The sequence below is a fragment of the Arctopsyche grandis genome, chromosome 1 (genome assembly GCF_051622035.1).
Source record: "Arctopsyche grandis isolate Sample6627 chromosome 1, ASM5162203v2, whole genome shotgun sequence".
NCBI classification, from domain to species: Eukaryota; Metazoa; Arthropoda; class Insecta; order Trichoptera; family Hydropsychidae; genus Arctopsyche; species Arctopsyche grandis.
Window position 1 is genome coordinate 8,119,254 of NC_135355.1, and position 72,089 is coordinate 8,191,342.

General features: G+C 32.4%; 3 protein-coding genes and 1 long non-coding RNA gene across 4 annotated transcripts; 2 read left to right on the plus strand and 2 right to left on the minus strand.

Moving 5' to 3' along the window:
* Positions 1-34,047: 34,047 nt before the first annotated feature.
* On the plus strand, positions 34,048-36,469 carry LOC143915419 (uncharacterized). The gene is made up of 4 exons (XR_013260905.1): positions 34,048-34,099; positions 34,417-34,536; positions 34,616-34,852; positions 34,930-36,469. It is a non-coding gene; the product is annotated as an uncharacterized LOC143915419 (long non-coding RNA).
* An 8,044-nt stretch (positions 36,470-44,513) lies between these two features.
* Positions 44,514-48,553, minus strand: LOC143915425 (mitochondrial cardiolipin hydrolase-like). Its single transcript, XM_077436069.1, has 3 exons — positions 47,855-48,553; positions 45,269-45,579; positions 44,514-45,145 (listed from the first exon to the last, which is right to left on the minus strand). The coding sequence occupies exons 1-2, from the start codon at positions 48,267-48,269 to the stop codon at positions 45,272-45,274; spliced, it is 723 nt and encodes a 240-aa protein (XP_077292195.1). The 5' UTR covers positions 48,270-48,553; the 3' UTR covers positions 44,514-45,145; positions 45,269-45,271.
* Positions 48,554-52,973: 4,420 nt separating this feature from the next.
* Positions 52,974-55,914, minus strand: MED10 (mediator complex subunit 10). The gene is made up of 3 exons (XM_077440185.1): positions 55,363-55,914; positions 54,976-55,059; positions 52,974-54,742 (listed from the first exon to the last, which is right to left on the minus strand). Exons 1-3 carry the CDS (start codon positions 55,482-55,484, stop codon positions 54,553-54,555), a joined length of 396 nt encoding a protein of 131 aa, XP_077296311.1. The 5' UTR covers positions 55,485-55,914; the 3' UTR covers positions 52,974-54,552.
* A 3,518-nt stretch (positions 55,915-59,432) lies between these two features.
* On the plus strand, positions 59,433-66,645 carry LOC143909236 (uncharacterized). Its single transcript, XM_077427143.1, has 7 exons — positions 59,433-59,663; positions 64,734-64,831; positions 64,911-65,051; positions 65,395-65,569; positions 65,644-65,779; positions 65,893-66,122; positions 66,194-66,645. Exons 1-7 carry the CDS (start codon positions 59,594-59,596, stop codon positions 66,322-66,324), a joined length of 981 nt encoding a protein of 326 aa, XP_077283269.1. The 5' UTR covers positions 59,433-59,593; the 3' UTR covers positions 66,325-66,645.
* Positions 66,646-72,089: the final 5,444 nt, after the last annotated feature.

The window sequence follows — 72,089 nt, forward strand, 5'->3', positions numbered from 1 at the left end:
AATAACCAGTGTACGAAAATATCAGTGTACCTACATATGTATGTACATGTCTGGAAAAATCAGAGCATCCTACATATACATACATATGTATGTATATAATGTACTTTTGGAGAAATTTATGAAAATTCAAATGAATGGACAACTGTAGATATTGCATTTAGAAATGAAATAAAATATATTGACAAAAATATTTATTTACAAATAAAGAGTTAGTTTGGCTTCCAGTCATCTCTATGTATGTATGTATGTACATAGATTGCATCCCTGTGTTTGCAAGAAACTGAACAGATTCTGAAATCAAATCAGATGAAATCAGTCTGATACAATGAACTATTTTTTTATTGTATAGAAACAGCCGTTACAATATTCGATGTATGTAGGATGCAGATAAAAAATATGTTGACCGCATATTTGAACCAGAGATTCCGAAAACCTTTCTCTTACTGTATCAGCAGACTGAAGGTTATTAGGTTTTTTTCAAAATTTATGCCAGACAGATAATATTAATGGTATAAAATACAGATAGTTCACATTGTACGATAAATGCTAATATGTACATAATTTATTTCAGGGTTTCGGTAATTAATTCGATCGTGAAAAAGGATAGAGGAAGTGGTCGCTTGTTATGGTATCGAGTGAGATTTATCGTTTAAATAATACTGTGAATTTGAAACTGAGCCATTTGGTTTAATAAGATGTCAGTAACCTCAGATGTCACTGGTTTGTTGTTAATATATCTGAATCATAATCATAAATTGGTGATCGAACTGGCATCACATCACACCAATTTTTAAACAAGGACACGAGACGATTTCTAAATTATATTATAATTTAAATAACGCGTCGATGACAAAATTTCACACGATAAATGTCAAAAGTCAAAATTATTATTATTTAGATAATATATTTAAGTACACATATTTATAATTTATAAGTACCTACAATTTACATATTCCAATTAATCTGATTTAGATAACTACGTATGTATGTACCTATATACTGTAGTTATGTAGTTATACACTATTAAATAATTATATATTATATTAGCATTACGTATGTATGTATGTATGTATGTATGTATGTATATATATAAATGTATATATATATATATATATATATATATATATATATATATATATATATATATATATATATATATATATATATATATTTATATATACAAATATGTACATACATATTTGTTGTATATAATTGAATTCAATTTTCAAATCTTGAAACTAATTGTACGCTGTCAAAGTAACTTCAGCTCACTTTTACTACATACATAAATACATATATACTATTAATATAAGTTTAAAACAAATAATTATGTGAATTACACGAAAATGCATGTCGATCCTGTCGAGTTTGCAGTTCTCTGCATTTTCGTGATTTAGTGCTTCTAATTAATGATAACCGGTTTAAAAAAAACCTCAGACGTACAATAACCTCATGGTCATTTTTTTTTACTTAAAATTCTTACGTTTTCTAAAGTAGGTATCTTTGCAATCGTCTAGTCGCTACAAATTATTCTAATTTCGACAAGAGATCTATTAAATAATTATATACATATATAAATGGAGGCGCTTATTATAATTAAAACACTTAAAATCCCTGCACTCGTTCAGTTTACTTCGAATAATTGGAAATTATTCCAAAAGTCTGCTAATTACATTAAACTAATGACTTCCGTGGAGGTAAAATCCTCATAGATCAAATCTAGAATAAAATAATTACATATGTATGTCAATATTGGATTTAGAAAAATGAATGTATGCAGGATACTTACATAGTTTACTTATGGATTATTATGTGTTCGTAAATAGTTACCAGGGGAGGGGATAGCTAAAGAACTGAAAAATTTGAAAATTTTATATATTTAGATTTATAACATTTTAATTTGTTTTGAAAATTTCACATGGTTATTGTACTTTGTCATAATCAAAAGCAGTATAGTAAGCAATATAGGTAAGCTTTCACGTATATTTTATGATGTACATATGTACATATACATATGTATGTAACTTCTTTGCGTTGGAGTACCAACTCCAGTCGGTGGATGCGTCCCCATAAAAAAGGTGTAAATCACACTTTTATGATCAGTAAAAATTCCCTGTACAATGAGAATTGACCGCATTATTAAATGAAAACCCTTCGCATTAACATTTCCTGCATATAAAAAGCAAGAATGAAAAAACTCATAAATGAAAACCGCTCCTTTGCTGTTGTTCTTCTACCACACCGCATCCTTTTAGCAATGAAAATTTTCATTTCATTATTTTAAATTTTAAATTTCAGTGATGACATTGACGGATTCAAACCCGTTTCACACACTCTCGAAGGAGAAAGTACTCACTCGCCAGATAATAAATAATTACATGGAATTATGTATTGGATTTTGGAGAATAAATCAACTATTTTAATAACGGGTTGTCGCGCGTGACCATTAGAGATCTCAAGATTAAATATATGTTATATATGTATGTGCATATATAAAAAAAATGTTTTTATATTATATATTACATTTACACCAATTACCTCAACGAATTCAGCCGATCCAGCCATGTGCAGGTCATACAAATATATGAAAGAAAATCGATAATAATTGTAGTATAAATTATTCATCGAGTTTTTGTAACAGAAACGCTTGCAAATTACATTACCTTATAGACGTCCTTGCGTTTTCAATATTGTGACACAGTCAAACGGAATAATTGAACTAAAAATTCAAATGCCAAATTTAATAGTAGTTTCACATAGTAGATATTAAACTGAATCGTTTTGAAATATCTACAAAATCGCGCCACGTATCAGGGTCAGATAGTTCTTTCTAAATGGTTAGACAAGGCCTATTTGAGTTTTTCTTCGGAAATTGTAAAATATAATTATATAATTTCGTCGTTTTTTAAAATTTCGGACGGGCACGTAAAGTGATGACAGGAAACGATAGGGCTTAATATAGGCAGTCACTAAAAAGCAAAAGGGTCGTGGGTGTTTATCATAAGGGGGACTGGTTAATTATGACTCTTGCTAATGTGTAACGGGTCATATGAATTAGTTAAATGTAAAAAAAGCATTTAAATGATAATTCGCGGCGAAGGCACGAACCAAAAACCTTAAACACGCTAGGCGCAACAAGTTTACTCCCCTTTCCTTGTCCAGTTTACAAGTTTATTTTTTTCACCAAAAAAAACGTAATTTACATGTAACATACTTGCTTCCTTTACCTTTGAATTTTTACGTATTGTACGTATGTATGTATATACGTACACATAATATACGATTACAATACGAGTGCATTAAAATCGTTGCAAATGGCGTATTGTGGATTAGGTAGTTTGGAATTTTTTTTATTTCCAGTATTAAATGTCCAAAAAGGTACATTCGTAAGAGTGGTTATGCTAATAATTGTTTAAGAGTAGCAACACAGACCAACCAAATAGTAATTAATGCGATTAGACGGTTCTTTCAATTCTGATTCAAACTTTAAAAAGGTCCAAACTTTAAATAAATATGGTTAAAACATAAAAACAAATATTACGAATAGACATTATTCGCCTGACATTTATATTTAATTATCTATAGATTTAAATTCGGCTAACTTTTTTAGGAAAAGTAATCACATACAGTCATATAATCTAATCCACGGTTTTTTTCATTTACCGGTAAATACCGGCAGTGAGTGGTAAATATTGTTTACCGTTTACCGGTAAATGAAATTTGATGGTCAATTACAATCCCTAGATGTGACCTAAGACCAAGGCCCTAGGAAAATTTAATTCCAGCTTATATAACATACTAAAAAAATATTTCTAGTAGATACATTTTTAATATGCGAAAAAATGTATAAATCATAAATTTGTAGAATAGCCCGGGCCTTGGAACTTTACTCCAGCTCCATCCCCCCCTTCTCGTCAGCCCTGCCTAAGACGAAACCTTAAATTAATTAATTTGGTAATGTTGGAATATTAACTGCCGATTTCATGATTAAGATACAAGGCCCTTATTATAAAAGATGGCCAAAGGTGCTTTTCGTAATTTTATATGTTTAATGCTATTTTGTTCTGTTGGTCATTAGGAATCCATAATTAGTAATTGTGACTGTCAAAACCAGGTAAGCTTGGTATTAAATTAACTTAGTTAAAACTTGGTATTAAATTAACTTAGTTAAGCTTGGTATTAAATTAACTTGGTTGAGGTAAAAACAAGACTTAGTATCAAAACTGTCTTGTGAAATCTTAGCATAAAACTTGTCTTTTATGAAAAAAACTTAAAGCGTCTTTGGTCACCTTTATACTAGGGGCCTCTTATGCAGTGGTGTAATCGGCCCAGGCCGGAGTAGGTCGCTGCCCTGGCACTTTTATTAATATGAAAATTGTTTCATAAGTAAAATTAAAAAATATTTTAGCTAATATTAATAACACTTGAGACGAGAAGAATAAGATGTCTTTAAAATAATAAATAATCATCATAATTGTCCTATTTCCAAACTCATTACGTTTAATGAGAACTTAGTTCTTAGAGGTCACACTCTCAAATAAGTTCTTAAAGGTCACACTCTCAGACTCCAAAAAGAAAAATCGAATAAGTTGATCAGAGATTCCTTCTTGTCAAACAGAGTGGTTTAAGTTTGGAATAGTCTTCAACAATGTAGTAAATTCTGAAAACCATAATACATATTTTAAAAAACAAGCTAGAAGTCTTTCTTAAAGTTGAAGATTTTTGTAATTCTTCTTTTCCCATATATTTTCTATATTTTTGTTTTCTTTTACATAGTTGTTATGTTTCCATCCCAGATATTTTTATTCTCTGTTATCTTTTGGTATTTTCTCTTATTTCGTATGCTTACTTTTTTTATTTTATTTTATTATTGTTATGAATATTTTTGTTTTTATTTTATTATTTACTAGTGGTTTTATCCGGCTTCGCTCGGCATTTGTAATATAAACCAATTAAATATGACTAATCTTATAGTAAACATTTTATTAAATTTATTTGAATAGCTTTATTTTATATAAATTTATTTTAATATTAATTTGTTTTTTTTTTATTAAATTGACTGTCACGAACAAACAAACATATAAACTAAGTCTCTTTTGAAATTATATGTATACCAGAGTCCAGCGCCTGCGCCCCGGGGGCGAAGGTCCATCCTCCATCCCCATGTCGTCATGGAAATTTTGACTTGTTTACAAAGTTATATATATATATATATAAATATATATATATATATATATATATATATATATATATATATATATATATATATATATATATATATATATATATATATATATATATATATATATTTATACCAAGTTTCTTTCGAAATTATATATTAGATATTAAAGTTAAACCCCATGGGTCTATCGGCTTTGCTGCCTTCCCCATGTATTATTAAATAAATAAATAATATTTCATTTTTGTATACCAAATATCGTGAGCAGACTCTCGTTCTAATATTTGGTGACCACAACCGAAAAGTAATTTGAGTATATTCAAAACTTAAAAGACGTTTTGATGAAATTTATGGGCTTTTTATCTTAAAACAACTAAAACTTCGAAAGAAAACATTATTTGAACTTAAGGATAAATAAAATAAGGGAACTCGGCTTAAATAAAGAGTCATCTCTAAATTCACATGTTAAAGCAAATGTTGCTGCTGACACACAAACACGGGTTTGAAAAATCAAAGATGTTGAAGAGGATATATGGAAGGAAGTTTTTAGAAAATATAAAAAAACATCATAATTTCAACATTGATTTTTTTATAAACATTTGAACTACCAATATTAGGATACATATTTTTAAGTGATTAAAAAAGGCTCATAAAAATTAAACACCACCCTGGTTCCTTTTTATTTAGCACTACAGAACTGCTCATATGTACTTATTAAAATGTCATGTCTCTGCAAATTCCTAGCCCCATTAATGACGCAATTGCGTCCATAGTAAACCATAGTCTTTGAACAAATTTCCATAGAATTTGAGCGTAAAAAAGCAAAACCAGTTTATAATCAAATTCGACTATCTTGACAATAAATAAAAAAAAAAAGATAATTATGCATAGAATGTTAATTTCCAGACAGTATAAATAGTGAAAATATAGAGATAGATTTCAATTAGTAAATTACCACGGTGTTAAAAACTACGCAGAGATGGTTATCGAGTGGTACACATCTGGTCAAGTAGACATATGTACATACTCGTACATCGCACATCTTGTAGTAGTAATCGTTACTGAGCAATTAGTCCCATTTTTAAAAGGTGGACTTAACTTTAACGCCTCATAAACTGTAAATAAACATCTTTGTCGACGTTTTCTCAGTTTTCGGTCAAAAGCTAGAGCTAATTAGAGGGACGCTTGCCGGTCGATCACGGTCTTCTCTTTTGCTGGACCTCTTCGGCACGCGATGCCATTCACATATTACCAATAACATTTGAGCTTTTTCTTAACATAATTATCATGAAAGTGTGTAGACATAGACCTTCAGAATCAAACCTCAACTTTAAAATAAATAAATTTTACAACCTCTTACAATTTCCTTATTTTCCTCCCTCCTTTCTTGCATCTTTCCAGGTATTTTTTCAATTCTTATAGTCATGAACAATGCCATTTCAATTTTTGCGCTCGCTTCTTTGTCTATCATCATTGATGTGTAATACACTAGATGGCCCCAGACGTGTTATTTTGGTCGGAGATCTTGTCTTCACTAACTGAGGGGTGTGGGTGGTTTAACTACCGGGGAAGTTGGGTTTTTTTCCCTACGACGCAGCGGTACCTACCTACCTACTAAGAGAAACTGTGCATGCGCCAAAAGGGAGACAAGTATAACACGTGAGGGCGGATCTAGTGTATACATCAATACATCAATGTCTATCATCCATGTATTTCAATTTTAAATTCTTCTGCTTACACCGACCGTACAAACTCTATACTGACTTAAAAGGTAAAAAAAGTCCAAGGCAAAAACTATTGATAGAAATAAATTTTCTTCAGGTAACAAGAGAATTTTTAAATTTTTTATTGATGATACAGAGAGCAGATGTCTCTGGTCATATTTCTATGTTACGAAAATCGGCAAATCCCATCATAAGCAACCCAAATCAGCATTAACTATGTATACAACCCAAATTAGCCAGAAGTATGGGTCGGTAGTTGCGTTTATATTTAGCACTGAGAGGTTATCGGGTTCGATCCCGTGCTTATCTTTAATAAAGCTGGTCAGACTTGGATATTTGTGACTCCAAGTCGATCGTTTCTTATCAGAGTTTGCCAATTTATCTGATTTCATTGTTGAAACGGTTCCTCCATCAAAATTGACAAAAACATCCAACCCGTTGTCACAAATATCTGAATTTGATTTATGTACAATATGTAAAATTATATGTACAAGTCTAAATCTATAGATGTTTCTATGGATTAATTAATTGTTAATTTCGTGTTCTTCAGCCTCTCGAAATACAGCGATACAAATTCAAACACTTATCCTTAATGTATCTTTTCCTATTGATAGTGCGATTTAAATCAATATGCGGGGTGGAATGTTAAGCGTGGAGCAACGTGTAAAAATATTCGAATTCTTAACACACTGTCAATTCAAGCAAGTTAGCAAGCAAGGTAGCAAGTGTCGTTTAACTCTGAGCTTTCAATTATTTTGAACGCACGTGTGAAAATGGGAAGCCTAATTTCGTTTTTGAAATTATCAAGTGTATCAGTTCCGGTTATGGTTATTATCTTGAAGTAACCACCGTGTCGGCTAAACCGGTTTCGTTGAACACAAAGTTATATCGATAGCGTATATCAATATAGAAAATGAAAAATGTGGACTGAAATTTATTGAGAACGTTAAAAAATTAAACGGTCACTGCTAAAAAAATATAATCAATGACACGACACGTAATCATATTGCATGTGATTTTTATGCTAATCGGTTTTTTTGTGCATTAAAAATTTATTCGTTTGAAATTAATACCAGCTGAAAATGCGTATTATAATGTAGGTGCAATACATATGTACATAGTATTATATAACTGCCGACCGGACGAATTAAGACGAGGGTTAAATCATACGAAATGATTTTATGCAAATCGTATGCACCGGGTGCAATTTTTGGTAATATTTTGTGCAAATTTTACTATTCTCAGTAATGTTGAAATTTATTAAGAAGGGGGAGGTTTTGCAAGGGTCGTTGTACTCCGTTTTCATTGGCGAGCTTGTGCTTTATACAGAGTGAATTAGTTTTAACATTCAAAAGGAACGTCTATTTGCTGATAAATGTCCATAATACAGCAAAACAGCTGGAGACAAATAAGTATATAAAAACCAGGATATGAATGCGGGCTGTGTGGCGAAACGAGTGCACCAAATTAGATGCAATTTAATCTGCGGTACGATTTCATTGTGTGTTTAAGTACAAGATGAAAATTATTTTAAGTAAAATTTAAGATAATAAAAAAAAACTTTCATTCATACAATTGGATGAAATGCACTGTTTTTTTTCGTCAAGCTAAGTGTAAGAAATCCCTAATTTGTACTAAAATTAAGTGTTAATTTCTGTAGCTTAGATATGCATGTACATTAAACTATTAAAAGGAATGAAAGTATCCTAAAACTTTTCTATCATATTTAACATAATGCAGTTTTTTTGTACATATCTTTGTATATAATACATTCATACATATAATTGTTGCCTCAGCATAGTGGAGCAGTTTTGCTAGTTTTATAATTACATACACGTTGGGAGACCACAATAGTTTATGGGAAAAGCTACTTAGACCACTACTTGGAATGACTACTTGGACCGTGAAATGTTGTATTCAAGTTAAATTGGAGCAATCGTGGATATGCTCTCGTTTTGGTAACATATTCGGTTATGGAACGTTGGTCAAGTGTCAGCCATCGAACTTCTGGGGTAGTATAGCGTTCAGAAGTAAACCGGTTACGCTGTCCTTATTATACCTATATAAAAGAATTCCAAATTAAAGGACATTTAAGTTAGACATTTTGATAAATACGTCGATATATTATATAAAAATTTGTGCAAATTAAAATTTGTTTAATACATTAATTGTTCGCGATAGGAAATTATAATATGATACAAATAGAAATCATCAATTAAAAACTTATTACGTATTTCGTCGAAATATGCTGCTAGTACTTCATCGGCTGTAAAATCAAATTTACGAAGCATACGAATACTGATACGAAAGTTAATGGTTGTATCAGTAATGATTAAAAATTATTACTGGTCATAAACCAGGTAAAACTACAGGATAAGGCAATTGCCTTCTTTCATAAAGTCTCCCCTCGTCACATTTTATATACGCAAATTTTTCCTCATTTGTATGTATTTTATATGCAGTAAATAATAACATGTAATTTGATGCAAAAATGTTAGAAAATATGTACGGAAGGTAAATTTTACTGGTGTACATTTTACTGGTCAATATGCATGTGTGTGTGTGTACGTACATGTATAATGTAGTGATTACCAACATTTTGTGTCTTTAAACATTTGTTTTTTAACTAACTTTCCAAGGATTTATTTTCAATTAAATATAAACCCCTCGATAAAAATACTAAAGATATTTTTACACGAAAATTGATTTAAGACACGACCCAGGTAAAATTACCATTCGTTAACGGGTTTTCTCATCAAATTTTCAGGTACAGACTTATAGTATTTTTTCTACAGAGTAAAAAAAAGCACTCGAATTATCAGTGAACATGTAAAAAAAATCATATACTCAAATGTAAAATGTATTATCATCGAAAATCCATTCGTCTTGATGCATTTGGTAGATCTTTTATCAGATAAAATCATCAAGTTCTCAAATTCGATATAAAAATGAATTTACGAAAATATTATTAAAAGTTTTGTTTTTTAACGACAAAATGAAGTGATCTACCAATTCAAAATCAGTGTAAAACCGAAAAACCAATCTTGTTTTCAGATTTTCATCCAGGTTTTCTACAACCATACGAGCTTAATTTATTACCTTGTGTAGTAGCATTACAAGCCGACATGTCACATTACATACATATATGCAGGCGCGGCTCGTGCATAGGAACTGCGGCGCTGCAGCACCCCCAGGAAAAATACAAAAAAAATCAAATTTGTATACATTTACAACTTGTGAATATAATTTAAATAAGAGTGATAAGATATTTGACATAATCATTATTAATGAGTACGTCAAATATATCTAAATACAAGTTGTAAATGCGATTTTTTTGTAATTTTTCTGGGGGTGCTGCAGCGCCGCAGTTCCTATGCACGAGCCGCGCCTGCATATATGTATCTTTAGTTGAGAAACACTGAATTAGGGGAATCCCTGTTTGAGTGAAACTCGGAATGGATTCGACAATAATACCACGAATTCAATTTGTATACAGAAACAACTTTCTTCATATGAGAATGTGTTAAACATTAATTTTACATTTTGATGAATCTAATTCTCTATTGAAATACTTTATTGAAATCTCTTTTCGGTGATTAATTTCTTGCTGTTGTGTGTTCTTGTTTAATTAAATAAATATTTGGCACAATATTATTTAATTTTTAGAACGAAACAGAACAATTTAATACTAATAGTATATACTCACGACCATTACAGGATGCAACCGAGAATAAAAATTTCGCGATTAGCAATGGACTAATTTGGACTGTATTTCTTGCTATCATATTCTGTGGTCACCATACTTACATAGTATCTACGTGTATGTGCCGACACATGCGTACTTAATGTTATAAAAAGCATTTTTGAAATAAATTATATTGATTAGCCAGCAGTATGGATCGGTGGTTGCGTGTATGTTTAGCACCGAGAGGTTACCGGGTTCGATCCCGTGCTAATCTTGAATAAAGATTAGCACGGGATCAGACTGAGATATTTGTGACTTCAAGTCGATCGTTTCCTATCAAAGTTGCCAATTTATCTATCTTCATTGTTGAAACAGTTCCTCCATCAAATCAAAAAGCAAAAATCCATCCTACCCGCTATGTCACAAATATCTGAATTTGATTTATGTACAATATATACATAAATCAAATATTTAGCCAGGAGTACGGGTTAATGATAGCGTGTATGTTTAGCATCAAGTGATCAGTGGGTTTGATCCGCCATACTGCTGATTAGATTTGGGGGTATTTGTGATTTCAAATCGATCGTTTTTTATCAGAGTTTGCCAATTTTATCTGATCATTGTTGAAACGGTTCCTCAAAATTGGCAAAAAATCAACTTTCCTGTTGTCACAAATCTTCTGTATTTATTGTGTGTATAATTTGTAAAAAATATGTACAAAATCTAAATCCATAAATGTGTCAATGGATTAATTCTGTAATTAATTGTTATTTCGTGTTCTTCAGCTTCTGGAAATACAGTGATTTGTGTAATAATAAAATGCTGCACTGTTTGTAATTAATTGTCCAGGAAGGCGCATTGGGTTTATCTGTAAGGCCTTCCTGGTATGTATCTATGTAAAATAAAATAAAATAAGTCAAGTCAAGTTCACATAGTCTGAAGCAATTGATGCTACGGAAGATTTGGTCCATTTGCATATTTTACAACAGAAACTCGTTAAATTAAATAATGCGGATACATTTTCACATGCAGGTTAATGTATGTACTAATTTTGTTAAATCATTATTTTTCTCCTCATGGTCACGTTGCTGAGACGTGCTCCAGGCTTTTCATTCACCGAAGTCCGGTCCAGAAGCGTCTTCCGAGAATCTTCAATGAGGTGGTTCAAAGCAAAGGCTAGAGCCGACGGCGCCAAAATGTTGATAGATGGCTTCGCCAACTTAAAGGAGCAAAAGATTACACCCCCAAACAGAACAAAAGGACTCGCCGAAGCAACAGGATTTTTTTTCACCGCTTTGGAAATGTGTTATTTTGAGGGCTCATCCATTTTATTTACAAACTGTTGAATTTTGAATATCTACGAGCGTAAACAAGCCATTGCGCTTGGGAAGATGCGGAAACAGTATTAAATTTTATCTCCGAGCATCAACATCGTTCTGAAAATTTTATCATTGGTACATTGTACATATGTGGTACCAATAATAAACAATAATAATAATAAATAATATGTGGCTTCAAATACCTGTTGCATTTCAATACATAATCATGGACACAATGGAAGCCTATCCAAAACTATGTACATATGTACACATTTCATTCCAAATTGTGATATGGAACTTCTCTTCCATACAATTCGGTAATTTATCATCCACCCATTATTCTCATGTATCAAATACTTTTTTATTGTTTATAAATTCTATACAAATATTTGGTACATATTGGTTATACGGGCGCATCCGAGCATCGAGTATACACACTTACACTAATGCAAATACACGGAAGTTACACGAATGACCTCTGGGCATAGCCGGATTTACTTATATACTAAAATCGCTTAAACTTAGGGCCTCAAAACGAGATGTATCATAATTTTTATGTAAAGTAATAATTAACAAATATTCAAAGAAAAATAAGAATTCGTAAAAGTTCTCATCCTTGCATTCGGGCACCGACAAATAGGTATAAATTGTTTTATTGTAGGGTTTGAGTAGGTAATGCCAGTACCTGGTTCAGTACCGTATTGGGCTTCTACTCCATTATCTGCTAGTTTATGACTTTTTGCATTCGTCCTGGGCTAAGAATCTAAGATCCTAAGATATTAAGAATCACAAACAAGGTTTGTTAGCATTTTTTTTGTATTTTTGTGTTTATTCTGCCTTTCGACGCAAAGCGTTGTGAATATGAAAGATGTTTTTGAACCGTAGATTTTTTGAATTACATATATATGTAAATTTTTGAATTACATATATAAGATTACATATATATGTAAACATAATTTCAAATTCTTCAATTATCGGTAAATAAAATAAGCTATTTTTAAATTTTAATCAACCTTTTAAGTAACTCAAATTTAAAAATATTATTAATATTACAAAAAACAAACACCCTAATTTGCGAATTGACTGATTAAACATAATTGGGACTTACGTGGGAATTGTTTAAAAATATATGCTCATTAAAAATTATAATTTGGGCAATTATTATTGTAATATTGTAACACTCCAAATTCAACATTTTACAAATCAAACTCCAAATTTTTCAAATTTAATTCAACATTTTACATATCAAATTCCACAGCTTTTAAAATTAAATTCAACATTTTACAAATAGGCTTCAACATTTCAAAATTCAACATTTATGTAACTGTCGTGTATTTGAATGTGTTAGCGTAAGTGTGTATACTCGATGCTCGGATGAGCCCGTATAACGAATAAGTGCCAAATATTTGAATGATTACTTGTAATATCGCATGTATGTAGGCCATTTACGTTTTACAAATAAAAGGGTAGACTGCAGACTGCAAAAATATCCTTAGTTAAGAAATTATACATTAGTAAATATGTATATTAGTTTTTGGGTTTCAGACACAAGAATAACTTGACAAACACCCAATTGCATATTAATCAAATAAATATATTGGTAAACTGGCCATCATTTTCTACGAAAACAACTTTTTTGAAAATTCCCATACTATATGTAGTTGTAAAAACGGAATTCGATATAGACTTTATTCAAGGGTATAACTTGCCGACTTTTCTGCTATATATATATATGTATGTAATATGTACATTAATTAGTTCACACACGTACATACAATACTCAAATATGTTATTCTAGTAATCGTAATGATCTTAAAATAGTAGAAAAAGCTATTATAAAATAAATAAACATGTATTTGTATATGAAGCCTTAAAATGTATTATTCTCGCAGAGTTAGTATGTATATTCAACTTGGAAGTATTTATGACTGTATTCTATGTAGCTCTAAAGTGGTTTTCTGAAAACAAAAGTACCTACATAAAAGCGGGAAGAAATGCAAATTTTTTTGCTACGATAACAAAAATTCTAGTTAAGATTTAGGGTGCATCTCTTCAATACCATCCTTCTTGGAAATTATAAAATGTTTTAAAAAAAATATAAGTTTCTTCAAATGTATTCATAATATGTACATATGCTTACAAATGTACATATGTACATAAGAATAATGAATATTATATGTATGTAACACAAGTATTTGTTAAAAAAGTATGAATTTGAACATTTGAATATGAAATATCAGTCGCTATGCTATAAAATGTGATGAAAAATATTCCGGAAATGTTGAAGATCGAATCAATTTATTTTATTGAAAAACTGCATAAATTTCATTACATTCATTTAATAAATCAAAATTTGTAATACTCAATAAAATAACGTTTTGAATTGAATTGTTAGATTTGCCTGGTTTAATGTTAATGTAAATTTGGCAATACTGCAAATGTATGAAGTTATTGTTTTTGATATATACAAATTACTCAGTCAAGCACCTACATATAATATATATTTATATGTTAATACATATTCCTAGAGATTTCATGCTATGAATATTCACATCACTCACAAAAAGAAAATGTACTGAAAGAAAACAAAATACTAAAATTTATTGAAAGAGATACTAAAACTTGTTGTAGGTATATATCCAAATTATTGTTCAGGTTGTCCTATGTATAATACACATAAATATGTGCATATATATGTGATTTTTTGTCTAGTTGGTCCTTTTCGAACAAAAGGTGAGTATCACCTGTTGTTAATTGTAAACGTTACCTGCTGGGCTAAATGTAATTATATCAAGTGCGACTTTCTACATTTAAAATACGGAGCACAATGAAAATACCTGTTCTTTTTGGTGTGTACGCATTTCAAAAGCGCGCGAAAACACACACACTTTTCGTGGACTCTTCAAAAACAATACGACACTTGAGACAAAGTACGCTTCATGGTCGAGTGACAAATTGTGTACTTCAGTCATCTTTATTGTGCTCTTATATATATTTTTTTTTGCAAGCTTCTCTTATTTCAAGGGAAATGTTGTAAATCTGTAAGAATGACAAGGATGCCAGAAATAAATCAAATTTCAACAGTAAATCAGCATCGAAATGACAACGACAGGACACCTCCTATTCCGCTACAAAGAAAGTCTTTACAATGAGAACTTGGGTGAGAAAAGATGGAAATGTGAAGGTGAATAAATAAACGAATTTTAAATCAAATGCATACAACTCGAAGAATATGCAACGACACTTCATTAGTGGGGATTAAAATAAAAAGTGAACCAAAACTGCATTATGATTAGTCACGGATGAAAGAACACATATTGTACATATGTATGCATATACATATGTACATATGTAGTTTTTCCCCATTATTATTTATCGTGGGCATTTTTAAGCCTTCTTTTATTCCAAGGACAAAACATAAACAGGAAAGATTAACAAACCACACAATGATGTTTATTTACCACTAGTGTTACGCCCGTCGAAATTTCAACGGGTGCTTTCGGATTGATGCATGATTTAAAATAAAGTTCCAACATGAATAGTAATAATTCACCATATTTTGAATTTCATACGCCTATATTCAAGATTGTGATAATATTTTAACTAGCGCATGCACATTGTATGTATGTGTAGCTAAAATAAGCAAACAAAAGAGTTCAATTTACATCATTTGAAATTCAGACTTAAAAATCGAAAGCGAAGTAAGAAGAGGCTAGTAAAAACATGTTTATGGGTAATATATTTTTAATAATTTCATATGATTTCAAGCGGATTCTATAAAAGAACAGGAGAGCAAGGTGTATTAATAAAAATACATCGATATTATTTTTTAATTAAAATATATATTTAAATTTTTTAACATTTTATGAATGAACTGAAACATTAAAAATAATGTGTTCTTCAAAGTTTGCGATAACTAGCAGAACCACCATCTGCAACAGATAAACGTTTTGATTGAAAAAAAATTGGTCTGGAACCATTTTAAAACTAATCGAATTACATATGATAAAAATATAGTGCTGCTGTAAAAATACTATTCAGATAGAATTTCATCGAATTTTTCTTATTGGGAATGAATTTTTATCATGAGAGTGTTGGCGATGCGATTCATTTCGTAGCGCATAGATGGGTGCAGTTGGGTGTACACCAATTCTGGAAACTGAGAACCTTTTGTACTATTTATTTCACTTCCTTTCCATTCGAAACCGTCATTTGTCCCTCGTAAAATGCAATAGCAAAAAATAGTGCATCCAAAATGGAGTGTATTACTTAAACGTAAAATTGTATTCATTCGCGCTAAGCCTCGAGTTCAAAAAAGATTTACCGACGAATACACCAAACAGTGGCGTCAAAATAAAAATGTATATTTGAAAATATAATTTTTGGCATTCAATTAGAAAAGAAATATTTATATCAAATTCAAAATAACACAAATATTAATGGTGAGTAAATCTTATTGGAGAATTATATTTGATTCTTTAAATAAATCTCAATTTAAAATATGCATTATTCTTCTTTTTGAAAAACGTTATGTACTGTATGCCATTAGTGAAGTATGTATAATATTTTGGAAATGATCTTCAATTACTGTAATTGTATGCAGAAGAAATCAGATAAAGGTGAATTTGTTTGATTTCAATTATTTAAGCTTTATATCATAGAAATGTCAAATTACACTGAGCACAAAAAAAATACCAATAAAAAGGAGACTTATCAATTTTTACTAAGTTTGACCCACTAAATTCGAATATGAAAATGATTTTTGTTGGATTCCAGTTGATAAAGAGATATGAGCGTTTAAAAAAATAGGCAATTTTTACAGTTTTTGGAGTTTGTCTTTAATTCAAAATCTGGTATTGCTGTGCCAAAAGTAAGTATTGGAGAAAATAGTCAGATATTTTTTCTAGTGATTGTGATTTCTTTATTGCTTTAAAATACTAATAATTAATTATGTAGCGAATTTTAAAAGTTAAAATATATAATCACGAGACACCACTGCAACAGGCTGTTCGCAACCATCTCACGGTGAAACGAGAAAATCTCTAGAAAGGTGGTCCAAATCATAATAGGAGAGCTAGAGCACAATATAGAGCGTGCACATTCGCAACAAAACAAATATAAGATATACATCATTTCAGGGTGCATTGACGCAATGAGTTATTGTAGTTGCATCGCGCATGCGTACTGATCTATACTGCAAACACACACACACACACACATACACATAGAGCACATATGAACAAAAAAGCCAACCTACCGACACAATATAGCAATATTTCATATAGAACAGACACCTAAGCAATTTCCAAGTATAAGAACAGGGAGGTTCTCCTGCAGCTTTGAACAAATGCACGAATGCAAAATTTGCAACAGCAAAAAAAACTTTGCAAGTCTGTACAAGCATGTCGGCTATTCAATGGCGGTTGGTCGAATTTTGCAATACATATGCGAGGGTGAGATTTAAAAGATTAGGGCAGGAATTTATATAATATTTTGAAAGCCTATACACATATCATCATCATTATTATTTACAGTCATTCATCAATGATGATGATGATGCAAACCATCAACCAGATGCATTCTTCAACACGCTTCTAGTCGTCTGTTTTGCGCAACTCTCATCCATCTTACCCCACACATTTGCCTAATTTCGTCTACCCACCTTACTTACGGTCTTTATTTTACCATTTTACATTCTCTCGGGTACCATTCTAGCACTTCTTTTGTTCATTCTTCTAGCTTTGTGACCCGCCCATTGCCATTTCAATCTCTTCACTCTGTCCACTACCCTTGTCATACATCTCAGCCACGTAATTCATTTCCTGTCTTTCCTCGTGATGCCAAGCATACAGCGGTTCATACTTCTTTAAGTACATTGGACTTTGTGTAGCATCTTGGCGTGCAATGTCCAATTAATCACTGGCAAAATTCATTGATCGAAGATCTTTTTCTTCAAAGTGGCATTTTTGATTTAAAAACGGCATTCATTCGTCCAAATGCACTACATCCTAATTTCATACGTCTCTTTATTTATTCTTCGTTACTACCGGACATGTCTATTATTTGTCTTAAATATAAATACGTATTGACTACTTCTACTATTTTATCATCTAATGAAATGCTATCAGTGAAGCAATAACTACTAATTTTGTATATTATAAAATAATGATCAATAATAATAATCTTAGACGTCAACATAAATTGAACTAGTTAAATTTACATACATACATACTAGAATCCTAAGCACTATATGTAATACGGATAACATATGGGTAACTCCAGCACTATATTCAATATAATTTGAGGTTTACCCATCTTACGAACTGTGCATTTAATAATAATAAAAAAAATCAAGCATTATTCGCATTGCTTTCAATTTTTTAGCCGTTATTGCAGGCAACGTGCACCACTTAACGACATACCCACTCGTTCAAAATGCATTTATGAAGCCAAATTATGGGTTATATTACACCAAACTGGCGGGGCACCCATTAAAAAAATTTTTTAAGAAGCATTCGCGGTTTATAATTCTGCTTTTTAGCCGAATTGCTGTAAAATTGTTACATTGCATGAAAGCTGAGAGATATGTATGCATCATCACTAATGCCCGGACCCAGAAGGTGCCGCGTATTGTTCAAACATTGTAAATGCATTGTTAAAGGTTTGCTGAACCTTTTTTACAAAGGATTTACAACAATGGAACAAAGAGCGGCCCCTTGGCTATCCTACCTCTAATCATCACTCTCCGATTCAGAATTTTATTGAATATGTGTATTCAATGGCAATCGCAATTCCAATAAAGTCAACTACATATGTATGTATGTATGTAATAACGCATATAAACGCAATTTAAATATTATTTGATTAGAACAACTATTTTTACGTTGCCTTAAATATGTATGTATGTCCATACAGGATCTACTTCGTTCAACCAACTAACTTTTTCGGTATATTTCGTCGTCGAGTTTGTATATATGTATACAAAATACATAAACGAAAATGTTTTACATAGTGAAATACTTATTTTACGAGATAAACATTAACTATTAAAAAAATATAGTAAGAATTAATTTTTAAACGTTTTTTTTAATTGTTTAAAGGTGGGTTAATAGCTTAAAAATCTACGAATTTTCACAATATGTCTCGAATATTAAAGATATTATATATGTACATGTATGTAATATACAAACTCCCGTGTAGACGAAAAGATGGGAAAATGAGTCTTGAGATATTTAAGTTGGTACAACGGAGCGCATTGGTCCATACATGAAGCTGAAGATCTCACATACATATATTTATATTGTAAAAAAAATTTCATTCACCGCAGCATACCCTATAATTATTAAGAATTTTTGAAACACCTCTCATGTATTAAATAAATAATCTGAACATAACATACAAATTAGCTCACACTTTTAAAAAGAGCAAACAATATTTGAATGATCACCAATGTACATTTATCACAATTGGAAATTGAGAGATTTTAACGTTACGCTAATGCATTTTACGAATTAGATATGCGGGTCTTACAAATAAATACGTATCAGCCCCTATATTATACAGTCACTTCTAAAATCGAATGAGAGGGAGAAGGATGGTGTCTGAATACATTGCAATCAACGCAATAATAGCTTCATAAAATCGTGGTTTTTATTAGGGGGACTTTACTTCCACGAAGGGCAACAGCGAACATTCGCCATGTTGTAACAGATAAAGTAATGAAATCCACTCTCATTTAATATATGTACATATGATGCGTAAGTGGATTCTGACAGGATTTTTCCATGTCTCGAGTCCTAGTTTGGATTCATTGGCCGGTCCGTCTAGTAGACCGGCCAGTGCGTTTAACGTCTGTGAGGCGCCGGTCTTGGCGACGCCATAAATAGACGCGACGTCGACCGACGCCAAAATAGCGACGAGAGAATCCGGAAGTGGAGGCAGGTGGACCAACCCACGTGGCGTCTGACACACCAGACTGAGCACATGCATATGTATGTAGAAGACCTAGTAGTAGTAGTCACGTAGACGAGACGAAAATCCTTTCACTGGTGCACGTTCTTTGGTTTATGATCGAGGGGGTCCTCAATGTTCTATTAAGTATTTCTAAACATTGATTTACCGACTCACATTCATATATGTGGTCTTTCCTTCAGACACAAATAACTTTTGCCGTTGTAACTTTTTCCGAGGAGTACTTTTAACTTGATTACTCTTCTATTTACGTACAATTATTGTACGTAGGGCGGCGGTCAAGTTTCCATTGCCCACAAAAATGGTTGACTATTGTCAAGTTCTATCAGGGAACCGAGACGAAAACCAGAATAACCGTTATTTTTGCCGGAACGAAAACCGAAACCGAACCAATATTTTTATCGATTCGGTAAAATTAATATACAGTGTACTCTCGATTATCCGGGTGCGGATTATCCGTGCAAAATTTAATTAATTTATCAAATTTTGTTCTTATATGATAATGAGACGCACCGATTGATTGCGACCGTAAACATGCGTGTCATACAAATGATGTCACACAGATATGTTTTTCGTTCCCTTTTTAAATGTATTTTACTATTGCGTTAATTCTTTCAGTCGCTTTTGATCATCGAAGAAGTAACACGTGCGTGTATCCAGAGCAGATTACGTATATTTAATTATAATACGTATATTTAATTATAATACTTTGTGTGTGAAATTATTTTCTTTGCTATTAACTCGAAAATATTTCAGATTTACATACCTGTTCGAAATATAGTTAAACAAACAAATAAGTTCGCGAGAGATTGTGATAGTTCTGCAGGCCCTTCGAAACGAAAAAGTATGACAAGATACGAAGATTTGGTCGTAACTATACTCATATGTAGTTATATCAAAAATGAGCAGAAGGGATACCAATTAGCGGTCAAATGTGTTGGCCCAGTTTTTCCATGAAAAATTAGGATTAGTAGACAACTTCAATGCTTCGTCTGGCTGGTTGATGAGATTTTTTTTATATTTTGACAACAGTAGTATTAACTATAGGTACTAACGGCCGCACATCTGCTTAACTATAAGCCTTTTTTCTTAATAAATAATGAGTATTAAAATTATGAGAAAAAATTGTGTTGTTAATATGATTTTATACTCGAAACCAAGTCAAAATTTAATGATTCGGATTATCCGTGCCCTCCCTCCCCAGCATTAGCCAGAATAATCGAGAGTGTACTGTATACACTTTGGGAATGATGGAATTAATGGACAAACATACATACATGAATGTATATTAAAAATATGTTTTTGAAACTTTTAGAAAAATATAATGTCAATATCAAACAAATCTCTGTTACAACAGATAATGGAGCTAATATGATCAAATTTGTCAACTTGCGGAAACCGAAATAGACGAAGAAAACCAGAATATTAATTATGAAGCAAGTATGCTACCTTCCATTGAGAAATGTTCTTTCCCTCATCTCATCGGAATAAAATGTGAAGCACATAACAATCAAATTAACAATCAAAGATTCTATTAACGATTCCGATTTAAATACAATTAAATGTGAAGCTCGCGAGTTGTCAATAAACTCACTATATATCAATATAGATATATTAATGAACACATTATTGGCTATCAAAAGTGTGAAATTTTATTTTAATGTGAAATTTTAAATCACTCACTAATTTACATATGTTCTATTGACAAAAGGCTTAAATCAGAAGTGCGATATTGACTTACAGGTCTGAAATATTTTTTGATTATTCTTAATTTGCTGAAACTTTTTTCAGCCGCTGGCATTGTCAGATATATAATATGTATACAGCTTGTATGATACTTGAATAAGATTCTTGCAAATCACACTCGCTAAGTATATTCAAAATAACCATATGATAAATAGTGCTCGGATTTTGTTTCTAATAAAAAAATGACCTCCATGAATGGATACCCACTAATAAACGGTCCTTTTTAACGAAGCTGTATTTAAATGAAACTAAAAAAAAATGTATTTTTCATATTGTATTTTTCGTCGTAAGAAAGTTTTGCTTCACGCTCTGAGCGCATTTTAGAGTTTATTTTTGGTAGAATCAGTGTCGTCGACAGTTAATATTAAAAAGTTATAAGTAAAATGGTATATTTCAGATCGATACATATGCAGTTTCTGTTTGTAAAATATCTAATTATTTTGCAAATGTACATACTTGTATTTGTTTTATTATCAATTAAATGAGAGTGACTTAAAATAGGTATAACATTATAAAATATACGTCGCAGACGATATTAAAAAACTGTTATATATTGCGTACAATAGAATAAAAGAAATACGTATTATTAAAAACTATGAAATTAAATGCGATGAAAAATGCAAATAGAAAATAACGTGTTTGAATCCTCTTCAGAGCGAGGATGAAATTATGTTAGCTAGGGCTTAAAAGGCTTATGGAAAATAAGATTTTACTGACATAATGAGATCATAAGTGATAACAGGTGATGCAGGACATTTTCCTTGAAGAATACGGGTGAAAGTATTAGGACTTCTGATAAGATATACATATGTATGTATATTATTGGCTATATGTATGACTCCCAGGCTCACATCAGAATTTCTGAAATGATGTATGGATTGGTCAACGCTTCCCTATGTAGACCAATAAATGTTGAAAAGTTAGCATATTATATGTATTTATAAAAATCTAATATGCGTAGTCATAAAAATTAGGTGACATTCATAGGTGCTAAATTGACGTGAATATGTGTATAATGAAAATGCGTAGTTTGCAATGGGACTATCCTTATTTATTATATGGAGAACGACCAGATAATATTTAAGCATAATAAAATAAAATAACATTTCGAAAATGATTCAATATGCAATAAGAAATGTGACTTTTTTGTAAATTTTCTTCTAAAATTAAGTAGGTTTATAAAAAAAAGAGTGATAGTTTGTCGGAGGTCATTACCTATGAGAGATTTTCGCTGGGGTAATATTTTTGAAAATGTATTTTAAACAATGGGACGAGGTCACGTGTATGTAGTTGTTTCACGGAGCCTTCTTCGTTAGTGAAAGTGTATAAGAACAGACCATATTTTTTTATCTATATGTATAGTAGGGTTGTCAGGCGTCCCGATTAATCGGGATTGTCACCAGTTTTAAGTCTCGTGTCCCGGTGTCCCGAACAAACCTTTCGGGACGCCCAAATGTCCCGGTTTACTCATTTTTTAATTCGTACATAAGTTTTTAACTCATTATTAACATAAACTATAAACATAAAGTCGATGTCTGGACCAGACAGTCTGGTAAAAACGGCAGCAATATTCAACAATGAACTATGTCTCTGTCCTATACTTTCTGGAGAACTATGCGTAGAAGGGAGACCAAAAATGTGTATCAGGCATCAATTATTACATCTTGGATCGATAATTTTCTCACACGCAGACGCGGAATAGACACCGTCAGAACAGAAAGACTAAAATATTTCTGTGATTTTGCTAATATTGAATATAAAAATCTACTCTCACATTCAAAAACTAGGTGGCTATCAGTGATAGTCTATCACTATTACCTGCAATAGAACGCACTCTAAATAAGATTTTAAAGCTATATGAAGCTTTAAAAGCTTTTTTTAGCTGAAGAAAAAGCACCAAAAACCTTATTAAATTGTCTCTTTGGTTTCTTCATTATAATTATAGCATTTTTCATTTACATATATTAAAAATGGAAGAGGAAAAAAAATATATAGATATTCTAAATATTATCACTTTGGTTGAAAATATATCTATAGAAAAGTCAAAGAACTGATTTTTGGGGGGGGGGGGGTGTCCCGGTTTGACTTGCATGAAATCTGACCACCCTATATATATGACAAATTATCTGATCACTAAATAACTTGTTTAGAAACGATTAGAAATCATATTACAATTTTTCATGGAAAAAATCTGAGTAGTAATTGATTATTATAATGACTGCTTATGATCAAATAGGAGATGAATTAATAAAAATTGTTTTTAAATTAATATGAAATGCTCTCATTGATCCAATTCCAATGACTATGTACATTCAAAATTTCACTTGCATAATATTTGAAAAAAATTCATCCGCAGCGCATGTTTTTTTAACGAAACGTCAAATAATATAGAAAGGCAATATATGTATATACGCTTTTTTCGGAATAATCATGTAACCACTAGTTAGTACTATTGGGAATTCCAAAAATATACATATATAATAGGAACGTGCGCCGAGTTTACATTTTGATTGACATATTATTTATATGAGTAGTCTCGAGACAAAACTATTATTAGAGTAAGACTTTCTAGATTTTAGATAAGTGGGTACCAAGAGGAGATACGACCTTCTTTCACCGAGGCACTCATCTGTCCAGCGGAGACGGGTCTCCCAACGGGCTTTCTGCCAAGAGAACACGAACGCGTGACACTTCATTTATTATTATAATATTACTCATCCGTGCTATAATTCGAGCTAATCGATTACAACATATCGAACATTTAAATCGCATTTGACGAGAATTGCATATGTACATACATTGGGATGAATTGCGGCGATTCTTTCGGTCACGTTCACTTTTTTACATTTTCGGTGACGTTTTGAACATAAAATATTGCATTCACACACCCAGACTCATTGGCCCAATTGGACTTCAGCCAGGACATTAGATAACGGCGGCGACATTGAAATGCTCACAATCGGCGATTAGCGAGGAAATTTATTTAGAAATAGCATATCCACGTTTGAAAAAAGTGAAAACTGCGCATCAGCTGTAATAAGATAGAAGGCCATTATCTCATTGGATGTAATTCTGTACGGAGAAAGCTGTGCTCGTTTCAAGAGAGGACTTATGTTTCGCACTACATATATCAAAAAACTATATGTAGATATATACACACTAGGTTTTCTGATATCCGGTATAAAATTATGAATTAAAACTTCTTATTATCTTAAAACTTATTTGTGTATACCAGTATACCACAAATAATTTTTTAGAAACGATTTGAAATCATTTATGTCACCCGATTTGACTTATTTTTAGTATTTATTTTTAATTTTAGAACTGCTAAAAATAAAATCATTTGTAGGAATGACAGAAATAGAATGCACTTTTATTTAAATTTATTTAAGTCCGAACTGGCAATTCTGCGATGCTAAATTTTTTACACATTTTTAAAAGCCCCAGAACAGAAGTCGATAATTAAATGTGCAAAAAGTGAAAAAAAATACAACTTAAGGTCTTAAGACATTCAAATTTTAATTTTTTTCTTCTGTATTTCTAAGATGTTTTTATATTACCCACCCCCCCATTCTACAAAATTTTTCAATTCCCAGGACACGGGAAAAATGATTTTATTTAATTTATATTAATATAAAATTTATGTATGTAATTACAAAACATTAAAAATAAAAGTAAACGATATTTTTAATAACTGGAAACAATTTAGAGGCCACGGTTTGAATACTACGAAATTCGGTCATTTTATAATGCAAGTAAATAATCCTCTCACTTCTTAACTGAGCAAAAATCAGTTTAGATAAAAACCAGATATTTTATAAATAAATATGTAAATGTATGCTCTCAAATATGAGTGCGTCCTTCGTAGGGTCTGAATTCATTTATACATAGCATATTTTTTAATTTTTTTATTCAATGCAGCATAAAAATAATGTACAGGTAGCATCCCACAACGGTACGTTATTTTGAAGTTTTGTAAGCATTCAATGTATGTACATATTTACATACATATGTATATACCTAGCCATTCAGAGAGACCCTTTTCTTTACCTAATGTATCCTTCAGATGAACGTAGAAAAATGGCGCACACAATCAAGCTAAATACAAGCTTTTAAAAATATTAAACAGTAAAAAAGCGGTAGACATTTCCGCTCCCAGTAGCAATTTTTTCCCTTAATTACAAGACATATGATAAAATAAAGTATTAATGGTGAACCATTATGCTCTATCTATGTAAATGAAAAAAACAGCAACTCAAAAAATGTTATGCTATGCGATGATATTATATGAATTGAGCTAAATTGCAACCAAAGAGTCTAGAAACCATCAAGATAGTACGTACATATGTACGTATCTAAATACATACATACATACATATGTAGAATTTACGAACTAGATCTAAGGTTGTAAACGTACGATTCTTTTATAAACACATACAATATATTCCATCTACCTGAAAAAAGGTTTCTGCTAGCATAACGTCGGTCAGGGTTGCTCAAAAGGCAACTTGTAAAATAAAAAAGACTTTTACTAAAAAAAATGACATCACAAAGTGGGGTAGAGATCCGAGTTTTAAAAATAATGATAAAAATAAAACAATGAGAATAAAACTAGAGCGCACGTCTCATATGTATATGTATGTATGTCAAATTCAATATTTCAAAGCGCACAGGCCGACCGAAATAAAATATGTGCGACAATTTTAAGAATTGAGCAATCATTATTGACAATTAAATATAAAATATTTAAACAAGTGCAATTACAATATGGCACCATATGCACGATTGTGTCGGTCTAGTATGTACAACCCGTCTACGACACGATATTGTATGTACATAAGTACAATTGTTATACGTGAACTCAGTATTTTTAATTTTTTTTACTTTTTTTATTTAAATTGAGTTAAAAATAATTTGAAATGAAAATACTAGATTCCTAAGGCACGTAAGTTCAATTAAAAAGTTATGCATCGTATGCTTTGTATCGTTAATATTATGTATGTATTTGAATTATTTTTTAACAGCATATTTTTTCTATGAAATTGACAATAGTGAACCATTTTTTGTGCGAAAAGCATCCACTGATCGCTTAATTCTAATGATGAGAACCGTAGTCTATACGGTTCTTCTATACTAAAGACTATGCGATACTGATGAGTAGACACCGGACCCACAGCGCGCCATTCATTGTTCAATTGTTGTAAATGCCTTTGTTAAAGGTTCGCCAAGCCTTTTTTTGCACTCTAGCTTTGTAAATAGAAATAAACCACCCCGATTCCTGGAAAAAGCACGGTCTATATCCGTAGTCTACTGATGAGTCATCACTCATCAGTCATGTGATGACCAAAGGATTGCGATTCGAGGATGCTTTTGTAAATAACAATGGACCGCTCTATTAGTGTTCAAAACAAGACAGCAAAAAAGCATGGTTTTTCTAAAACATTAACAATAGTGAACCATTTTTTGTGGAAAATAATCCATTAAGGATTGCCCAAACGAGTGTTGCCTATGGTTCTGTATTATTGTTACTTAATTTTATTTACTATTGGTTTTTTGTGTGAATAATAATCTTGTGAGGAATATCATAGAACTGAAAAGAACGTACATGCAAACACTGTTGAGTACAATAGAAAATACTTACATATTTAAATTTTTCACACATTGCACGCAATTGATGTAATTTTTTTTTTAAATAATAAGCCCCTATGTCATATTTTCAACTTCATTTGTAAGTTGCGAGTCACCCGATTACGCATTTTATAAAATTGTTAAAAAAAATGCTTAGTTCATGAACAGTGAAAGATTATTGTTCTTCTTTGCTAAATTCTTCATAGGTTGTATCGGTAATCATAATACAATGATAGATCTATACACGGGGATTGAAAAATTGGATACAATGAAAGAAGATACTTCTGTATCGGTATACAAGTATAACACGGTTGCAAAAACAGTTAATGGCACGGAAAATGATTTGATTTATTCGGATTTACTAGTGGCAAAACGCCCGGTTTTGCCACTAGTAAATCGAAACTAAGTGGATTGTTAAAGTTGGACAGGGGGCGCTAGAAACTCGTAACTTCGTTGCTAAGTGCCGCTTTGAAAGGAAAAATAAAATAGGTAGGTGTGCAGTGCACTAAAAGACTGATCATCCCTCCCATTACTAGTCACCCCTATGGCAATGCCATATTGAAATTGACACATTCGATGAAATACGCAGGGAAAATAAAAAAAAATCAAACAGGGGCACACTTCGAGATCCAACATCGAAACGTTATTATTTAACAATTCGTTCGGATTGAACGAAGCGCAATTTTTCAACGGTTTTATTCGGGACGGTGGTCCTCAAATTATGCAGATTTTTACATTTAATGCAAATGTAAACCACGGGGAAATTAGCAGTCATTATTTATACTAGGTGGTAAATCCTATTATATTCAAATTAACAGGAAATTAAAATTTCGGTAATTTACCATCTTCAAATTCATACAATTACTTTATATTATACATATATGTATGTATGTAGTACATTTTCATCAACCGATATTTCAATCGAAAGCAATACACAGGGTGCACCGGAGATCCATGTGAATCTTTTAGGAGATAATCGAGGTCATTTAGAACAGTAGTTCTCAAGTACGGCCACTAGTGGATTTTACTGCGGCCACCAGCGACTTAATAATAAATAATACTAATATTTAAAAAAATATATATATATTTTAAAAACTACAAATAAGTAACTTAACAATAATGGAATCCATGCTCATCATTGACAAACTAAAAAATATAGCTAAAAGCCTTATGACAGAAATTGAAAATGACAATTTTGCAATTTTATCTTCTGTTAGTGATTTGATAGATAAGATGACAGACACAACTTCAAAATTAAAATTTAAAATAATAGTGTCTCTGAATCTGGAACTTGATAAAAGGTTCGAAGAATTGAATTTTTTAAAAACTGTTTCTTTTGTATCTTCCCCTTTTATTATGATGACAAATGAAAATTTCCTAGTACTACAAAATAGATTAAAATCATTTTCAGTATTGAGATTAATTAACTGGGCTAACGTAAAATATGCATTATTAGAAATTAGTCATGATCAAGTACTTAATAACCATTTTAATAATATTTCGGTTCAAAAATTTTGGTCGGAAATATACGTTGACAATGAAACAAACCAATATAAAGATTTGGCAACAATTGCTTTATTAATATTGTCTATTTTTCCCACTACCGTATATTGCGAAGATCATTCAGTGCACTTTATTAAAAACCAATTTAGAAACCAGCTGACAGACGCAAACTTAGAAGCAGCAATGCGGCTCGCATTGGAAGAAAGGAGTATTGAGCAATTTCCATTTGCATTATTATTAAATAAATAGATACCAAAATGTTAAAATTTCTTTTATTTTATGAATAAATTGATCCACTTTTTTTGTAACTTTAATTTATTTGATTAAATTTGGTGCGGCCACCAGACATTTCCATGGGACCACTATTATCACCTGTGCTGTGCGGCCACGGTAAAATTTCACCTGAGAACCACTGATTTAGAAGCTATCTCGCCACACTTACCTCAGTGTGTCTTACGGTTTTCAAGATAATCCGGATTTTTTAACTTGTTTTAAAAATCCATCCACCCTCAATCCTCACAGCGGAAGGCCCACGACCTTTTTTTTTGTAATTTTGTAAAAAAAAACATTTTTTTTGTAGCATTGTAATCTTTGTATTGCTATCGCTAGGGGGGAGTACTGTAGGGGCTCTACGATATGGTCAAGTTTCGGTTACCATCCTGTGAGTTGGGACCGATTTGAGCATGTTGGTGGAGCTACTTTACTTCCTTACATATTTCGTTATATTAAATAGACTTCTATGAAAATTCTATCATTTCACTCCAAATGCCCCCCCCCCCCCCCCCCCATTCTGTGATATACATACTTTAACACTCATCTAGAAATACCGGAAACTTTGATTAAATCACGTAAAATTGACGAAAAGTGTATCTCTTGTGCAACTTGCGGGTTTTCAAGGAATTTTACGAAACAATTAAATAAAGCACCTTAAAATGTTCAAATTTTTTTAAGAACTTATCTGGATTTTGCCTTTTGTATATCACTTTTCTAATTCAAGTTTCGTCTTGAAGAAATTCTGCCATAGATTTAACAATTTCAGTAATCTCTATTTGGGTAGTAAAATAATTTACAAAAAATGTAATCATGACTTCGATAGGGGTAAATTGGCGGAATCTACCTTCAAATTGTTCCAAAAGCTTTTTAAGATTAATTTTAACTATTTTCAGCAATCACTATTTTCATCATTGGAAAGTGAACAAGAGAACTTTTAGAAAAATTTCTTATTCGAAACTGTGTCTTAGCTTTGAATGCTCTTATATGCTTCTTATTATTTTATTTATGTTGTAAATTAACTACTGAGCTATTTTTTTTAAATAAATAGAGGTAATCATTTCAGCTTAATGTTAGTTTTTTTTATTTGGATTTTGGGGTAAAATTTAAATGAAAAAAATAAAACCGGGCAGAGGATTGGGAATCCCTTCTATAAGATCTTTTTCTTATATGTAATATATATTTAAGGTAACACTAGTGTTGACGAATTTCACGATATATAATACATACATATCTAATGTTAGATTTATTTTCATTTACGAAGACGCATCTCAAATGAAGATTATGTATGAAGGCCTATTTTTTTTAATTTTATTATTTTTAATTTATACCAGATAGTCCTTACAGGTAACCCCAATGCGCCTTCCTGGCCAGAAATATTGTACATTTGATACAAATATTATTAGTATTATTATAAAAAGTACAAAAATACATAGCAATTAATATCCACAGAGACATCTATGGTCAAATTTCTAAATTTGCGGCATTTTTAAACAATTCAGCGAAATTCAGTAAATATATATCAATTAACATCTACATATATATATATATATATATATATATATATATATATATATATATATATATATATATATATATATATTTATTTATGGTCAAATTTGTAAATTCTATACAATTCTGCGAAATTCGAGATTGTTGAAAACTCGAGATTTTGCGAGAAAATGGGTAAGGTAGCCAATTTGTCTGAACCGTTTCAATGAAAATCAGATAAATTGGGAAACACAAATCCAAGGTCTGTGCAGCAGAAACCAGTGGGATTGAACTCATGACCATTCTGTTTAACCCTTTGGCTGCTACGAGGTTTTTCAATGTCCAAGCGAAAAATGCTAACATTTGTAATTATTTTGAAAAAAAAAATATAATATTTTTTTTTACATACTTACTTCGCCGAACGCTCGTAATTTTTATAATACTTTATATACATTTTTAAGAAGCAGTTGTGGACTCGTGCTCTCTCTTTCTGTCTTGCTTTTACATGCGTGCGTGCGAAAGAGATACCTACATATATACACTAAATAAGTTTTGACGATTGTTTTCCGACGCTCTATTTTTTTCAACAATCTATTTTTAGACATCGATGTATCCTTACAACATGCGATATATTCGAAACAGGTAGCGGTCTTTCTCTCTTTCTTTCTTGGTTTTAATTGTGTACGTGTGAGCGAGACACACAAGGATGCGAAGTTTCTAATAATCAAATAATTTTTCAACATGTATCATAAACATTTTGTATGCATTTCAGTTGCATTTGATTGATTGCACGAATTCGTGACGTCTCGTGACCTATATAATTGAAAGCGGATTTCTAATGTTTTTTGCCATTTATTTTAACTCTGCAAAATAATATCGGACAGTGAAAGTGATGAAAGCGAAATAATAGCTCCTCGCCGAGGAACTCGACAAATCAGCAGCTCTACTGATTCTGAAAATGAATTTATCGACAATAATCAATTCCCAAGTAATAACTCCTTATATGACATTGACAACGAACCCGAAATTTACTTTGATGATGAACCCGAAATTGAAGAGCTTTTATTTAAAAAATTGATAAATTTTTATAAAGCATGATTGAAAAATAAATATAAATACGTATATAAAAAAAATGTTTCGTGCCACTGATGCGCTGGCGACTCAAAGAAAGTATTGAAATACGACAATTAATGACGACAACAACGATCTTCGTAGCAATCTTCGCCTATTTCAAAACAACGATTTATCGTTGTTGTAGCAGTCAAAGGGTTAAAGTATTTTATACCTAACCTTACCACTAGTCTATTCTGCAGGTCGTATGTATTTGATAAATTTTACAACTTCATCGGTCAGAAACTAGTCTACAGAACATACTATTCACACGGTAGCGTGTTCACAAGTAATTGTCAAATTTTCGATAATAACGAGCGATAAACTTAAAAGTTGGACCAAATTTATCAACTGTCAGTTAAATTTATTCATGTGAATCGGACGGGGCAAAAAGAAGGAGAAAAAAAAGGAGTAGACTTGCGCTAAAGACAGCGAAGGTTGGCGTTGACATACAACCAAGATGATAATCTGCTCGTCGTAGATGTCTCATCTGCATGAGATTAATCAATCATCCAGTGGGTCTCGGTTCGTCCGTGTGGTTCAGTGTTGATTTTCAGATGTTAGACGTGTTTGTGCAGACTCGAGGCCGCAAGTCTGTGTTTGCCGGTGGGTGAATTGTCACCCACCGCCCAATCAATCATCGATCAGCCACCTGATCACATCCAGCCACCTGATCGCTGATCAGACATTTGCCCAGCTGGATAATTCAGGTGTAGCGCCACCCGGGCCTCTCGATAGACACAAAATTTTCACGATAATCGACGACTTCATACTGAAGATTAGACATTCCGTTCCAAAATTAATCTAAACTAAATCAATATCAATTCATTTTACTAAAATAAAAAAAATATACGAAACCATTGATGTCGTTTATATACATACATATATGTAGTCCAGTTTATGTATTTGAAGAATATTGGAACACTCAAGTGGAAGTCACGATCTTGGTTTGTTTGATGGTTTTTAGAAAATGTATGCATTCATTAATGTACATAAGTTCAAAATGTCTGAAAGAAGAGCGATAATGGTATTGTCATATATGTATTATATAAAATTTTATATTATAAATAATAGATTGTATTTTACTGGTAAGTATTTTAGTCTATTTTCGTCAGAATTTAAATATGAAAGGTCAGCGCTTATATTAAACGGCCAGTAATCATGTGGTCAATAATAAAAGGTCAGCATTTTTTTATTAAAGTCAGTATTTAAACATAAACGGTCAGTATTTTAAATGGTGTTTTATTTTGACGAATGGACTATTATTTAGGCAGTGATCGCCAAAAACGGTCGCTCGCGAGCGACTGTTTGGAGTAATATGTTTTATCTGAATTGCGAAGTCCTAATTTATTTTAAGTAATATAATAATATTATGTATGGTACGATAAAGGACGACGATAAAAAATTATAAAGAAGGATTATGTATAAGTAGCTCACCAGACCATTTCAATTTCTGAAAGTAGCTCACATCCTTATTGAGTTTGGAGACCACTGAACTAGGGATTCCAATCGAATATTCAATTATATTCGGCCTTTTTTGGATACTTGAAAAATCGAATATTTTTTAATTTTATTCGATTTTATAATTTAATTGGCTCATTTTTCGGAAACAATGGCCCAACTTGCGAAGACATAATGAACAAAACAAAAAGTATGAACATTTTCCATCGTGTGTGTGTCTTTATGAAACAATTTGTACATTTAATTTCTAAAAATATCTAGAAATTCACATGTTTCAAATTTCAAATATTTGCCAGCTGAAAAGCCTCAAATGACAGGATAAATTCAAGATGACATGCGATCGTCTGCGGCTAATCAAATATAAATATTTACTCAATCGAATTATTTTATAACGTAGTAACATTTTTCAAGGCTTTTCTAAAAATTTGCGAACATTTTGGCATATTTACCTATTTACAAATAATACATATGGATGTATGTCGCCAATAAAAGCCTGATGTAACCAATTCGCAACTTATCCGTATCGCATTTCAGTAATAAATACATTACTTATGTACATTAACTGAATTTTTTTCATTTGAATGTTTGTCATAATTACATGTATTTGTAGCTACATACATACATAAATATACACATGCACAACAAATATTGTTGCTATTGCTATTTACTTTGGACAAAATTTACTAGTTTGGTTTTTTATTAATTGTAAAAAAATCGTATGTGCCTATAGCAGAGTTGTCAATGAAAAACGTAATTTTTTTTTAAATTAATTGACGTGTTTCCGTTGATCAACACTGTATGTGAGGTCAATAGTTATGTATAATAAATTTATACAATAAGTATAATAATTGAAAAGTGGTTGCGTTCCACGATGATGATACAGTAAATAACTTGTCAAACAGATGGTTTTATTATACAAATACACGTGAATATGCTCGTATCTGTAGATAAATGAGTTTCACAATTGAGCGGTTTTCGTTATACACCTTGCTGTTGGACCGATTCGAAACCGGTAAGATTTACACAGTTGTTAGAGGTGTAGTATAATAAGTAGTACGTTGAGTAATAATATACATCATTAAATATACGATATCTTTATTTTAAATAATACACACGTATATGAGTGTATATTAAATATTTTGATAAAACAATTTTTAGAGGAATCTATTAACCAATCAGTGGAAATATTAGTAATAAAAATTTTAGTAAGGCTAATGAGTTTATATGACTTGGTTATTGATGGTAATAAAAGTTATAACTTAAAAAGAATGAGTGATAATATATTACATAAAAAATCTGCATTGAACAAAAATATTTTTTTGTATTAAGGTGGGCACTGTGAGATTTATCCGAAGACAATCCTCTTGAAGGATTTTTTAGTTTCTACAAGGTGATCTACTACACTGTTCGACAAATGACGACTTTTTTTTGGTTTTCAAATCTCTCTAAGTAGTCGTCCAGTTTAAATCAAAAGTCAAAAGTATGTATTTTCACTTGGGATTTTTTAATATAACGAAAGTTTTTTCAGAATTTGTACACCGTCGTCTTACAATTTACGATTGTTTTTGCGACAGTGGCAGATAGCAAAAAAAACTATAGATAGATAGATATATAGCAAAAAACTTATTGATACTAGCATGTGTACACAAACGATGTACACATGCTAGTATCAATAAAGTTGGATCTACCATTTTAATGCAGAAACAAATACATACTTAATTGTTTAATGATTAAAGCCCGAATAGGATATAATGATCACACAAACGTAAGAATTTTTCTCGCAAAATTTTGAAGTACATATTATTATTTTATACGTTCTTTCTAATTATCATTTGACCGTAGTAAACCCCGCCATGTCAAAAAAACGCCAGTGGAAAGACGATTATGTTGGTTACAGATTCACTTGTACAACAGAAAAATATGGTACACAACGACCCCAACGCATCTTATGTTCCAAGATGTTTTCAAACTCCAATCTTAAACCATCAAAGTTGTTAGAACATTTCAACAATGTGCATGGTGGTGAAGGTGCAGGTCATAGTCTGAACATCTTCAAGTCAAAGAAGGCTCGATTTGATGCCAATGGTACAATCAAAAAATTATGTGGCGCAACAATTCAAATGCCCCTTTTAAAAGTGTCCTATCAAGTGGCATATCTGTGCGCTTAGAAAAAAAAGCTTGCAATAAATGTATTTTTCTAAATTAAAGATTCCAAAACTCATTTTTCAAGGGAGTGCGGGAACATATTTTCAGATTCAAAGGGGTGCGGCTCACTGAAAAGGTTAAGAACCACTGCTCTAGAGTAAAAGTACTACTTCCGGTTGAGGTAAAAATATTAAGGTACACAATTTATAATTTCTATTACATATAAAAAAAAATTCAGCCTGATCCATTGAGTGTTTTGGGAGATAATTGAATCCAAAAACTTAAAAAAGAGGAGGAGAATTAAAAATTTACCTCGTATCGATAAGAATTTCAGTAGCCGATACTAAGTTTCAGGTCGATAGGATTAACGGTGTTCAAAAAATCCCCAAAATACAATGACACACACACATTTTTTATGGTGACACGACAACTCGTTCACAGATTTTCCGTAAACCGAGGATGCGCTCCAGACATTACGTATACGGCCATCTCTTTCTCACCCCGTCTGTTCACCAAGTTCTCGTTTACTATGCCATTACGTATGCAGCCATCTCTTTCACAGACCGTCTGTTCACCGATAACAGACCATTTCAGGTAACCATATAGATCATGAAAACGTGATCAGTGGTCGATTCTTAGTTCGAATCAGTCAAAACTTCGAGTTCGAATTTTCGCATGATCATAAAACTTCATCTATTGTCACTATGTACATACATACATAGATAAAGTAAAAATTACCTAACTGATCAAAGTGCGAATGCACTTGAATCACACGAGAGTCATCAAATAACACAAAGCAACCCAACCAATCCATACCCGAAATTGTAAAGCAACATACATACAAAACATGGTTTAATTGAAAAGTATGGGTTATATTATATAACTTACATATTACTCGGGGACGGCAGGGGGAAGGCAGAGATGACGCTGAAGTGAAATAATCGATGGCAGGCTGGTACTTGCGACGGACAACAAAGGTTGCACAATAATGACCATTATTGTCGCGGCGGACAAAAAGCGAGCGACATAGTGGAGCAAGACTAGCAAAAAGTAAGTGAACAGAAGAAGACACAGACCCACACAATGAAAAGAATTATTGTAAAAAAAATAAATATAAAAGAAGAAACTGGTGGAACATCTGCCGCGGGCGACTACACAGCCCGTGCTGAATAAGATGCACGTGGCCAAGCAAACCAATTCTTATTACGGGGACATAAAACTTCACCTGGTAGGTAGGAAGCAACAAAAAGAAAAAAATATAAAAATAATACCATTCGAGTCTCGCGACGTACGCAAGATTTTCCAAATAGGTTATACTACTACTATAAGTACACCTCAATCAGTAGTCTTATATATCTACATATATATAATACTACTGTTTTTACCCGGCTTCGCTCGGTATTTGTAATATAAAACGCTTAAACATCAAATAGTAAACATTTTATTAAATTCCGCACACGGTCGAAGTTTTTTCAAATACCTTTTAAACAAATTTAAATCAATATTTATATTTAATTGTTTAATATGAAAAAAAAAGTAAAAAACTCCCTACCTACATATGCACATGTAAACAATATAAAACATTAGTAGCGATCAGTATATATAGAAGTTTTTTCTTTTGTTATTATATTCGTATATACGTTTTGGCAGTGGTTTAGCTGTGACGTACATATGTATGTCGAATCTAAACGACTATTATAGTACGGCGAGGGTTATCTCAGACAGATACACAGAATAGCGATATTATATATACATATATATATGATATTTAAAGCTCAATTGGTGAAACGCGTAACACAACTTCTATGATATGTGAGTGATGGAAGAACGGGCAAGAACAGAAAATCCTACGACTCGAGGCGTAATGATTTACAGCGCAGACATACTGAATCGTATGGCACGGCATTCCTGGGTAGACTTCAGAAGTGAAGGGCGTATCCTCATGTCACTGTCAATTCGTAGGATCTTATTATTTCGATAAATTTCTTCAAATATGGGAATAACCCTTATCGATCACTGCCAAATAGAGCATCCAATATCGGGAATCCTGGATTTTTTGGCACCGTAATCCCGGCTCTGGTAGATTTTAGCGTAATACGCTTTTGTCTTTGTCAACTCTTCGAAGATGATCTGATTTATCGTAAATTGACCTATTACATATATGTTTCAAAAAAGTGTAATCCAAAAAAAAGCTTAGTAAAAGGTTTTAAAATTGAATTATTTTTTCCGGATTTTATATGTATTGTTACGCCTAAGCATCGACATTATTTTTATTATTTATACCAATTCAACATAAGAACATAATCAATGAAAAAACGTGTACTGTTGTTTTAAAAAATAGTAATATCTTTGAAAAAACCAAATAAAGAAACACGACAAAATTGTTTAACAAACAGACATCTTCGTATAGACGTTCAACGTTGCAAATAATTTTATTAATTCTTCAATTGAAGAAAAATTCGATTTCATGTTTGGTTTAAGGACAAGACTTAAATGGATTGAAATTTGTTACTTTTGAAATTTACCATTTCTATCTACGTACATCTACCAATTGTGGTAGGTCGGGATTTTCAGAGGCAATGCGGGACTCAGGATTTGTCTGTTGAACTCGGGACAGTCCCGCTCAAATTGGGATGTCTGGCAACCCTGGTCGCGTACCACTCTGTATGTACATACATCAGAATTGGATTATTTTGCATACGTTATAGGCCATGAATTGATAATTCAGTATGGAATGCGAGGAATGTGCGAGCAGTGTTTGTCGCATCGCTAAGTAGGAGTTCGTCGAGAGCCATCATCGTCCTGTCACACAGGATTTAATAAAGCGACAGGAATTCGTCTAGGAATTCAGTCACGAACAGGAAGTAAATCGGCAACCCAAACTCGCAAATATTCCCCTTTATTGCCGCGACAGCAATGCAAGTATCCTGTCATAAGGCGGGCATCCTTTCGAGATCGTTGAACTCGTCAAGTGAACGGAGACTGCGAACGCCTCCTACGTTTTACACATATTATATATGAAATGACGAACGAAGGAGAATAACATGCACGATTTAATTTCCGTTTGTCTGTCTGTCTGTGGGAACGGTCTAAAAGTCAATATCGAGCCATTTAAACGAAATGGTTACCCAGCAGCATCAATACGGAATATATACCATATGTAGATACAACAGCAAGGGGATGGGGGAGGGGGGTTTACTAGCTTTCGATATATGATCATATACCGATATGGAAATTGTGCCTACTATAAATTTCGGTTGTATTGTTTGCGACATATTTTTATTATCATATTGGGTCATGGCGACATAACAGGTATCCCCAAATTCGTCGATATGACCAAAAAATTAAAATATGCATGAATATATAATATTTTAATACGTTTATTCATAAAAATAAATAAACTGAGATTAAGGACACTTGAAAAATATTTTCGCACGTTTTTATTGATTGTATTGAATGAGGGAAATGTTTTTTTTTTTTTTTGTATAGTGCATAAGCCCCCAACCCGGATGAATATTTTAAGGCCACCGAGATGACCAAAAGTTGTATTGCGGTCCAGTGATCCAAAAAGGTTAAACGGACCTGCTTTGGGCGAAAACATACTGGGTGGTATGGGACGTCACGTGTCCTTGGCTTCCCGCTGTGCACGCGCAGAATGCATATGTTTGGGAGTTCGCACGTGAATATGCATATCCATATGCAACCGACAAGTTTCCCCTACATTTCTTCAAATATGGGATTCACCGTTATCGATCACTTTCAAGCAAGGATAATAAATACACGAATAAAATATAACACCGAAAACACTCCAGGGGGTGATTTTTGGGACTGTGTACCATGAATATGGGCTAGGGGTCTAGCTTAGAGTAATATAAGCTATGTAAGAATCCTTAAACCATATTAAAATACTGTCATACTGTCGAGAACCAGCTCCAATGGAAATAGTCTGAATTTACTAAATCTACTTCATGCTATAATTACGCTTCATCGCTCAACGTGCTAAATGGGTTCACTATTGTCAATTTCTATTGTTAACCTTTTTTGCTCTCTAGAGAGGTTAAAAAAAGGTTAACAATAGAGATTGACAATAGTGAACCCATTTAGCACGCTAAGCACCGAAGCTTAGTTATAATATTCAAAAAAATGACGCTTTTTTTTAATTGCGACTATTTAGCGAAGATTTACGAATTTTTCACTATATCGTTACTTTAAGGTCCATTTATATAAATATAACAAGTGTCCTGAAATATCGTTAGTATACTATAGATGGACGTGTTTACCAGGACTCTGGAGTCGGAGTATTTAAATGGAGTCGGAACCGGTTAGTTTTTATGACTCCAACTCCATTTTATTATTTTCTTTATTACGATATGTGTCAACTAGAGTTCCCAATTTTACTGAAGTAAATGAATTGAAATTTAATAATTTCTTCATAAAAATCATAAATTTGAATTGCATTATAAATAAAAGGCTTGTATTTTACTGGTAAGTGTGTATTTTAGTCTATTTTTGTTAGTATTTAAATTTAAAAGGTCATTACTTATATATAACGGCCAGTATCCATCGTTCAGTATAAATAATAAAAGGTCAGTATTACTTTTTGGTTGATACGATCTTGATAGACAATTCCATCCAACAGGCATTGCTATTTGTTGTTATATATTTTTGAAAAATGCCCTATGTCAACCCTATTGTATATATATATTTTTTTAATATCGCCCCCCCACCTGAAAAACTCCTGGATCCGTCACTGTTCCCATCACATATAAACTACGTTTTCAATGCGCTAATAGATTATTAAATGCGAGCAGATTTGATCACCAACGGGCAACCTAGCGGTAAACTTACAAAATAAAAATAGGGGTTAAAGAAAATAAAGCAATAATAAAAAAAGTTTGGGATGCATTTGTCGCACCAGAAAGTTTGTCGGAACAAAAAAGAAAATTGTACTCTTTCTCGTGCGAACATAAAGAGGACTGTCTGTCGAGTTCTCTTCACAAAGCCTTTATGGAGGGAAGGAGAAAAAAACCTGCACGGAAGAATGAGGACTTGATTGAACGCCGAAAACGCCAAAATATGAAAGGAGCTGTTTGCACAATGGCGAAAATGCTCGCGGTGTTGTGGAACATAAATCCACACGAATATTCCCATATTGAGAAACTGTCGATAAATACAAAGTTCTCTCAGATCTCATTTACATAAACCTTTGGTAGGCGCACAACCAAAAAAAAATTAAAAAGAAGTACCAAAACGCATAATTTAAATATGGTATCTATTTGAAAGCGAGCGCAAAGGTTGTTTAAGGGTTAAAGGTGTAAGAGTTCAACGTGAGTTAAACAACAGAGGCGCAATTGCGGTATTTCAGACAGTCGTCAACCTCTCACTGTCAAACGAGGCAACCAAACACTACATACAACAAGATATGTATATATGTATATACATATACTCAGCTTTTGTGAATTCTAGACCTGAACCATATCAATAATTCATAAGAAAGAAGGTCTTGTATGCAAATGCATATTTACGTTTGACTTTATTTTCTTTAAAATAGAAGATAACGCCAGAAGATTAGTCATTATTTTACATTCATTCATAGTCATTATTCACATTATTGACAGTATTGGAATGAAATGACTTACACCACCAAGCCTTTCATGATCAGATGAATGACACCAAACGTTTAATACCGTGATTTCTATCAGCACTGTCGCAATGACGTTCACTTGAGGTTTGGTACATTTATGTTTACTCGAAGAAGTATGGAACAACTATAACCATCAATATAGCTCAGTGGTTAGCGTGTAATACTTTAAAATGAGGGTCATGGGTTCATTCCTTGGCCCGGTGTTGCTGGTCAGACTTTGGATGTATGTGATTCCAGAGTTTGCAAATGTATCTGATTTCATTGTTGTAACGGTTACACCAAAATTGACAATCTGTCCCGTCTCTCACAAATTCTAGTATACCGACTATGTAAAATGTATGTAGTTCAGTGGCGGCTCGTATATATGGGCTGCAGCCTCCCAGAATAGTAAAAATGCATGCTATTTTTGCTGTCCATAAGGACTGTAGACTTCCCAGTATAGTACATATGCATGCTATTTTTGTCTGCATTTGATCACCGGTATGGTCAACGAGGTACTACAGCTCGATTAATCTCTGTAGCCCCCCCTCCACGAATTCTCACGAGCCGCCACTGATGTAGTTATCGAAATATTAGTAATATCGCATTTGTCCATAGATATCTCTATGATAAGAATATAAGGAAGACGACGACTTTATCTACTCAGGTGTCTTCATCTCAAGGGGATGCCAATCGGAAATCCGCAGAAGAGTAGGAATGGCGAAAATGTAGATGTTGTTGAATGGCGTCGAGACATGGACCCTGAAAAATAGAGAAAGGGAAGTGCTGGATGCATTCGAAATGTGGTATTGGAGACGGATGTTGTGCATCGCATGGACTGCACGAACCTCAAAAAACTGACAATTTCAGAGAGATTCTCCACAACATGCAGGGAAAGGGTTATTTTCTACTTTGGCCATATTGTCAGGAAGAATGTGGAGTCTGCTAGTTACCGGAATAAATAAATAAAAATAACTAGAAATAGGAAACGGAATACGTGAGCGACAAGGGTAGTGGATATATGTATGTATGTAGTAGAGAGAGTGAAGAGATTGAAATGACAATGGGCGGGTCACGTAGCCAGAAAAATGGACAAAAGAAGTTCTAGAATGGTACCCGAGAGAATGTAATAGGGTGAAAAAGGAAAGCCACAAAGAATATAGGTGAACGAAATTAGAAAAAATGGTGAGATGGATGAGAGTTGCACAAAACAGAGACGAATGACAGCGTGTTGTAGAGGTCTTCACCCAGCAGTGGATGATGAATGATGATATGTATATGAATACGTATTTGTCAAAGTATAAGGCCACAGAAGCATTCCACCTATGGACTGTCATTGCGACTACATAAGTATGCGTAATTAAAACTTGTTTCTTTCACAAACAATTACTTCTTGCATATAATAATAATCATCTCAACACAAAAAAAATTTGCGTAACGCAGAAACGACTACAAGTCCATACTCCAGTATTAATATACATACATACATATGTACACCTACTAGTGGTTCGGTGCACTTGATAAAAAGTGAACCGAAATCTTGTATAACAAACGAATATAGCAGACTATTCTTCGGAAAGAAATAAGTAACACGATTCCATCGATATAGGAGCCATCATACATACATAGGTGAAAAAGTAGAAAGCACCGACGATAAGCGCTGGTGATAAGAGCGCACGCAGCTGGACAAACTGGTCGAGATAAAACTGCTCCAGTTGAGACGTGCTGCTGTACCGTTCCGACAATAAGGAGAGACGTTGGGTTTCTTTTGCAATTAAATGAGGGGCGAACAGTTTTGTGCAAGCGAGGATAAGCTTGCGGCAACACCTGGCGGCTCGCAGCCAGCACCTGGACCACCTCTCGATTTGACATAGCAACAGGGCAGGGCCTTCCTTCTGCGAGGATGCGGACATATGTACATACATGGTTCTAATTGTGAGACGCGGACAACTTCGCGTCCTGCCCTTTATACCCACTTGGCTTGTTCGGCGCTAGCTTGCTATTATTAAGTAAAAGTACTAGCCCACTTCAAATTGGGTAACAATTATCACGAACTGATTAATCGAACAATAATAATTGATTCAATTGAAGCAATTATTATCGTTCGAAACAAAGTTAAAAAAACAAGCTGTACATATATATACAATTAAAATTCAAAACAAAATAATAATTTCATGTTTTGTGAGCCAGTTAATATTGAATCTTGGTTTTATGTAATACCTATGTACGTATTGTACTGAGATTCACTTGACATTAGTGCTTCCAATCTCGGAAGGTTACTTCGGCACCGGGATTACGGTACGATCCCGGGATCCCGGTGCTAGCACCGGGATTTCAAATGTATAAGAAAAAAAGTTCAATTGCATGTTTTCATATTTCAAAAACGTTCAATCGCATTTTGCAAACTCTCCTGATGTTTCACGCAAAAAATACTCCCATATTGGCGTACTAATTTTGGGAGTTTGGCTACATTCTTTAAATTTTCCGTTCGCATCCATAAATTTCTAAGATTAAATAAAACACATCCGAAAATGTAATTAAATAAAGTAAAAAACATCGCTTTGATTCATTGATTCAAAAGTTCTACTTCCGGCTTACGAATTCCGACCAAAAAAGAATACAAATATAAATTTTCAACTAAATATTTTAAGGGCGTGGAAAGAATCGTTGTCACAACATTTTTGACTTTTCTAAGGGGAAAAAATCCCGCTTCCGGTTATGAATTTAGTGATTCATATTTAGTGATTTTTTTTTCATCACATTGATACAACAATTTTTACGTGAAGAGCACACATGTTAAAGGGGTCGAAAAAATATTGGAAGAAAAAGTTGAACAAGAGTAAACTGCCACTTCCGGTTAATAGATGCTTACCAACTTTTATACATAACTTGGTATTAAACTTAAAACTCTAGATATAAAATTTCAGTTCAATAAATTAAAGGATTTCTTAGAAAAACATAAAAAAGCTTGATTCTCTAAATTAGAAGTACTACTTTAATACCATTTCGTGGAAACGGCAAGCCGGCGTCGAAACGGGTGGCAAACAAATGGACTATAACTCTCATTGCTCATCCCACCATTTTTCATTATATAATATAATGTTTTATGTTTTTTTCCATATTATTTTGGAAAAATAATATTTTTAAAGAAATTTCTGCCAGCACCGTAATCCCGGTATTCAGACTAGTTTCAGCACCGGGATTCACGGTACCAGAAAACACCGGGATCCCGGGATTGGAAGCCTTACTTGACATGATAGATGTTAAAAAATATAGATGAGGCTTGTAAAAAAAAATAGAATTATTATAAATACACATATATTTTGTTGATTATGTTTACTAAATACTATTAGAAAAATAAATAAAAATATATACCTACTAAATGGCTGCTTTAAGATACACAAATGTTACTGTGTAACAACAACACTACAACTTCAAGTTGTTAAGTATTTTTCTAATTATATAAGAAAATTAAACTATGTAGACTCTTATCGTCATATCTGTTATAATATAAGTTCATCATCTATTTTTTTAATTATATTTCGTTCAATTTCAAATAATGAAAAATATAACATATACCTAATGCGTAATTGATTCATAATGCGTATATAAATATTTTTCAGGCAAAAAAGGTCTATGGAATTGAAAGCACACATAAAGGTTTGATTCATATTTATTATATGATATGTATCTACATATATTGAAAATATCTATAACATATTTTTTACAAAAATAGTCTATATTTTCATATTTTTTTTAAACATAGCTTCACAAAATAAAAATAATTCTTATTAATTTAAAAATAATTTCACAGTATAATAAATCATTGTATTGGGTAATAATGAAAATAAAAACAAATTTGGATACAAATATAATAACCATGAAAATTTATTATATTATAAGCACTTGTTCCGAATGTTAAAACATATATTTAAAGAATATAAATAATAAAAAAAATCAAATAATCAATCGCCATCTATGTATGAAACGAAAAATTGGGAGAAAAAAATTAAAACAAAAATGCCATCTATAGACCAATAGAAAAACTAATACTTAAAGACGAAGCAGTCTACCGTTCCACCATTGAAATAGTGCCAAAATATTTCCATAGATTTACAAATAGTTACAGTATTAACATTTATAAATATTTTTTTATTACACACTATTTTAAATTCTAGGAATTAAGTTTTATTAAATCCCTAACATACAAACATTAAAGTATCACATTTGGGTTTCACTGATATCGTTGTAAGTATTTTATGGCATTCAGTGTCGTATTAAAAAAAAACCCTACAAACAAACATTAAGGCATCGCTTTAGATTTCACTGAAATCGTTGTATTTTAAAATTAAGTAGTATAGTAATAGCAACGAGATTCAGAAGCATTTACAAAAAAAAAAATTCAAAACAAACTTGCTAATAGGGCTGAAATTCCTTGAAAGTCTTCCATATCTCATTGAACTCGGACTGAAACAGTTTAATGATGGGCAAATGGGACGTTATCAACACATGTTCCCAATTTCCATTGATGGCCTGATTAGTCCAATTCAACGATCCATTCACTAATATTCCTCTGTGTTGTTGATTAATTTTATGTAAAAAATAATTCATGAATGTCACGTTTGAATTTTTACTATATATTTCTCCAATTCGTGATGGACTATCAATGATGCAAAATTTGTGATGCATAAGATTGTTCGAGTTTTTACTTTTTACTTTGATCCCTGAAACAAGATTATGAAAGTGTTACATTTATATTTCATATTATTATAATTTCATTAAATTATTTACTTCAATTTATTTTACGCGATTATTTTATGATTGATGAATTATGAACGGCTGTTTATGAGAGTAAAGACACATTATTTTAACTAGTGGCGGCTCATCTATATACACTGCAGAGCTGCAGCACCCCCAATTATATTACTAATGAGTATGTTTAATGTCTATGTAATCATTTTTATTTTTATTATATTCCCATGTCGTTAATGCAATTTTTCTGGGGGTGTTGGGCCCCTCAGCTCCTATGCACGAACCGCCACTGATTTTAGCATTAATGCCGAATTGTATCTGGAAATTTATAAATATTATCGATGCTCAAATTCAAATGTAGCATTCGCATATTGAGTTTATAGTCTCAATATTTTCATTGTGAAATCATTAAGAAGGTATCCATTATTCAGATTAAGTACTACAATAAATGACAAATAATAATTAATTTCTAATGCAAATCGAAATAAGATTCATCTAATTTCTCCCGTTGACTTTTAGCGGGCTATCCGTTTTAAATAAATTCATCTATCTACAGACTAAAATAAGGTCCCTTGATATTCAATGAGTGGTTGTGGAATAAGAATGTAAACTAATTATTCTATACTCATATACAAAAATGTACTTCTACATGAAAGATCCAGTTTATTCGAATAATCTTTTGACAATTGCATTTTTGTGAAACCTTGTTATGGAAGGGGAATGTATTATAATTACTAAGCTATAATTGTTTTTAAAAAAGTTGTTGATTACTTTTATTTGGCAAAACATGTAAAAGAATAATAAATTCAAATAAACTATAAAAGCAACATACAAAGTGCAAATTCGATCAAATGAAACTTATTTTGTTTTAATAGTGGTCTGTATGAGTTACCGCAAGATTTGTAAACATTTCATCATAAATATTGTCTTTTTAAAGCATCACAATATTAAAAAGAGTATGAAAATAAATTTTCATTTATTAGGGAAGGTTTTATTATTTTATACATAACTGCTTTAATTAATTCTTCTGAACATTTAATTTTAAAATATAGGTACTTTCCTATTTTATCTGGAGGCATTTTTTTTTATAATACAATATAATTTATTCACTCTACCATCGATTGAGGAAGACGGCGTGACACTCTTACAAAGGAGAGGAATGTGCAAAAATTAATAAAATAAAATACGGATAACTATGAATAAATTCGATAATGAAGACATTAATTTATGAATTGAAGAATTTTTCAGTGACATTTCTTTTTTCAAATATGATTAGTTAAGGTATTTAATTTCGTATAGAAAATCCATCGCCGATATGTATGTATGTATATACATATATATATATACATACACATGTTTCAATAGTATTTTATATAAAATATAATTCCAAATTACCATTTGTACCTGTTTGTTGCTGTTTTGAAAGGTTTATTCGTGAGCCGTTGATATTTGACAGTCAACTTCCTGCATTCCTCGTAAATTATAATATTTTACAATCAGTATTGTTACTTCGAGTAGAATGTTTTATAAGTTCGAAGCCAAATTTATTTTTGGTTTTTTCAATGTAATAATCAAAGAAAGAAAAATGGGGGCGCCTCGCAGCGCCCTAGGCATGTGCTTAGTTTGCTGCACCTTTGAGCTGGCATTGGCGACAGATTAGCTATAAAAACTAGTGATTTTACCCGGCTTCGCTCGGTATTTGTAATATAAACCGCTTAAACATATCTAATCTAACAGTAAACATTTTATTAAATTTATTTTAGTATATTCATTTCTTTTTTTATTAAATTTAACGTCACGGATTTTACCACTCAAACCTTACATACATTAAACCTTACAAAGTCTTTTTCGAAATTATATATTACGTTTAAAAGAAACGCCTCCGAATAACGGGAAAGTACCAAAATATCATATTTGGAATCCGATCAAAGGGGCGATGCATTCGAACCTCTTTGATGAATTCCAAGTCAATCGGAAAGAATGTAAAATTTTCGATCGAGTCAAGGGGGGGGGGGAGGGGAGGGGGGGATCTTCATATATTGATTGGCAAATTAAAAACTGAACTGAACACCTTCGATGATCAAACACGTATTTTGAAACAATTTGGGGACCGGTTTTATTTTCACCTACGGAGAGTCGTCAAACAATTTCCAATTGGAATCTCACAGGATTCGAAATGAAAGGGTGAAAATAGAAATGGAAATGGAAATACACGTATGTATATGTAAGGTGAAGAGTAAAGCTCACCCTGCTCGTAGAAGTGGCATATGCGGGAGCCGTTGTTGTAGGCCATGTCGAAGTCGGTGATGATCCTGACGACCACCCCTCGGTCGTGGGCTCTCTTGACGGCCTGAGCCAGGGCATCGCACGAGAAGATGTAGACGCAGATGTCGATGCAGGTGCGGGCGTCGTCCAGGAAGTCGACGATGCGCTGCAGGTTGTGCACGCAGCAGTACCGGTGGTGGCACGCGCCCCCAGCCCCTCCGCCCCCGGCCCCAATCTCCTGCTCGCACCGGAAGCCCGAGTCGTCGAACGTCACCAGCACGTTGACGGCGGCTCGCTGCGCCCGCGCCCCCGCCCCCGCCCACCTCCACCAGCACGCGCCCGCCGCCGCCGCCGCCCCCGTCGCCCCCAGCAGGGCTGCGCCCCACTTGACCCACATTCCACCAACACCGCTGTCACCAGCACCACGCCCACGCCCACTGCACTGTCACCGCACCAGCTGCCACACCACGTGCACGTGCCTCGTGCTCGCGCCCGCAATTGCGCTCTTTGTCCGACTTCCGGATTTGCTTGCACTCGCGAGCGCCCGAGGGGGTGGGGGTGGGGGTGGGGGTGGGGGGTGAGGGGTGAGGGGCTGTGGAACGAGGGGCGAGGCGCGAGGGGCGCGACACTTCCCAGAGACACTTCTTCACCCCCGTCGACCGCAACGTTCGATTCGATCTCGCCGCTCTCGCGAAACATATGATCCGACGTCGTCGCCGATTTGGCCATAACGCGCTCGCTCCCCACCAGCCTCTCCGTCTTTTGAGCGCCGAATTTTCCCAATTTGCCTCTTCTATAAAACTACATCATATATCATAAGTAGTCTTCGGCGGTGGAGCGAGCTTTTTCCAGGAAAGAGTGCGTTTTGGGGCTATTTTCCAGGAAACAGGGCAAACTACAAAGCTACAAAGCAAAAAAAACTAAAAAGAGTAAAAGTACTACTTCCCGTTCAGGTAAAAATATTTAAATATAAAGATTATTATTTCTATTACATGTAAAAAAAATTCAGTTCGATTCAGTTAGCAGTTTGGAAGATAATTGAATTCAAAAACTTAAAAAAAAGACACCTATAAGATGAGGTACCATTTCCGGTCAACTTAAAAATTTTGAAAAAAATTTACGTCGTGTCGATAACAATTTCAGTAACCGATAATAAGTTTCAGTTCGATCTCGAATCAGTCAAAATCTCGAGTTCGAATTTTCGCATGATTACAAAACTTCATCTATTGTTACTACGTACATAGATAAAGTAAAAAGTTCACCATAAAAATTAAGGTAATTGGATTATTAATCACATTGCGATGGTCACACAGTCAATTTTTGGTATGAAAACCACGAATGCGGAATATTTGGCACTCGAGTTTTCATTAGTATGATAGTTATCGTTAGTATGAGGGACTTTTCGGCTACCAGATGTTCCGTTATAGAGATTTTGGTGACTTTTGGAGGAGCGCTTTGTGACCAATGATCGCCAAATCAAAAATGAACAATGATGCGCAGGGTCGCGGCGGCCTATGATTTGTCAAAGGGTTTTTTTTCTTTCGTCGAAATAAAATTAATAATCACACATTATCCGATAAATTTTACCTCTGAAATGATTTAATTACTTGATTTATTTCGACGAGAGAAACAATTGAAGAATAAAAAAATCCGTTTGATGTGACCGACAACACCCCGGGTTAGCAAAAATCGTTGGATCACCCATACTAATACATGATATATTCTCAGTAACTGCGCATTACGGGGAAGTAAAAATAATAATTCTTTGATTTTTTTTCGATCTTAGTGCGTATCTTCGTAAGTCAAAACATCTTCGACAAACAAAAGTCGAGGATTACCCGTATATGATTGTTGATGATCTAATTTTAGGTCAATCTCGAAAATTTATTTAAATTGTGCATGTTCTGTTTTAACTTTCAATATTTAATTTTAATATAATGATTATAATTTTATTTTGATACTTGAATTTAATTTTAATATAATAATAATAGTGTTGCGTAGGGGTGGGTGGAGGATCCAAGTAAAAGGCCAACAGTCGTTTCACAGCATTTATTGATGATTAAGGAGATACACGTATTGTCAGTGTTCAGTCCAGAATGATATGATATCGCCTACGTACCGCCTTATAAGGGGTAGATCTCTCAGGGCGCCTAATCTGTTTACCTGTTGTATAGTCACGTATTCGGATATGTATTTCCACGACATTGGGTCTTCCCGTACCGATTCTGAGAAATAACTAATAACGGTCATTGTTTAGCCTAAATGCACTTAGAGTCCAGTTATAATCCTGGAAGTAAGTGCAAGCACTTACATAGTTAATCCGATAACAGATAACCCTTTAACATATTTTGTACGCTACTGGTTTTAAAAGTTGGCCTGTGGGCCGTTCGTTGGCTTGGTGCGTACGCACCATTACACTTTCTACGTATCTACACGTCACTTTAAGTATTTAAGCTGATGGTCCGTACGCACCAAACCATAGACGATTTTGGGCCTACTTTTAAAACCAGTAGCGTACAAAATATTGAAATAAAAATTAAATAAAAAAATTGAAATTAAATATCAAAATTAAGCTAACGAGCGAGATTGAGCTAAAATTATATGGAGGATGAACGAATGAGACGACTGGCATGTTAATGCACGTGTTTATTATATGACAGCTGAAGACAGAGTGAGTAGTAGCTCTCCGAACCCAGCCGAGTTGGTTCCCACTCGCAGGAAGGCAACCAAACTCGGCCATGTCGTATAAGCGAGCCGCCACAATTAGATCATCGTTGATGCTTTGAATTACAACAATGTTTTGAATTACGACGATACGCATTACAACCAGAGAAATATTATAATTACGAGCGAAAAAAACCTTGTTATTGTTTCTTATAAGTCGTCACGATACACTACTGTGTTTCGCCGTCGATGAAATATTTAACAAAAAAAATGTCGGTGATTTGTCAAAGGGTTTTTTTTTCTTTCGTCGAAATAAAATTAATAATCACACATTATCCGATAAATTTTACCTCTGAGATGGATTTAATTATTTGATTTATTTCGACGAGAGAAACAATTGAAGACTAAAAAAATTTCGTTTGATAAACCGACAACGTTCCGGGTTGGGACCATCGCTCGGTCACCCATACTAATACATGATATATTCTCAGTAACTGCGCATTACGGGGAAGTAAAAATAATAATTCTTTGATTTTTTTTCGATCTTAGTGTGTATCTTCGTAAGTCAAAACATCTTCGACAAACAAAAGTCGAGGATTACCTGTATGTGATTGTTGATGATCTAATTTTAGGTCAATCTCGAAAATTTATTTAAATTGGACGTGTTCTGTTTTAACTTTCAATATTTTATTTTAATTTTAATATATTGATTATAATTTTATTTTGATATTTGAATTTAATTTTAATATAATAATAATATTTTTAGTTTTGATATTTAATTTCAATTTTTAAATTTAATTTTTATTTCGATATTTTGTACGCTACTGGTTTTATCCTGCTGGTTAAAACGTTGGACCAAAATCGTCGTTGGTTTGGTCCATACGCAGCATGAGCCAATGTTTTCAAGAACTTAAATATTCTTCCGAAAATACTGATAAAATAATAACAGATTCTACCAATTTACTGAATACAATTTTTTATTTTAGAACTTTTTCACAAGTTAATGCCGCATGTAGAAATTATTTATAACAAAATGCAATCTAACATAGTAATATCGATGCATTTTCAATTAAAGAAAACTTAATAAGTTTTACTAATGTCATTATACAAATATGAGATTCCAAAAATATGTGATGCATATATTATCGCACATATTATAGAAGCCAAAAATATGTGTGATGTTATTATTAAGGATATAAAAGAAAGATATACTTTTTCTAATCAATTAAAAGCTGTGAAATTATTTAATAAAGAAAATTTTGAAAAGTACTGAAAGAAAATGCCAATTGAAGATCTACTACTAACCGTTGAATCATATCCAATGTTAGATAAAGAAAAACTTCAAACTGAATTAGAAGTGTTTTACTCAAGGAAAGAAATGCATAGTAGGTATTAATGATTTATTAATATTTTTAAAACTTATTTTTGCAATCAATTTATGCAAAGTTCATGTGGAAATAACAAAACTTATTCAAATTCTGCTTACAACTTCAACTACCTCTGAGTCAGAACGGTGTTTTTCATCAATAAATAGAATAAAGACATACATATATAAGAAACACAATGGTTCAGGAAAGATTGACGGCTTTTTCTATGCTGTCAATTGAAAAAAAAAATGATGATGAAAAGTGAAAAATTTAACAAAAAGGTGATAGACCTTTTTTCAAGGAAAAAAGACAGAAGAATCAATTTTATAATGAAATAAAATACATATAATGTTTAATTTTCATCATTTTGATGTTAATAGTAAAATATAATCCAAATAAACATTTATTTTTATTTTTAATCAACCGCAGCACCCCAGATATCTTATCCACGAGCCGCCACTGGATATGAATGTAGATATAAGTTAATCGGATATGAATTAACGAGTTCGGTGATTATTCCGTACAAAACGGTCTCGCAAACGTCACTAAAATCTCGATCATGCAACATCTGGCACCCGAAAATTGGGGTCCTTTTCCAAAATTGGAAACAATCTGTTAACCGAATTAATATATAAGGGATATAAAAGCAAAGGCGCCTATATACATTTGAGTTCATTTAGAGTAAAATGTTTCTGGAACTGTGAAAGCGATTATGCTTCCTAAAATTGAAGCCAATATTGTATGCTATTACTTGTGAATAGAATAAAACTAAGCCAAGATCCATTATTAAGCAATAACCATTGAAGTAGTCAATGGCAATAACTAGAGGTAGGATAGCCACAGTGCTATCCATTGTTGTAAATCCTTTGTAAAAAAGGTTCGGCAAACCTTTAACAATGCATTTACAACCTTTGAACAATATGCGGCACCTTCTTGGTCCGGTGACTAGCAATAACACAAAATATTGCTGATTATAACTTGCACATAGGCGTTTTGCATCTAGTAACGCATGGCAAATATATATCGGTCATACGCATATTTGTATACCAAATAAATTTTAAATATAGTATGCAGTTAGAAATTGCAGCTAACATTTAATCAATTAAAATGAAATTTAAACATAAAAGAAACGGTTTTTATTATCATTTTTATGAAGATACATTTTTTAATACATAGTTTAAAATCTTGACCAAGTGTGGACATAGGCGTGTTTGCATGTAAAGCTGCTTTCAGACACTGTTTTCTATGGGACTTCTTCATTCCAATTGTGGGTTTAATACATAAAGGAATAACTAGTGGAAAAAATTCCATTCACAGTTCGTTTTTGTGTATATGTGGACATAGGCGTTTTTGCTTTATATACTCATGTGAAAAGACCGTCAAAAATATAAAATATAGACAAATTTGTAGAAAAATCGCTCTCAAAAAATCCGTACATATAAAAATATAATCTTTGTCATGTACATATTTCAATTTTAAAAAATGTTGAAAAATAAATTTTTAAATTTCAAATATAGTGTTCCGTTCATTCAAACCTATCATTTGTGATGTAAAAACTATTGTTGATTATTTGTTGACGTTTTAATATAATTGACGGTAAAATTGAGCTCTTTAGTGTCAACACATTGATTGTAGGTAAATTAATATAAAATATATATATGTTATATCAGTTGGACGACAGTATCGCCGATCATATTTTGCACATTATTCAACTTCGTATTACTTTTGATGTATACATATACAAAAATAAATTTATATTTGTATCTACGATTATTGCCATTTTATTATTCGATAATGATCTTATGAAACGACAAGGATAAAATAAGACCACTCACAAAAATAAAACTCCGAACGAACCACCTTTCCACATCGATTATTCCCTAAATCGAAAAAAGCCAACTGGCAACATAAATTTTCGAACACCAGCATTCAGAGAATTTATATCGAATAGTAATTCTTATGTGATATATGAAGACTGTTCGGATACAGATTCAGAATATTAATGGAATCGGAACTAATATAAATTATTCATAATTTTTGACACATCCCAAGCCAGGTCCCCTCTCAAAAAGTTTCAAAATTGAAATTAAAAATCATTTCATCAATATTTTTCACAACATACATTAAGGAGTAATAAGATCGAGGATCACAAGTTTCAAATAAAAGTCATGATGTAAAAATAATAGCCAAGGTATCACCGACAAGTTAGTACTTGAACATAACTACGAAGAATGAAGACGAAAGACACTTCTCAATTTCGTAACAAATTTAAAAAAAAATTATCTCGGTGCTGGGCTCCCAGGCCAGAGCCATCGCTGTCCCCCCCCCCCCCCCCCGATGCCCGGGCCATGATTTTAATATCAAAACAAAGTACTCTTAAGCGTTTTCTTCCCCAAATATTTGATCATAAAGTGAAAACTTTACAATCGAATATTTTAAATTGTTATACATATTTTACTTATATACACTTCAATATGAAATTAACAAAAAAAACATATTATTATGAAAAAATAATAAAGGAAAAAAAGATCAGATTTTATTGAAATACATTATAAAATATTACAGACATAGTATACAAATATCGTATTAATAAAATTTTAATTTCGTAATAATAAATCTACATATATTTAATTTAACGTGGCACATAATTTATTCATCACCCCTGATAGCCCTATATTTATTTAATTCGTTGGGAAAAGTGCGAGATAATTCGACGAGTAAATGTGCTTTGAATCTTTTGTAAGAATCAATTTTGCCTTTCACTTCTTCATTCTTTGTCAGAGCCTTTTCGATGCAGTCTTTTGTGTAAAGCTGAGGATTCCTTCCTTGATCTATGTAACTGAAAATATACAGAATATTTTTTTATTGATTTAATCTTATTATAAATACATATGTAATAAAAAAAATCATACTAATTAATGGATATATTTTAACGAATTAAAAAAATAATGAGTAGGGTTCGTACGATGCACAAGTATATGAAAAAAAAAATGGGCGAGAGGTGTCGGCAAATGGCTGATAATAATATTTTATATTCAACTACATAAAGCAGACATCTACATTATTACTCACTCAAAAACTTCAAGTGGAACGTGAACATCTTGAACCTGACTTTTCAATTTGTCTACTTCTTGGAGGCCGGTTATCAGCGACTGTCTGAAATTAGTACAACGAATATACATATGGGTTCGGTGGTAGTTGGTCACAAAGCGCTCGCCCAAAAGTCACTAAAATCTCTATAACGGAACACCTGGCAGCCGAAAAGTCCATTATACTAACGATAACTCGAGTGCCAAATATTCCGTATTCGTGACTTTCATGGCAAAAATTGTCTTTTGGGCGATCGCAATGTGAATAATAATGCAATTACCATACATATGTGAAATGGTGACTAACAAAATGGAGAATGCAATATTAAATTGACATATTCGAGGAACAACTGAATTAAGCGATACTGACATTTTCTGGTTGAGTACGCTCTGACCCTGAGGTTGAAAGTCACTGACTATGATGCGGATTTGTCTGACGTTCTCGATGAACATTTCCAACTGATTCTCCAAACTCTCCAAGGGAGACGCCATCGCGAAATCACAAATGACAGTACAACACCCACAAATGACTCCCCCACCCCTTCCTCAATAATAAGACAGGCTGCAAAACGTCGCAATTTAAAACACCCCGTTTATTAGAAATTACAAAACTTTATTGACGAAAAATTTATTACCAAAAAGAATTTGATTTATGCAGTTTGGATAGTTTCGTCTTAATCTTAATCACAAACAGCATCAGTCGTTCGAGCAAAAGTAAGTTCGTTTGTTATTCCGGATTGACATGATACGAGTGCACCTAGATCGAGTCCACTTGGTTTGTCACTCGGACGTTACTCGTAACATGGTAGGAGTCTAGTGATGTCGGATCACGCTCAGCTTTTTCCAGTGTACTTGAATTACTAATGGCATTTCAAAATGATGCTTGAGAGCAGCGCACGTGGCTTGTATTTACTCAGCTATCAAGCCCCCGCGTGCGCCGCTCACCGAGGGCTTGATAGCTGAATAAATACCAGTTTTTTTAAGGTATAGTCTTATTTTTTAACTTTATAAGAATTTTAACGATCGATTTATGTTCCTTGCACTTTGTTTTATTGAATTTAATATAAATTATTATTGAAATGTTCCATATTCTTATGATTTTAGAAAATGGGAATAGGTATTCCCATGGATATAAGTGAAGCATATATTTTATAATATTGGATTTTACAATATTTTTCTTTTATTTATTAGATGTCACAAAATTGGAATTTAAACAATTCCAGCCACATGGAAGCAGCATATGAATTTTTATATGAACAGGAAATGGTGTTCGATGTACCATTTTGTTTTTGAATTTTTTTTCAACTTGTCAAAATAATGTTTTTTTGGATATAATTATTATTTTTATATATAATTTGCATTATATCTTTAGTTTGTTTATTTGCTCTTTTAATTTTAAATATATTTATTTATTTATTTTATTTTACGGTCAAGAAAACCAAATGGAGAATTGTACTCTAATTGGTTTCTAACCTATATATGATTTTATCTTAAAATGCATTTTTTTTAAATTATATTTTTGCACCACCCAAAGATCCGTGGGAAGTATACTTCCCACTTTTTTTTCTATGTTTAAAACATATTTATTAAATTTTTTCCACATTTGCCTTAAATATTGTGGCGGCTCGCTTATACGACATGGCCGAGTTTGGTTGCCTTCCTGCGAGTGGGAACCAATTCGGCTAGGTTCGGAGAGCTACTACTCACTCTGTCTTCAGCTGTCATATAATAAACACGTGCATTAACATGCCAGTCGTCTCATTCGTTCATCCCCCATAATATGTATTTTTTAGCAATACTATCAAAATGAAATTTGTAAAAATCAATTAGAAATAATTTGCCCGCGAAAGGGTCAACGGAAGCTATCGATATTTTTTTTATATGATATTTTTTCGTGAAGACCGGGTGTTCTGCATCCTCAAATCACCCCCTTAGAGCAGCCCTGCACACTATTGACTTTTTACAAGGCTTTTATTATTATAAGTAGTCTTCGGCGATGGAGCGTGCTTTTTCCAGGAAAGAGGGCGTTTTGGGGCTATTTTCCAGGAAACAGGGCAAACTACAAAGCTAGAGAGCAAAAAAAAGGTTCACCATAAAAATGAATAATGGTGCGCAGGGTCACACCGGCCTATGATTATAAGGGGTCTACCTCACGGCACTGAAAGCCAAAAGATTGAAAAAGCAAATATCGGATGGCAAAGATCGAAAATCGAAAGATCTTAAATCGAAAGATTAAAAAAAAGAGTGTATGGTAAACGGTACTATGTACATATATATAATATATATGATTGGCATGCGATGAAATTATCTCTTTTTTTTGTCATACAGCCTGGTTTAATGTGCGCGCGCAGAATACGGGAGTAAAAGCCTGTTCCTCTTGTATCCTGCTCGCGCAAATTAAGTGAGGATGTACGACGGGGGAGAGAGAGTTTTACCGCACGCCACTGATATATATATATATATATATATATATATATATATATATATATATATATATATATATATATATATATATATATATATATATATATATATATACAGTGGCGGACTGGGACTGAAATCAGTGCATGCCAGGAGTCAAAGGGGGCCCCACCCAGGGTTAAAATAATTTGTCCCCCCCCCCCATATAACAAAATTTTCTTCTTTCCATAACGCTAAAAATCAAGGGAAATTTTTTTTTTTCAAAATTGGGAATAAACAAATTTAGGTACAAGAAAAATGGCAAAAGAAAAATAGATCCATAAATTATATTGTATATTTTGTTTTAACCCTTGTCCTAGGTAAATATAATGCATCATAAAAGAATGCGGCATAAAAGCGGCTTTTACTTTCGGTGGAAAACAATCAGGGACGTCATTTCAGCTTTTTCTTTGGGGGGCAGGGCAGGCAAAGATTGGTCAAATTGAATTTTTTTTCAAAAAATCTTTTTTATATCGGAATAAAAATGGAAAATATTCTTTACCTTATTGAGTTATAAAATATGAAAAAAATAAGCTTATTTTTGAAAAAATAATTATAAAAAAATATTATGGAAAAAGGGAAAAAAGCGCCGCAGGCGAAAATTTTTTTCCACAAATCTTTACATAGTCAACATTAATCGACCATCAAACTGATTCTCCAAAAAACTATCAATTAACTTAATTTCTACCGACTGTCTTGTCACTTTATCTATGTACGTAATAACATTAGATAAAGTTTTGTTTTGTTTTTTTTCAAAGCACATAGCAGCGATTATTTTATTAGTTACCCAAAAGTAACACATAAGAAATACACGTAGCATTCATAGATCCATAGTATCTCATTAATCATTAAATTCATAATATTTTCTAAATTCACACTATTCCTTAATTTAGGCGAGTGCCCCCCTATGCCCCCCCCCAAATTACGTCCCTGAAAAAAATGCATAATATTTTCAATTAATGTTAATCGAAAATCGGGATTTTGGGGAGGGGGCCCCTATCCTATATTTCTATTTACATGGGTGTGTCTAGATAAGGAATAGATTTTATATTCGGAAACTGTTTAAAATTGTGTATTTAAATCTTACTATATCATCGAAGTATAATCAAATGTTATTTTGAAAGTATGAAGTTAATCTAAATCGCTGGTTGATGATGAATCGTCCTATCAAAATTGTTTTAAGCAATTCAGTTTATATTATTCACGAAAATTTGTTTATTCCCATTTTTATTTCAGTAGTTAGTTGTTACATAGGTATTGGTATATACATAATCTTGACGTTGGAATAGGCCCGGCAAAAGGGCCCACGCAAATGTTGAAACTTACATTTCAAATCTAATAAAAAAAGTTAACCGATCCTTGGGCTGTTAAAGCAGGTATTAGTTATTTGTGTATATCGTAAGAAATTTGTTTTGTTGAAATACCCAAACTTTAGGTCCCAAAGTTGCAATATCCTATACATTTTTACACACGTGAAATAGTTAAAAAGTTATTTAATTTTACTGAGGGCCCATATTTTCTAACAGATAGTGGGGCCCACATGCCATCGGGCATGTTCGCTTGTATGGCCAGTCCGCCACTGTATATATATATATATATATATATATATACTAAACGTTTTTCATATGTATGCATGGTAAACGAACATTTTCAATTTTTTAACATTGGGTGCGGTGACGGTCAACCGATTATAAACGAAGTCTGCGCTGACTTGTCTGATAGCCCCCTATTGTTTACGGAATCTTTGACAGTGGTTAGTTAATTTCAGTTTCGTGCTAAAAATACTAGTAAACAAAAAGGGCATCGTATCGTGAGTGAAATTAAAGGGGAAAGATTAAAAGGAGGACGAGTTGAAGGAGAGAAAGACAAGGTCGCAGAGGACGGTGTTGTGTCGGTGGTGCAGTCGAGTGGAGAAGTGGGTGGCGTTTAAGTGTGGAGTGTGGGGTGTGGGGTGTGGGGTGTGGGGTGCGGGGTGCGGGGTGTGGGTACGGAGTGCGGAGTGCGGAGTGAGGAAGGGCCGGCGCTGCGGTGCGAGCGAGGTTTCGATTCCTCGGCAGTCGCGGACAGCAGACAGCAGACAGCAGACAGCAGACAGCAGACAGCAGACAGCAGACAGCGAAGGATCGACAGTGCGCCGCGGCATGGCTGAGGCGATGGATGTGTCGCGGCTGTTGCGTCTCGCGCGCCAGTTCAACTGCTTCTATCTCCACGGTACGTCCCCGCCCCGACTCGACCCGACCCGACCCGACCAGCCCTCACCGGAGCCCTAGAAGGGGCGCTGCGCCACACCCTCCCCGATCTCCCCCCGCCCCCGCACTTGGGCCAAGTCTTAAGTCGTCACTCGTCACTCCCCCTTCGACATCCCCGACATATCGTGTGCAATCGATACTTGTCACTTCCGGTTTATTTATTTACATATTTTACACGTTGCTCTCGTATTATGAATCGCCATCATGTGTTGTCGCTGGGTTTTTGTTATGAGACGTTGCGCAAATTGACTTAGGTGTATTGGCCAATTCGCTTCCGATCAACGGAACGAATCATGTATATCAAGGTATGGTTTGTGACATGTGTAAATAGATGGATAGATTATGAACATGTGTTCAGGTGCCAGAATTGCCAATTAGTGAAAGGTGGACTTGTCGATTTGGCTTCTGACAGCTTCGTCTACTTATTAATTAAAAAGAAAAGAAAATAATTGGCACAAAAACGAACCGATTAAGTCTTAGCGTGACTCATATATAATTTATTTATTTATTTGGAAAATTTACAGTTTATTAAGTTACATAGATTGATAGTAAAAAAAATATAATTATGTTAAGTAAACCATTAATAATTTTCACATATAGGTAAAAAAAAGAAAAGCTCAAACATTTAAAATAAGAAAAGAGTAGGAAAATAAAGCACATGGAAATAAGGAACATGAAAAGTACACAGAATAAAATATAGCAATGTAATAAAAATAAGATAAATTGTAAAACGTAAATAGAATTGGCAATTGATGAGTACGTAGTGATAGACGTGTAGATATCCAGAAGCATAAATATCAGCAGTTATGTGTATATGAATATAAATATACACATACATACTTGCATCCATAGAAGCGATACGGAATTACCGAGCAAACCATCACTCGTGATACCAATTGAGTTAAAATAAAATTAATAAAGCGAATTATATAGTTTTTTGGCAAGTATTTGTTCATAATATAATAATAAACAATGATTTAGATGACAATTGACGATAGAATTGAAAATAAAGTGCGTTTAGAAATATAAGAAAGAACCAATAATTAATAATGAAAACAAAAACCATAATATATGGGCAGAATTGATAGAGTGCGTAAAGATAGACGTATAAGCCTACATGCGTAGGTAAGCATAGACATATGTATACAAATGAACATGCATCAATTATAGCATTATAAACAAAGATATAGAACTATTGTTCAAATAATAATCATTGATGGTAGTAAATGAATCTGAACATATATTAACAAAGTGAAATATGGAATTAACCAGTTTATATTCTTTAACAATAATATTAATATTGAGACAATAATCAATAATAGAAGTGAAACTATAGTTTTAAATAGAGCAAAAAGTATGGAAGAAATTACAGTAAAAAATGTAATTGCATGTACAAGTATATGTAATTATAAATGAAGATATAGAATCAATTATCAAACAACAATTATTGATGATAGCAATTGAATTGAAATAAGTATTAGTAAAATAAAATATGGAATTAGTTAGTGTATATTCTTTGATAATAATATTTATATTAAAATAATTATTATTAATAAAAGTGAAAATATAGTAAAAAATATGGTGGAAAATACAGTAAAAAAATAAAGTAAGAAATGTAGATATAAAATATAGAGAAGAGAATAACAGGATCGGTAAATATAATTATCACATAAAAGAGAAGGTAAGAAAAATATAAATAAAAAATTAGAATAGATTGCTTATTCATTGAAAAAATATTTATATAATCTTTTTTAGGTCGTCCAAAGTCTTTATGTGTAGAATCTTTGAAGTGGAGTTTTTTCTTAAAAGTATGTTTGAATTTCTTACCCAGACGTATTGAAACCCCTTATCTTTAGCATAGGATTTTGTTTTGGTCAAAAGTTGTTTATTGGCAATGGTTAATTGATCATTTATGTAGATTTTGGCATTATCAACACCAACACCTATATCATTAACTGTGAGATTCTTGTGTTTACGGGTAGTCGCAACAAAGTCTTCTTTAATATATCTATTGATGAAGCTCACTACAAGTAGTTTATCCGAAGTGCGGGTGGGAACTCTTGTGATATAATTAATTTCTGATTTTGGAATATTACAATTTACAGTTTTGGAGATCGAGTCAAAAATATTAAAGACGTTTTCATTATTTTTACAAGGGATTCCTTTTATTTCAACATTGTTGAGCCTTAATCTCTGTTCAATGCTTGCGATTTTATTTTGTAATACATGAACAATATTCTGAAGTGACTCGATGTCTTTCACTTTATCCTCTACTGCACTTATCCTACTTTCGGCCTCAATAATCTTTGAACTGTTAAATTCACATGTTGCTTTGAGGTCGCTAATATCAGTTTTTATCGTTTTTATGTCCTCTGCAAGCGACGGCAGGCATGATATGTTACGTTTGATATCAAGGATCTCCTTAAGTAGTGTACCCAATGAGGGCGAAGGTGACTCAGTCAAAGACTGAGGACTTTGTGGATTACGGCATCGTGGACACTTCCATGTAGCCCTTTTAGTAGCTCCCAATCTATTGTAGCCGCCTTCAGTAATTTTGGCACAATTAAAATCGTAATGCCTCTTACAATTAGCACATTGAACACCATTAGAAAATTGCGTTTCACAAGATGCACAACACTGCATGATTGCCAAATTGAATTGAACTAAAGGTTGACAATCTATGAAATTCACTCTGCGAACGAGAATGTATGGACTACCCACTTGAAACTTGAATTTATATTTTTTGTAATTATTATGAGTATATTGAGTATATTTTATAAGTACGAATTAAAAATAGCACAACAGGAACAAACTTTGTTGACAGATTTTTTTATTTATTTATTTTTTTTTTTAAGACCGTTTAGGTACTTTAATTAAATATTATTTATGGAAGAGCTAATAACGGTGCGAATGCGTTATCGATCGACAACGAACGACGGCGAACTGATATATATGATATATTTATATATATCAGTTCGCCTGATATAACTGATATATATGATATATATGATATATAACTGATAATATATGATATATTTGTAGATTCCACACCCAGATGCATCCTCATTTAAATTCCGAACGAATAGCCACTCACTATGTGAGTGGCTATTATATTATGTTCACAATGTATCTTATATCTATTTTAATAGCTACGATCTATTGATCATTTTCTATTTTACAATTTTATTTTATTTTTGTTAGTAATTATAGTATTATATTATTCTAATGTTAATGTACAGCATAATAGGAAAAAGAGCTCAAAAACCCTATTTACAATTCTGCCACTCACTATGTGAATTTAATCTGTATTCTCACTTCTGTTTGTTTTTTTTTTATATTTATCCTCTTCTGCTAAAACTATCTTCAGTGACACCTCAACACACTTCCTGTTATCCAGATAAATATTACATACAAACAAATGGGTGGATTTTCATTATTTTCAAGAGACAATGTCTTAAAATTATATACTAGTTTTTTAAATTCGATGTATGTATTAATCTAAAAAAATGTATCGTATAGGTAACATCAAATTGTATACTCAAAAAATCTTCTCCGAGTGTGTATTCAGTTTGAAACTTATTGAAATATTCATCTGAATCAGCTCAATTCTTATTGGAATATCTTATTATTTTATCTTTCAACATATATGTACATATACTAAATATCATTTTAGTATTTTTGTACATATATTTTATACATAAATTAAAAAAAATGTATCTTTTTACTATCATTATAATACTTATTTTGAATATTTCTACCAAGTTTTGATGTAAAAGTACATATATGTCATAAATAAATATTAATGTTAACCCTTTGAGTGCTGACGTCTTTTCTGTTGAAAGCCCGCTACGCTGAAAATTTCGCTAACATTTTCAATTAGAATTATTTAGAAATCCAATAGAAAGCAGGTATAAAAAATTGAAGCTAATCCAAACTACTGTCTAGATGACTACTGCCGAGGATAAAGGTGTGTTTAGACTCTCATAATATATCTTGCAACAATATAAAATATACAAAAGAAGTCTATTAATGAATGTATTTTTCCAAAACTAATTCCACCTTCTTCATTGTTGTTAAAATGTAATGCTCACTATGTAAATGGCAAGCCACAATCTAAAATACTCAGCGGTTAGGGATATCCATCGGGAAATTCTGCTATGGTTATAAATAAAGAAATTCCGGTGTATACGAATTCTTATAAACATTTACACGGATTACACAACCCACATTCAATGCTACCAGGAAAGGCTTAGGGGTAGTATTATTGTTTACTTTATACTTGCTCTGCCTATCGACATTTATACAACGCCTATCGGCGTTTTTCAGAGCCATGGACTTGTTGGCAAAACGCCAATCGGCGTTGGTCAGCATTCAAATGGTTAATGAAAATCTGCTTCCTCTTACAGTTATAGAGCAATTCCTTAAAAATTTAAATATAACTGATAATATTAAACCATCAATATTTACAATATACATAAATATCTTACTTGCTGTAATGATAAGATCGGTTTGTTTTATCAATACAATATATGAAATGCGATATCTATCTTAGATTCTAAAATATTTGTATTAATTTTCTTAGCATTGATAAGTACACGAATCGATGGTATTCAATGAAAATTAATATCGGCCATATTAACGAAAATCAATAAATATTTACCTGTAGATATTTTACAATAATCTGATTTAGTTGTCAACGTATTGGCTTCTAGTTCTATTTTTACAGTATTAAGTTTGATTATTTTACTGGCACGTCACCCGACACGTTTTAGTTAAACGATGCCAATAATTCTTTCCGTAAAAAAATATTTCGAGATAGTATCAGTACATTGCATTAACATGTAAACATCCAGCGGTAGAGTCCGAAAATATTTAATGTTGTTACTTAACTCTTATTTATAAACATTCTCTCCAGCACGTCTTCGCTTATATATGATTGGTAAAGTGCCAGGGCTACTGCCGAATATATACGTTTTGATATTAATCAAAAATTTGTCAATGTAAATTAATTACTTTGCTATTTCGGTTTCAGGACTACACCGCGGGGAATGCAAGCCTTTCATCGTGGAAGGTCACCAGGTTGGATTGGTGCGGTCCGATTTCCTCAAACACCTCTCACGTTACCCAGAGGTAAGTATCGTTTTAAATTCAAGGTTGAATACAAAACCGCAGGAATTATAATCGCAATGTGTTTTTTTTTCTGTTATAGGTTTTTCACGTGTCTGGAAAGTGTGTTGAATTGAACCCGGCATTTAGAGATTACAGAGAGAGAACTATTAAAGTTGCAGACGTATTGCAGAAATTAAAACTAGAAGATTGTCTTTCCCCTCTCCGTGGCTGGAGAGATGAGGTGTTAAATCTTGATTTGTTTTTTTTTTCACAGTAAATATTGTACGGTTTTATTTAGGTTGACATTTTTGTTCGTCTGGGTCAAATTTTTTGATTATTTTTTGACTATTGTGATGATATTCTTGAAATTTAGCACACACATGTACGTATTTCTGATGGCAATACAACATTCTATTAAAATTCAAACTATTAGTGGGAGTCAACATTCAGTCATTGTATTATAAAGCGAATGTTTACTGATGATCGAGGAAACAAAAATGAAACCTTATAAAACCATGTAACTTGAGTTTGTAGAATAAACAGAAGTATAATTTGAATAATGGATTTATTAAAAAAAAATTCAGTGTTATGCTGTTAGTGCGCCTGGTTACCCGGATCTTTTTGAGATGGAACGGAGTGCAACATGTTTATTTGGTATTCAAAAATATGGTGTCACAATTAACGGGTATGTGAAACATCCCACTAAAGGACTGTGCATCTGGTTCCAACAAAGAAGCAACACTAAACAGACTTGGCCCGGTATATTTATTTGTCCTATTCCAGTTGATGGATTATTTTTGTGCAACTTTATTAATAAAATTGATCGATTTCAGGTAAATGGGATAATATGGTCGGCGGTGGTTTATCGGTTGGTTTTGGAATTCTAGAAACGGCTGTAAAAGAAGCGGCCGAAGAAGCCTCCGTTCCCCCTAATCTCGCTAGTACTATGAAGCCCGTAGGATGTGTTAGGTATGTGTTATCATTATATATATTTATATATATATATATATATATTTACATATATATGATGTTGTTAGTAGTTATTTCGTTGTAAGTACCATGTTTTGATGTTGTAATTTTAGTTTTTATTTTGAAAGTGAGAGAGGACTTTTCCCTAATACTGAATTTATATATGACATGGAACTTCCAATAGACTTTATTCCTGACAATTCGGATGGTGAAGTACAAAGTTTTGAATTGTTGACCATCAGTGAGTCTTTGGACATGTTGTTTTCACCGAGTTTCAAAACGACTAGTGCCCCGGTGGTTATCGATTTCTTAATTAGATGGGGCCTCATCACGCCCGATAATGGTATACACGTTGTTATTACTGAATATTGATTAGGTTTGATGGTTTTGTGAATTTTTTTTTATTGTTTTTAGAACCGAACTATGCTGAATTGGTGGAATTATTACATGTTCCTTTGCGTTCTATTTATAAATTACCTTTCCATAAGCAAGAGAACGGAAGACCAGATGCTGAATCTCATTATACCAATTTTACCAAATTGTAACTCAAGTTAAAATTAGTCGTTTAATTATGTTATAAACATAATTTTTTTTGGGATTCCAGTGCCTAGTGTTTTTATTTTCATAAATAGCTAGTTTTTACGGTACTTAAATCTCAAGGTAGAGATTTTGTAAGTAAATTATGCATTATACATATATGTACTCTCAATAGCATATTGAAAATTTTGTTTTGATTTAGATTTTGATGTTATTATTGGTTTAATTTTTTTTTATATTCACGTGATATATTTTATGACATTTTAAATTATTTATTTTATGTTGATTTAACAAATAATATCTACATTATATATATTTTGTTTTTAAGATATGTAATTGTTTTTTTTTTTTTTGTAATTTTAATGTGTGAACCCTCACATCTTGTATAGCATCTTAAATTATATATAATTTATTCTCTTTACAAAAATTATAGTTGTAAACCACTTTTTACGCTTGAAATTCCTTTATCTAATATTTGCATGGTATCCTCTTGCTATGCAAGCTTTATATCTGTATATGTATGTATAAAATAATGGCTTAATTATAAATTTATAATTTATACAACAGTATTTTCTAATTCTTATTTAATGGAGTATTACATATTGAAATACATATTTTGTGTTTGTAGAGAATTAATTTAGACTGAAATGTATTTCATTTTTCAATTATTATTGTTTAACTTCATTAAAAATACAATACTGTTGATATGTGTATGTATATAAAGCCGACATTTTTTTGTAATTTATGATTAGTTTTACTGTTGGAATGTTTTACAGAAAGCGCACGCACGACTTTTTCTTATCATATTTAAATGCTATCACGATGAAGCTTGCCGTGTTTACTTTTAACTTCCACAATATGCACTAGTGCACTTCCCGTTTGTGTAATCTGTCGACTTGTTTCTGTATTGCTTGGTGCGGTGAGTATAGAAATCTATTTGAGTAAAGATCTCAAGATTATCAAGACTGTGACCTTTTTTCTAGTAAACTGTGCTTCGTGTTATCATTTGTTTATTTATTATACATTGTGATAAGTGCATTGCTGCTTTAAAATTAAATTGTATCCATTATCATAAGTTAGTTAATGCATGACTCCAAATCTGATAAGTAGGGTGAAGAGAGAGTTGCAAATTGAAACTAGTCTTGATGCACTTAAAATCAATTTACGTATTGTACATATATATATATATATATATATATATATATATATATATATATATATATATATATATATATATATATATATATTTATTATTTCTTCTTCGTGCCGTTTTGTTAAATTTTATTTTAATCAATTGTGATACAATTTAAATGTAGATTATTAAATATATTTTGTTTATTTAGGGCATTGTATAAAAAAAAAAATGATACGTATTCTTAATTGTGCGACACACGCCGAATGCGTTTATTTTAACTAAACGGGCAAATTAATTAATGTATGTACATACTAAAAATTTCTAATTTAAATTTGATCGTACGAACGAGAAATATTTTAGCGCTTCTTACGAAGTCGATTGATCGGATGGGAAAATATCATTCCAGCAATACTTTTACTCGACTATCACTTACGTTTTACTAATTTACAAGATTTGACAATCAATTTTTTATATTTGTTTTATTATGACACGTCATATTTCGTCGGAGGCATTTTTCGTTGTTAAAATTTGTCTCCAGGTTTTGTAAATGAATTTTGCTCGCATCTAATGTTTTAATTTTCAAATTTTTGTATATATTCTAAAATAATGCATTGAGTAAATTTGAATCTCATTTTTAATAGTTATTAGTTAATGTTTTGTTTTATTTAATTTTGCGTTATTTCAATATGGACTGCAAGCAATTTTAATGTTGTAATGAATTTGTATTCAATATCAACTTGCCTAATAAATGTAATTGTATTTGTTTGTTTTTGATGTTAAGATTTTCGATTCTGTAAAAGGTTTTTGATGTGTGTCGAAGTGATTTTTAAGCTTAAAATAAATTTGTAAAGACTAAAACGAGATGGAAAATACTCTGTATTATATTGGAGTCATTAGGATAAATCGTAGATTATTGCTTCACTGGAAATTTATCGAGGTAATGATAAGGTTAAAATGTATATTTTCCACAGAAAATCGAATGTATGTATTAAAGTTATAGTAATGCATCGCTGTTGACTTTCATGAGTCCTATTGCTGTGAATATGTGATGATTTTGAACTGATAAGTTGTTGTTTGATCGAATGTGGAACGTGCATGTTTATTCGTGAATTTACCTGATATACAATGTTGAAAATCTGAATATCAGTTGCAATACAATTTGTCTCGAAGTTTAAACTGACTGTCATAAACGCAATAGATCTGATTAAGTATTTTATATATATATATATATATATATATATATATATATATATATATATATATATATATATATATATATATATATATATATATATTCTATCAGCTGCCGGTAGATTTTTTTATGTATAAAAGCATAAATAGGGTAAGGTTATATAAAGAAAAACAATTAGATTTTTTAATAGATAAAAAATGTTTTTTAAAAGGTTTTATAATTCCTTTGATGTGTTGCCAAGATTTTTTTTAAATTTCATCTAGATTTTTGGTGTTATATTTGCTAGTGGGTGGGTTTTTCTTTAAATACAAATGATGAAAATCGATGAAAGGTTTGCAGTTCGAATACAGATATAAAAATTAATGAATTGGTTGGGGGGAGGGGGAATTTCTAAGATATTGCACATAAAATGGGCATTTTTTGCATGATCATCGCATTATAAGCTGATAATATGTATGTATTTGTTTAAATAAATTGACGTTTATGCATATTCTACCAGGAAATCCATATGACTGCAATATATCTATGTATATTATTTTATTTAGTTTTTGTATGTGGGTGACTTACAAGATTCCGTGCATGAACTACTGGTTACCACACTGAAACTGAAAAATATCCCCAGAATGTATGTTTGGATGTTGAAGTTGAACTTTATTTATACCAAATCCTGAGTAATAAATACTTTTTTCTCCACTGTATCTTCTTTTATTTTTAAAAATAATACAAATTGGCAATATTTTATTTTTGGTCGATATATATATAGCCAGCAGCATAGCTCGGACGTTAAGCTTCTGCTTACCGTCAAGAAGGTGCCGGGTTCTATCCCTGAATGAAAATGAATTTTTCAGAGTATGCTGTTGGTCAGACCTGGATTTGTGACTCCAGGTTGATCGTTTCCTATCAGAGTTTGCCAATTTTCTCTGATTTCATTGTTGAAACGGTTCCCGGAAAAAAAAATGGCTAAAAATCCTTCCTACCTACTATGTCACCACTATTTGAAATTTGATGGATGTACAATAAAAATTTATGTACAATTCATAGATGTCTCGTTAATTTGCGAGTTTTTTCAGTGTCTCGCAATTCAACGACTTATAATAAAAAAATGCTGCATTTGTATTTGTAATTGGCCAGGAAGGCGCATTGGGATTTTCCTGTAAGGCCTTCCTGGTATATATGTAAAAATAAAAAATATGAGCTGTTATATTTGAAAATGGCGGAAGCTCAATTTTCAGTTCCATAAACACTATTTCTGTTTCTATTAATTCAAAAATTTTTATCACTTCTTATAATTCGATATGTACTGAATATCGTAAAAGCAGAATAAATGTATTACAGAGCACCAGTATTTTTGAATATTGTTACGTCATTTCGGGAAATATTTTGCAAAACAATGTTTTTCGAAATGTAGAAAAGTGTTTCTTCACCTTCAAATACATACAACGGCTCATATACTGAATGTAGTAGATATTTTGATATTAATTATTTTTTTTTAAATATGTACATATTGTACATAAGTCTATACAACGATATTTTATTGGGTCATATGTATTCACAGCCTGATAAGACGTCGACATGAAGATAAGGCGCAATCACAAAATACACATTTGCTCTTATCTTGCGATTAAACTAGCAAAAGTGTATTTTCTCCCATCAATATTTCCAATATCTAGTATTTTTACAATTAATAATCCCTAAGACGGACAATTAGGGATTGAAATCTATCGTAAATTTTCATTTACCGGTAAACGGTAAATAATTTATTCCATTACCGGTTTACCAGTAAATGAGAAAAAAGTTGAATGGAATGTATTTGGTTAATTTTCCTAAAAACGTCAACCTAGATTTAGCCTTATATAATTAAAAATAAATCTCGTAAAAAAAGCATTTGTTTAGCAATATTTGGGCAGTTTTCTGTACGGAAATTTTCCTGTGCGACGAATTTTCGTGCAAAAGGAAATCCACGCTAGCGATTTTCGTATTTGGGATGTAATCATTGAACCGTTAAAAATACCTCTCATAGATCTGTATTGAATATTGAATCTCATAGCTTTATTTTGTATTTTTCCTAAATCTTGGCCATTAAACATGCTAAGAACAGTGGCACAATAAACCACGTGCGGCAAGACAATTGAATTATAGACAAACTTTACTTTTTCTACTTATAATATTTCTTAACCTACATAAAACACCAACTTTTCTAGCCATTTTTTTTAATTATATATTCAGCGTGTACCTTAAAATTCAGTCTCGAGTCTATATGAATTCTCAGATATTTTATATTATCAACTATTTCAATATTTGTATCATCAATCCTAACTTCATTAAATAAATTTTTACTATTCAACCACATCATTTATCTTTAATTCATTGTCACACAACCAATCACTTACATCAGCGGTTCCCAACCTGTGGTACGTGAAAAAAAACGCGGTTGATGGTTGGTGGTACGCGAAAAAAAATCAGTGATGGCGGCATGCAGGAATGAATGATTTGCAATTAGTGCTTCCAATCCCGAAAGATTACTTCAGCACCGGGATTGCGGTGCTAGGAATTTCCAATCCCGGGATCTCGGTGCTAGCACCGGGAAATCAAGTGAATAACAAAAAAAGGAAAAAAATGTTCAATTGCATATTTTTATATTTCGAAACCGTTCAATTGCATTTTGCAAACTCTCCCGATGTTTCACGCAAAAAATACTCCTCATATTGGCGTACTGGTTTTGAGAGTTTGGCTACATTCTTTAAATTTTCGGTTCGCATCCATAAATTTCTAAGATTTAATAAAAGTAATTTAATGTAATCAAATAAAGTAAAAAACATCACTTTGATTCATTGATTAGTTTTTTACAAATAGTTGGTACCGTCTAGTAATTATTCATCTAAACAAGAGAGTGTGGATAAGAACCTAAATATTGTCAAACGAAAAAATCAAAAGCAAGCTGAAAAGAGGCTAATAAAAAAGAGAACACCTATAATGGGAGGTACCATTTCCGGTCAACTTGAAAATTTGAAAAAAAATTACGTCGTATCGATAATAATTTCAGTAACCTATACTAAGTTTCAGTTCGATAGGACGAACGGTGTTCAAAAAATTCCCAAAATACACTGACGTACAGACACATACAGACACTAACACAGACACACGTGAAAACGTGATCAGTGATCGATTCTGAGATTCAATCAGTCAAAATCTGCGACACAATACAGAAATTTTGTCAGCACCGTAATTCCGGTATTCAGACTAGTTTTAGCACCGGGATTCACGGTACCAGAAAACACCGGGATCCCGGGATTGGAAGCCTTATTTGCAATCATAAAAATAGATTTTTTTTATATAATAATAAACATTATCATCATAAACATAGTCATCGTCGACGTCAATATGTAGAGTTGATGATCGAAAATCTGGCAATCGATACGTTTTCCTCAGATCCGGCATGGATTTTG

What these genes read in the sequence shown, in the direction of transcription:
- LOC143915425 (XM_077436069.1), bottom strand. Translation starts at nt 48,269, where the DNA reads ATGTGGGTCAAGTGGGGCGCAGCCCTGCTGGGGGCGACGGGGGCGGCG. An exon ending in ATGCCACTTCTACGAGCAGG is followed by an intron (nt 45,580 to 47,854) that starts GTGAGCTTTACT and finishes ATCTTGTTTCAG; the next exon opens with GGATCAAAGTAAAAAGTAAA.
- MED10 (XM_077440185.1), bottom strand. Translation starts at nt 55,484, where the DNA reads ATGGCGTCTCCCTTGGAGAGTTTGGAGAATCAGTTGGAAATGTTCATC. An exon ending in AGCGTACTCAACCAGAAAAT is followed by an intron (nt 55,060 to 55,362) that starts GTCAGTATCGCT and finishes TACTAATTTCAG; the next exon opens with ACAGTCGCTGATAACCGGCC. An exon ending in GTTCCACTTGAAGTTTTTGA is followed by an intron (nt 54,743 to 54,975) that starts GTGAGTAATAAT and finishes GTATATTTTCAG; the next exon opens with TTACATAGATCAAGGAAGGA.
- LOC143909236 (XM_077427143.1), top strand. Translation starts at nt 59,594, where the DNA reads ATGGCTGAGGCGATGGATGTGTCGCGGCTGTTGCGTCTCGCGCGCCAG. An exon ending in TCCGTGGCTGGAGAGATGAG is followed by an intron (nt 65,052 to 65,394) that starts GTGTTAAATCTT and finishes AAAAAAATTCAG; the next exon opens with TGTTATGCTGTTAGTGCGCC. An exon ending in CACTAAACAGACTTGGCCCG is followed by an intron (nt 65,570 to 65,643) that starts GTATATTTATTT and finishes GATCGATTTCAG; the next exon opens with GTAAATGGGATAATATGGTC.